The 60948-nt window shown below is 37.2% G+C and overlaps 2 protein-coding genes across 2 annotated transcripts; both read right to left on the minus strand.

Annotated features, from left to right (window-relative positions):
- Positions 1-4623: 4623 nt before the first annotated feature.
- Positions 4624-5430, minus strand: gpx2 (glutathione peroxidase 2; the record flags this gene model as incomplete). The annotated part of the gene is made up of 2 exons (XM_084394159.1): positions 4624-4983; positions 5209-5430. 2 exons carry the CDS (start codon positions 5428-5430, stop codon positions 4624-4626), a joined length of 582 nt encoding a protein of 193 aa, XP_084250285.1.
- Positions 5431-11489: 6059 nt separating this feature from the next.
- mthfd1b (methylenetetrahydrofolate dehydrogenase (NADP+ dependent) 1b) lies at positions 11490-60591 on the minus strand. Its single transcript, XM_084393905.1, has 28 exons — positions 60408-60591; positions 55500-55584; positions 53198-53257; positions 44779-44832; positions 44562-44698; positions 44324-44424; positions 31095-31231; positions 29765-29876; positions 29012-29139; positions 28790-28887; positions 27313-27486; positions 27054-27190; positions 26769-26815; positions 26576-26683; positions 25292-25366; positions 24464-24566; positions 24160-24236; positions 19234-19374; positions 19075-19143; positions 18747-18858; positions 18379-18518; positions 18165-18206; positions 13968-14068; positions 12916-13093; positions 12638-12745; positions 12350-12502; positions 12059-12167; positions 11490-11978 (listed from the first exon to the last, which is right to left on the minus strand). The coding sequence occupies exons 1-27, from the start codon at positions 60443-60445 to the stop codon at positions 12078-12080; spliced, it is 2805 nt and encodes a 934-aa protein (XP_084250031.1). The 5' UTR covers positions 60446-60591; the 3' UTR covers positions 11490-11978; positions 12059-12077.
- Positions 60592-60948: the final 357 nt, after the last annotated feature.

The following is a 60948-nucleotide window of genomic DNA, read 5'->3' on the forward strand; positions in this document are numbered from 1 at the left end:
GCGGCATATGACCGTGCCCCCACATCGGGACACTCCGCCTCCCACGTCTGGGCCGGTCATTCCGCTTCGCTGCCCCATCGTGGGTACGTCTGGGGTTCGCATAACCCCGCTGGTTCAGTTTTTGGGAGCCAGGCTAGAGCTTCCCAATCTGTCCCGCTGGCTAACTCAGCTATGCGATTTTGATTTCGGCCACATCCCGGGGAATGGAGACTCCATCCCCAGACGGTTCAGCTGATTTGGGAACAGTTCGGCAATGCACAGGTAGATCTGTTTGCCTCCCCAGACACATCCCACTGCCGCTGGTTTTATTCCCTGACCGAGGGGACCCTCGGCTTGGATGCATTAGCGCACAGCTGGCCGTGGGGCCTCCGCAAGTATGCGTTTCCCGCAGTGAGCCTTCTTGCACAGGTCCTGTGCAAGATAAGGGAGGACGAGGAGCAGGTCCTTCTGGTTGTGCCTCATCAGCCCACTCGGACTTGGTTCTCCGAACTGGTGCTCCTCGTGACAGCCCCTCCCTGGCCAGTCCCTCTAAGGAAGGACCTCCTTTCTCAGAGACGGGGCACCCTCTGGCACCCATGTCCCGATCTGTGGACCTGCATGTGTGGGTTCTGGACGGGACGCGGCGGGTTTGAGTACCCTACCACAGGTGGTGGCTACCCTCAATTCTCCACCCTGAAGGTTTACGTGGCTGCAATCTTTGCGCACCACGACCTTGTGAAGTCAAAATCGGTGGAACAGCATGACCTGGTCGCGAGGCGACTAAATCCTCCTTGCTCTCCTCCTATAGTCAAATCAAGTCAAGTCATCTTCATTTATATAATGCTTTTAACAATGTAGATTGTTCCAAAGTGGCTTTACAGAGATACAAGGATAGTTTAAAGTAACAGAGATTGTTTTGGCTTTATAGCAGTTCTTGAATAAAGTTATTTTCCAGCTAAAGTTAATTTGATTGATTCACTTCCATCATTAGTTATTAACTTAGGGGCCACTAACACGACACCGTTTTAACAGGAAACTCTACACAGACTTTAAACGCGAAACCTGTGAGAACGCTGATGGCGTGCAAAAAAGAGAGAGTTAAAAGTTTCTGTCGCAATATCGAGTTCTTCTAAGCTATCTGGGATGCTGAGATGATGAAACTGGTTAGGAAGATTATTAATAAAGCAGTCTTTAGTGGCAGAAGTGATAGTTCTAACATATTTGTAACACGGAGTCGGCTTTGCAGCCTTGGCTAAATGAAGTTTACACAAGACTAGATAATGATCTGAGATGTCATCGCTCTGCTGCATCATTGTTGAAGAAATTCAACAATGATGCCGTGCGATAATATTAGATCTAGAGTATGATTACAACAATGAGTAGGTCCTGACACGTGTTGTCTAATTCCAATAGAGTTAAGGATGTCTTTAAATGCCAATCCCAATGCATCTTTTTCATTATCTATATGTATATTAAAATCACCAACAATTAGGACTTTATCTGCAGCCAGTACTAACTCTGATAGAAAGTCAGCAAATTCTTTGATTAAGTCTGTATGGTGCCCTGGTGCCCTGTATACAGTAGCCAGCACAAATCATTTACACTATATATTGTTGCATTAAGTACCAACACTTCAAAAGAATTATATTTAAAACAAAACTTCTTAGTAATTCTGAAAATATTACTATAAATTACAGCAACACCATGATAATCACATCATTAACACTATGTGCTTTTGAAGTAAGGGATCTAATATTCAGCAACCCAAGCTTTATCATGTGCTCATTTGTATTATATCTGTTTTTTATTTGTTGAACATCAATTACATTTTTACCCTTAAATGGGTTTGGACGTTTTTTGTATGTCCTAATTCGGGGAACAGACACAGTCTCTATATGATGATATTTAGGTGAAAGATTCTCTATGTGATGGGATTTATCTGACCTTGGTGATGTGAGACAGCTAGCAGACGGTCGATTTAGCCAGTCTGTCTGCTTCCTGACCTGTGGCCCAATTCAAGACTCTTAAGTGGGCCTTTAACTAACTTTTATAAACATGCCATAGATAAAAACATTACTGGTCTGCGTCCTGCGACAATACAATGGCACTGACATATTTTAAGATAGTCTAGGACTAGGCTTAAGCCTTGTCTGTGAAACCAGGGGAATAAATAACTAAATGAATATAACATGCCTAAGACTTTTGAACAGTTCTGTATATTTAAACATTCATATATCTATCTATAGGCTCATTAAAGTTGTCAGCACAATGTTTGTGCCAATCAGGCACAGCTAATCAAAGACGGCTCTCAAAAAATACATGCTGTGTGGCTAAAATGGTTTACCAGTGTGTGGGGACTTCCAGTGCAGGTTGAATTATTACACAAGTAGGTGGCGGCAAGAGACTGTCTTAATTAATTAGTCAGAGTAGACCAGTGCTACATCCCAATTTTCCTGCTTATACTACACCCTAAAAGTATGTATTGTTTTTGTGAAGAAAAAGTACATACTTTTGAGTGTGTAGGAGAAGCTTTGGGACATACTACTTCGTCATAATTGCATGTTGCATCCTGTCACCGTTTAAACTTCCATGTCAATCATCTTGAAACCGCTAAAATCCTCCACATTCAATTTAATTTAGTTTCCTACTGTATCGGAGAGAAATGTATTTGATAGCCACTTAGCCAGTTGTGGGTCTTTCATGCGGAGACTCTTCTCATGTTTTTGCATAATGCATTTAAAGGTTAATGACCAAATGTAAAAGTTTGCAATGCTGTTGAAGATGGAATAATGTGGATCACATGAATAAATATCTTTTTGTCAGGTTAGATAATGAGTATTAAGCATTTAAAACCCTTTATCTAAATCTCTCTACTTAACTGTCAGTTTCACACTCCGCCAAGTTTGTAGTTTTTTAACAATTTATTAGTGTTTGTAGTTCTATATTGTCTAAAATCTATATTGTTAAAAGCACTATATAAATGAAGGTGACTTGACTTCTAATAGAATCCTTGTCCAACAAACAGTGGGTTGTGGGCAAAATTAGCCCTTAGAGTGTGCACGGATCTGCACTTCGGATTCTAACCGGCAAAAAATAGACCATCCGGGTATCTACTCATTTAAACATACTACGATTTGGGACACTAATTCTACTATTTAGGACGGATAGTATGTGAATTGAGACTCAGCACTGTCAAACCCTGCTCCTATGTGTCCTGCAGAGTTTAGCTCTAACCCTTAATAAACACACATGAAACCAGCTATTCAAGTCTTCAGACTCACTAGAAACCTCCAGGCAAGTATTGGACACTCCTGCAGTAGACCATTAATTTAACCAATTCACTCAAAATTAATTCAGAAATGAAACAAATGTGCTGAAATTATTTGAACTTTAAAGATAACCACCTCATAACCAGGCATATGGCAAAGAAAAAGATTTTCTTCGCAAACTTATATCTTGACCTGAAGAATGAAAACAAAGGTACATTTACACGACAAGTATATGGTTAAAACAGATACGTTTTTCCTTTGAGTTTTCGGCGTAGAGACACCATTGTCAAAACGATCCCCATTCACACGGATCCGGGAAAACGACAAAAAACCCTGTATTCTGCTGCCAGGCCATTAGGAGGCGATGAAACACTATAGACTGAACATGTAATACGCATGTGCATAACGTCATACGTTTACATGACGCGTTTACCTGAAACCCGTTTTCAAAAGTTTGCGTTTTCAGGCACCCAAAACGCCATCTAAAAATGTAAAATGCATTTTGGCCGTTCATTTAAACGACCACACCGTTTTGGGTGCCTGAAAACGCAAAGTTTTGAAAACGGGTTTCAAAGTGCAAGTTTTTGAAAACTGTCTTCGTGTAAACAACAAAAACGCTAATCTCTGAAGACGATGACGTCATGCACATGCGTATTACATGTTTAGTCTATAGTGTTTCATCGCTATCTAATGGCCTGGCAGCAGAATACAGCGTTTTTATTTGTTTTCGTTTCGCGGATCCGTGTGAATTGGGATCGTTTTGACAGTCTGTACACGGAAAACTCAAAGGAAAAACTTCTCCGTTTTGACCATATACTTGTCGTGTAAACGTACCCTTAGTCTCTCTCTCTTATAATACTATAGGCTACTTATGATTTTCCTGAAGAGACTTTCTAGTTTCTATTTCTAAAGTGACGTTTTTGAATTACGAAGGTTTGGGTGTATCAGTCTTTGTTTTTCCTTATTTATTTACATACTCTTGTCAAATTGTTGTATAAAAGCACAATCATTGTGCAATACATTATGCATGTAGACGCCACTTCAGACAAAGATACAATTTTCAGTGAGACAAGTGATGCAAAGTCGTATTATTGAACCAAGTCCAGTAAGCCAGAACCGCCATTGCGTTGATCAATATTTTATTAAGGCATTTCCATTACAGAGGATTTGTTAATGGCATCATCTATAATTCTTTCATATATACAATCTCAGGTGAAACCCTATTACATTTTGGTGAGTCACTCTCATTAAGTAATATAAAAGAAAGCGAGATGATGCCACAATGTTGCTAACATGGAAGATAATGTGAATTAAAAACCATTGTCAATCTTGTTGTATTGAGTTAATACATCACTAAATTATGACACATGATCAATTAATGTGTTTTTGATGTCAGCTTCAGCAGTCTTTGAATGTCTGGTTCAATATTGAGAGTCTGAAACTTTCTACTGTATCTCTTGAAGGGTTCACCCTCTGGCCCAATTAGAAACTTTTCAAAATTCCATGAAATATCATTCCGACTGATGGGATTCCAGACCAGATATTTGGGGTCCTGCATAAGTGACATAGGATCATCATCTGGATAAGGAAGCTTGTCTTTCAAGTAGGAAAAGACAGGATGTGTATCACTCCCATTTACAACACACTTTTCAAAAATGGTGAACGCAGGCTTATACCCTTCACCTGGACGTACATACTTCAAGGAATTTAGAATTTCTGCATCAGAGCAGTTCTCCTGGAAAATGACAAAATGGAAAAAGTAGGGAGAATTCAGTGATTACAATAAAAATAAAAATGATGTACAATAATCCTACAAAGTTCTTCATCAATACTAGTAACAGCATGAATAGTTACATTTACCATTTATATGACACTGAGCCCACAAGTAAAATACATATGTAGAACTAAGTGTAACTAAAATAGTGAATAAAAGGTGAGTTGCACTTCCTCATTTACAAACCTGGTATCCAAACTGGTTGCAGGGAAAGCCCAGGACCACAAGTCGGTGAGGATATCTGCTCTGGAGCTCATTAAGCTGGATATAGTCCTGGGTGGTCGTCCCTCAGAGTGATGCCACATTTTCTATTAGTACCACTCGTCCTCTGAAAATATTGAAATCAACTGTTTCCCCTTCCAGCGTAGATGCATGTAGATCATAAAACGTCTTAGCTATAAATGTCATGTTCAGTCTTGCTCTCCTCTTCACAATGACATAAGCAGTGTCTTTTTCTACAATAATGTCGACAAAACAGGTCATGTGATGTCATATATAATGCATGCCAGGTGTCTTACACCGATATGTGATAGTCAACCTTTTGTAAAGATAACGGTCTTAAAATATGGAATTAAAGACTGGTGCAATGAAGCAAACAATGTAGTTTTGAACAAACATTTTGCCTGAACTATTAAATTTAGGTAGAATAATACAAAGTATTCATAAAACATTGAAATGGAAGGCCTGCTACAGATAAAATAAAACTCCATTGAGCTCTGTGGAAATTTTTAGCAACCGTATCAGTTTCTGGGCCATATTTTATTAATGATGTCTCTGTCTCCATTTCTTTGAACGTTATAAAAAATGGATGATTGCACAGGTTAATCTTCTTTAGAGTGCCTAGATCTTTCATGCAGTGTAGTGAATACGAAGTCACTTAATTGCTTGTGTTAACTTTTAACTTTTTAGTACCATTAATTTCTTTGGAAATAGGTCAAAGTGTGGTGCAAATATGTATGCAGGGTTTCAGTTTCATGACCTTTTTTGTAGAAATTAGTACCACTGCTTCCTAATCAACATCTTCAAGTTTACTAGACAGCTACTGGCAAATGAGTTCGAAAAGGGTTGAAGCTAAAGTCTGCAGAAAAATGGATAGCCTACTCATGCTGTCTAATCAGCATCTTGATATGCCACACCTGTGAGGTGGATGGATTATCTATTATTCGTCCTTTGAAGCTTTTTGAGATCTCGTCAATTCTGTTGACTTTATAACATGTCGTCTAAATTAGATCATAACTTTAATCTCTATGATCTCTTGTTGGCTGTACTTTATTTATTATGTGACAGTGAATTTGATGAGGTAGAGTCTTGATCCTTGCTCTTGCAATGATTCCTATTGATTAATTTTATGATTGTGGGGTTTCATGGAATGTCTGTCTTTATGAATAAGAGAAAATAGGGAATTTCGCAATTTCAAGGTTTAATGAAATGTTGTTGTCATCAGCAGTTTGGTAAAATAACAGTTTGTTGTATTTGTGCTGGTCAGACAAAGTCAGGGCGTTGAAACAAAGATAATTCAATAAACACAGCTACTTTTTTATAACCATCACTTTATTTCCTGTTTTTTCCTGGCTTCCTCTGTCACCTATCAATTGATAGAAGAGTTTTAAGTTAACTTTCTGTGACTTGCTGTTATCTAGTTTTGGGTATCAGACAAAACTCTGCCAAATGGTTTTGGCATAGACATCTTCTGATGAGATCTGGTAATAAGAATGGATCATCTGATATTCCTGGAGATTCAGACTAACAATTATTTACCCTCCTGGGGCCCCAATTAACTGTTTTCCATTGTTGGAGTGCTCTGGCAGTATGTCAAGTCGCCTTTTATTAGTTGCACACACACAATATTAACCAACATTAATTACAATAGTAGTAAAGAACATCTTGGTTGAATTAAGCAACAGGTCATTCTATAATCATCATGGGACATGTGGCTCAACTGACTTTCATCATCACTATTGGTCATTAGCACAGGCTGCCTGGGTGCCAGTTGTAGGAAAGTGACTGCCTGATTAAAATCTTAAAAAAGGATGAGTTATACTATTGCATGAACACTACGGTATAAACATTTTCAGCTGGCCCTCAATTTAAGACAACTACTGAGGAAAATATAGACCGTGGGCATATACCATGAAGCCGGTTTAGGTGGATAGCTAGGTGCTGCTAGTGTGCTCTGTGTCCGGTTATATTCTACGTAGGGATGCACCAATACCACTTTTTCCAGAACAAGTCCGATACCAATACTTGGTAACACTTTATAATAACGTTCAGTTGTAAGTCATTAATAAGTGGTTAGTTAATGATTAACTAATCATTTACAAAACATTCATAAATGATTAGCAAGTGAGATACTAACATTTTATGTATGTTTTGTAAAAGTCATTTACAAGGGATTATTAAATGATTAACTAATCATTTATGAAACATGACTATGCATTCATAAATGATTAATAAGTGATATGTTCATTATTTTATGTATGTTTTGTAGATTCAGTTATAAGTCATTTACAATTGATTAGTTAATGATTAACTAATCATTTACAAAACATGACTATGCGTTTCATAAATGTTTAATAAATGATGTTATTATAAAAGTGTTACCCAATACTTCCATCCATACTTATTACTTTCATTGATACTGAGCACCGATACCAGTATATGCATTGCATTTGTAATTTTGTAAATATTGGGTAGAGAAACCAAAAGAATATTAATCAAATTAGTTGGCTAAATTCGGTTTGCATTTAGATCTTTTCTTCAGTTCTTTTCCACACCAAATTATGCCTGTTAAAATGTATTTAGATGCTTTTGTTACTCTCACTGTCGATTCTATTGCTCTAACATATTTCATCTTTCATTTAATAGCACAGTGAATATTTAGAGCTGCTTCAGCAGGGCTTTTTCTACTGGTCCGGTTGGGCCAGTGGTTCAAATTTTTATTTTAATGCCTTGTTTAAGACTTGAAGCATTACTTGTGACTTGGAAAATCATGACTTAGTCTTACCTCTGCTAGAATGATTCTGTCAGCTAATCTGTTGCTACAATAAACAGTAATCTTCTTGATGTTAACCAGCAGTTAGAATTCAAACTGAATTCATTTGAAGCGATTGTGCTCAAGATTATATTGTCTGTTATTAGTAAAAACAAAAATCCCTCTTATCTTTTGACAAATAAAAAACAGATATAATACAGATGAACAAATGATAAAGCTCGGGTTGCTGAATATTCGATCCCTTACTTCCCTTACTACACTTATTGTTAACGATATGATTACAGATTATAACCTAGATGTGCTGTGTTTGACAGAAACCTGGCTAAAACCAAATGATTACATTACTTTAAATGAGTCCACCCCCCAAGATTACTGTTATAAACATGAGCCTCATCTGAAAGGTGTTGCTGTAATTTATAGTAATATCTTCAGAATTACTGAGAAGTCTTGTTTTAAATATAATTCTTTTGAAGTGTTGGTGCTTAATGTAACACTATCTAGTGTAAATGTTCTCGAGACACCAGACACTGTTATGCGCGGATGGGCGGCCGGAGCGCATTAAGGGTTTTCCTGTCAGAACGGTGTTGTGTTAGCGGCCCCTAAGTTAAGTTAATAACTAATGATCTTCGCAATGTAAGTGAATCAATCAATCAAAACTAACTTTAGCAGGACAATAACTTTATCCTAGAGCTGTTGTAAAGCCTAAACAATCTTTTACGGTAATTTCCTATTATCACTGTAAAGCTGCTTTGAAACAATCCATATTTGTTAAAAGCGCTATATAAATTAAGGTGACTTGACTTGAAAATGATAAATCACGTTTGAGATTTGTGCTGGCTACTGTATACAGGCCACCAGGCCACCATACAGACTTTATCAAAGAATTTGCTGATTTTCTATCAGAGTTAGCTCTGGCTGCAGATAAAGTCCTATTGTTGGTGATTTTATTATACATGTAGATAACGAAAAAGATGCATTGGGATTGGCATTTAGAGACATTGTGAAAAACATGTGTCAGGACCTACTCATTGTCGTAATCATACTCTAGATCTAATATTATCACATATAATCAATGCTGATGCCGTTGAAATTCTGCAGCAGAGCGATGACATCTCAGATCATTATCTAGTCTTGTGTAAACTTCATTTAGCCAAGGCTGCAAAACCGACTCCATTTTACAAATATGTTAGACCTATCACTTCTGCCAAAACATTGCTTTATTAATAATATTCCTGATCAGTTTCATCTCCTCAACATCCCAGATAGCTTAGAAGAACTCGATATTGCGACAGAAACTTTTGACTCTCCTTTGCACTTAAAGAAGATTAAAGAGAAAATAGTCCAACGAGCACACTCAGGCCCTTAAGAGAGCAGCCAGAAAAATGGAGCACAACTGGAAGAAATTAAAGTTATTTCGCATTTCATGGAAAGAGAGCACGATTGCGTACAGAGAGGCCTTAAAAACTGCTAGATCTGCTTATTTTTCAACCCTATTAGAAGAAAATAAACAAAACCCTAGGTATTTCTTTGAAATACCTTCAACCAGATGGAACTGGATAATATTCTGATGGTTCCAAACCAATCTGACTTCTGAGCTATAATGCTGCCTGAATCATAATCATACACTGTTCGGACATATCCAGATCAGATGATGGACCTGCACCTAGACACGACCACAATACATCCCGTAAGTGTCAGCAGAGACCGTGTCAACTTGACTATGGCGAAGGCCTCATTGACACAAAGTTTTTTTTTCCTCTGTACATATGAAAACATTCTAATAATGATTCCCGTTCAAAAACTTTAACCCATTTCAAAGTTTGCATTCTCAGGCCACCAAAACGCTGTTGTCATGTAAACGAATGGCCAGAATGCATTAAAAGATTTCTGTTTTCAGTTGAAACCGGTGCCGTGTAAACAGCCCCAAAGTTAAAGGGATAGTTCACCCAAAAATGAAAATTCTATCATTGTTTACTCACCCTCAAGTTCTTCCAAACCTGTATGAGTTTCTTTGTTCTGCTGAACACAAAGGAAGATATTTGGAAGAATGTTTGTAACCAAACAGATCTCGGTCCCCATTGACTACCATAGTATATTTTTTTCCTACTATGGAAGTCAATGGGGACCGAGATCTGTTGATTACAAACATTCTTCCAAATATCTTCCTTTGTGTTCAGCAGAACAAAGAAACTCATACAGGTTTGGAACAACTTGAGGGTGAGTAAATGATGACAGAATTTTCATTTTTGGGTGAACTATCCCTTTAATACCTAATGATTTTTACAATGGAAATGTAATTTTCCAATTTATTTGTATTTATTTTTAAAATTACAAACATAATACATATTCCATTTAGTCTCTCAATTATTGAGCTAAATGGAGTAAGTATTATGTTTGTAATTTAGTCTCTCAATTATTGAGCTCCCCTCCTTTCATAATTTTTATGGACAGAATTTCTAGGCGTAGCCAGGGGCCGGAGGGTGTCAGATTTGGGGACCACACGATTTCGTCTCTGCTTTTTGCAGATGATGTTGCCGTGTTGGCCCCATCAGACCAGGCCCTTCAGCATGCACTGGGACGGTTTGCAGCCGAGTGTGAAGTGGCTGGAATGAGAATCAGCACCTCCAAATCCGAGGCCATGGTTCTCAGTCAGAAAAGTTCCTGCCTCAAGTGGAGGAGTTCAAGTATCTTGGGGTCTTGTTCACGAGTGAGGGAAGGATGGAACGGGAGATTGACAGACGGATCGGTACAGCTTCTGCAGTAATGCGGTCGATGTACCGGTCTGTTGTAGTAAAGAAAGGGGCTGAGCTGCAAGGCAAAGGTCTCGATCTACATTCAATCTACGTTCCTACTCTCACCTATGGTTATGAGCTGTGGGTCATGACCAAAAAGACAAGATCCCGGATGGCTGGGCGCTCCCTTAGAGATAGGGTGAGGAGCTCGGTCACTCCTAGGACAAGACCTAGGACTCCTAGAACTAGGACAAGCTGGAGGGATTATGACTCCCAACTGGCCTGGGAACTCCTCGGTGTTCCCCCGGAAGAGCTGGAGGAAGTGTCTAGGGAGAGGGAAGTCTGGGCATCTCTACATAGACCGCTGTGCCCCCGTGACCAGGCCCCGAATACGCGGAAGATGCATGTATGTATGCATGCAATTATTGAGCTCATAATCATTGCATGCTAACTGGCTATGCTTTTTAAAGTTGTTTTAGATGAAGCTAATTAAATTTAATGAATTTCAAATGCATCTTAGCATTTATTTCAGTCAAGTAGCAAGAAGTACTAAAGAAAAGAAAAAAAAGAAAGAAAAAAAAAAAAAAAAAAAAAATCACACATTAGATTACAAGAGTTTCTCCTACATAGCAATGAAAATAAATACAAACTTACTGGTAACTTTTTGTGAACTCTATTGCTTCTCAGATTCTCAAATCAAAAGCTGGCATTTCAGACACAGATGAGACTGATTGCATTTGAGGCTCAGTTCACAATTTATTTGAATTTTTTATTCATACAATGCAAAACATTCAAACAGAATCTGACAATCTTTCAGTATACAGAAGCTTACCTACACTCATTTGGCACTTGACTACACTCATTTGGCACTTGAAGTTTCAAATTGTTGCCAGAAACCTTGTAGAAAGAACATAGTTCTTAACCAAAATAACAGGTGTTCATAATGTTTAGAAATAATAATTAATTAAAAAAAAAAAAAAATGTTTTTGACCACTTACAAAAACACTTGGACAGACCATACCAAGGACAGTTCTGTGCTTCAGTAATAGCAATAAAAATATTTATTAGAAATAAATGTTCATTAGGAAACTGGACAAATGTAATAGATCAGAATATATAAAAAGTTATGACAACATCTGTTCTGTTAGTAATATAAACAACCAATAACTTCTGATCTGAGAGGATTGAAGACTTTAGTCCATTGGAAGGAATCATATGTGGACTGCCACAAACTGTAATGTTAAACAAGAAAATTAATAATTACAACTTAAAAGATGTTTTATGGATGCATTTTGATGCAATTATTACATACCCCAATGAAAGTGCCTCATTTAAAAAAGTCCAATAACCTCTCCACTCTCAGTGTTAAGATCAATGTCGTAGAAACATGGTCGAGTAGGAAGGCCAGGAATAGTCGGCATCTGCATAAAATGATGAACATTTAGTTTAGATGGTACCAATCACATTAAAACTACTGTTTTTACATAATTACAGATTGAATAAAAGAATGAACAAACAGTTATTTAAACAATCAGGAAAATCCTCTGAGGGGTTGAAAAAATGAGATGCATATTGTTAAAAATGTCCATATTATGCTACTTACTGTGCCAACCAGTGGGTAGAGAAAGCCTGCCCCTACACTGGCACGAATGTCACGAATGGGGAGAACAAATCCAGTGGGGACGCCTTTCTTTTCAGCATCATGTGACAGAGACAGATGAGTTTTTGCCATGCATATGGGTAGACTTGAAAAACCCTTGAGGGAGACAAAAAAGCTGTATAAACATAATGGTAATCTCATGTTTAAGGTTCTCTAATGAGAGACAAAAATTCCAAGTTCAAAATCCCACTCTCTTTACTTTACAGGGTACAATCAATCTGCTATTCATACCTGTTTGCTATACAGGTCCACCTTTTGCTGAGCATCTGGGAGAAGTTCAATGTCATCTGCACCATAGATCTTCTGCGCAATGATTCTGATCTTGTCTGCAATGGGTAACTAAGATAACAACAAAAATAAATAAGCAAATGGTGTGTGAAGGGGTTCATTTGAAAAATATGGCAGTAGAGTAAACCCTCTAATATTGTGTAAAACATGCCTCCTTGCAAATTTGTTTTATTTATAAAAAATAATAATAATGCTACAACACTAACATTCTTATTTTTTACCTTAATGTCATAAAGAAATTTGAAGCTGCTGGGTAAATCTGCAGCTTTTTGTACTGCTTTAGCCAGATCTACAGCACCGGCACCCCCATCAGCCCAATGAGAGCAATGGACAGCATCAAACGCTCCTGCCTCTTTGGCTAGTTTACAGATCAGATCCAGTTCAGCCTTTGTGTCTGTCCTGCAAACATGAGACAGCAAGATTTAGTTTGAACAGCATATTAGCTATACAGCAGTTTGATTTACATTGTCTGTGCAGAAAATAAAACCCATAATTCCTAAATGATCAATATCATTCAATATCAAGAACCTTTACTCAAATAAATAAATAAATATAGGTCACAGTCAAACCTGTTGTTGGCTTAATTTTAACAGGATATGTTAATTTAGTCAGATTAATCATGTATGGCCTTCAATCATATTTACTAAGTGCAATGTTTTAATTGTGTGTTGTCTGTGTACATGTGCAATCTGATGTCTTTGGCCATTGCATCTTAAAAATCCTGACCATCTTGACAGCTCTTCTTGACATTCATAGGAGACGTAACAAATATCCATACACATACAATTTGTAAACTGAACGATTCAATCACGAATCAGACAGATCTGGTTCACAATGATCCCGTTGCAGCAGAAGGTAAACTTTCAGTGAACTTAAATGAGAGACTTTAAATGTGCTGTTTTTTTTTGCACAAAATATTGTACTGTTTCAGAAGACCTATTTTTGGGTTAGCTATTCCTTCAGAAGTGGTTCAAGTTTGAAAAGTGTGTCTTGAGACTGCTGCATTTTGTTGTTTTCCACTGGGCTCTGTCTAGCTTTTTTTTTTAAATGCAAGGCGTCATGTGTGTTATTAGGGCAAAAAGCACATTCTTTTGGTTACTTACATTTTTCAACCATCTCTGTCCATCGTAAACTATTATAGAACTGTGACCAACTACTCAATACACAAAGCTTTCGGAATTTCAATAGACGCTGTATATGCTCTACCATAAGACGGATATATTTATCTTGAATATCTATACTCTATAGGTTTATTTAGCAGATGCAGACTTACTTGAAAGCATTGACAGCTACAACTACTGGAACTCCAAAAAGCTGAGCATTCTCCACTTGTTTCCTCATGTTACTACAGCCGGCTTCCAGCAGTGCCAGATTCTGTAAGAGTTCAAACCACTTTCATCAGAACCACATCAAGTTTCACTCAGAACAGTTTAAGTGATTTCTCTTATATAGTTCAATTATATGTAGATTCTTCAGCATCTAAGATGCCACTTACAATGCAGCTTGTTTTATTACGCAAATGACAAGCACATAAAAAAAACTCAAGGTGCGCCCCAAATCATGTACTTGTGCACTATTCTACGTCATTTTGTAGTATAAATAGTGCGAGTAGTACGTTCACACAGAAAATTCTAAAAAGAAAAAGTGCACTTTAAATACCCAGATGATGCACTTATGTAACCGAAAAAAGTGTGTAACGTTGGACAGTTCATGCACTCAACTGTCGCAGCTTTAATTACATAGCGGAGGGGGAGGGGCTATCAGACTACAATGTTGAAAGACAAAATAAACGTCAAAAAAAAAGTTCATGCACTACACGGTTGAGTACATGTGTATGGTGCGTAATTTGGGACACGGTTTCAGACTCAAGAGGTATTCTCTCAAGTCTTGAGTCTTTTGCAAATGTAGACACTTTCTATTAGAGGATGACACGGGAGTGGATTTTCACTCCTGTCCCGTCCCACTCCCATAGAAAGAAATCTTGTCCCGTCCCACTCCCAGACCAAAGTTTAAAAAATAATCCCATCCCGTTCCTGGTAAATTGACTCCCACTCCCATCCCGCTCCTGTTTAAACTGACTCCCGCTCCTGTACCGCTCCCATATATTTTTTTCTTCAATTAGTGTTTAGTTAATACATAGAATTTGATTTAATCTGCTCTCCATCCTGTTTTAGACCAGCTGCTGAGTCCGTTTTTTAGATTTTCTCCAGAAAATGGAAGACAGCAAATAAAAGAAAAACAGTACATAGTTCACACCATGTCTACAATAGTTTAATAAACCCAAACAGCACATAAAGCTGTATTTTACTCATTTATTGTTGAGTAAACAATACATTTATAGTTTTTTTTAATTACATGTTAACGATTTTCATCAATTATGCTCTTGCATAATGAGTCTATCTTAGTTATATGTTGCTGTGTAGGAACAAAAGTGCATCTACATTTTCTGGATTGAGGGTAGAACGCCTCTCCTCTATCAGTCTTCCCGCAACACTGAAGCTACGCTCAGAAGGAGTACTTGTTGCGGGGATAGCTAGCAGCCTCTTGGCAACTGGTACGAGCCAGTCTTTGAATTCCGGCGGGAAGCCGTGACAAAAAGCACTGATGGCTTCTGGGACGGCTGGGTCGTGTAGTTATTTTTTAATTGCGTTACATTGTAGGCGTATTAAAAGGAAACTACAAAATGGTGCATTTACTTTTTTCTTTTTTTGTCGTCTTTGCTATTGGTTGATTCCCGCTCCCGTCTGCTCCCGTTAACCATTTATCCTGTACCGTCCAAATCCCGTGATTAATAGCAAAGATGACTCCCATCCTGCAGGAATCCCACGGGAATCCCGTGACCCGTGGGATTCCCGAAAAAATGTCAGCCTCTACTTTCTATCTCCCCAACTAAAGAGCATGCCATTTAAAACTGGCACCGTTTCAATTAATCAAAGGGATAGTTCACCCTAAAATGAAAATCAAGTCATCATTTACTCACCCTGGTGTTGTTCTAATGCCGAATGCCCTTCTTGCTTTTATGGACCACAAAAAAAAAAAAAAAAAAAAAATCCTGCTCACGCTCATCCATATAATGGCAGTGAATAGTGACCAGTATCAATCTTTTTAGAAAAGACGCACAAGTATCACAGAATGATCCCATGCAAGATGTGAAATTGTATTTCGAAAATCAATCGAAATTGAATGTTTTATTTAACAAAATTCTTGACCTTGGTCATTGGTCTTCTCTGCACGGCTACACGACGTGCACATTCGTGAGACTCGATTAGCACCGCAGTCAACTCTGTCTCGCCCAGGAATTTTTTTTAGAAATTAGATTGAACAAAAAGTGACATTCTCTGAGGTGAATATAGCCGCTGAGTTTGTCGTAACAAGAAGTCATCGCGCGTTCATATCTGTCGATTGTCATTCTGACTTTCATCAGACATCTGGACTTCCAGTCTGGTGATATAAAGACACAGATGCTTTTTTGGGATTTCTAGGCATTGTATTTCATGTCTTGTTTTTGTTACATGGAATTGTTCTGTGATACTTTTGCATCTTTTTTTAAAAAGCTTGATGCTGGTCACTATTCACTACCATTATATTGACAAGCACAAGCAGGACATTTCTTAAAAATTCTTTTTTTGTGGTCCATAGAAAGAAGAAATATAAGAGCATACAGAAAGTAGGGCATGCAGCATTAAACCTACACCAGGGTGAGAAAATGACTTAATTTTCATTTTAGGTGAACTATCCCTTTAAATGTCAATAATCCAATGTTCTGGAGTGACTCCTGTGATTCGCTCTCATATTTCAATGTGGCTGGCACTCTCAAAATTTTACAGTGTATGTGGCCTTTCATTAATGCCTTGAGTGGTACACTGGGGGAAAATAATTTCATTTTTAAGCAGATAAATACATAGACAAACAGCTATAAAAATCAAACATTTGGTATATACTGTACATTATAACCAAAATATGACATCATGCAATGAGTAATTTTATAATATTTGGTAAATGGTATACAATATTGATCAAAAGGTTTAGAACACCTCAATTTTTATATTTTAAGTTTAATGTTAAAATTAAAGCATTATAATTAATGGAATTATGTTTAATAATAATGTAAATAAAAAACATTTGAGGCATTCTTTTACAATCAAAATGTACACTTGACTTGCTTAAATTTCCATAACTAAATGGTGTTGTAAAATTTTTGACTCACAGCGAACATCACAATATAGTCATCTTTCCTTGGAAATTCTATCCAATAGGTTTCAAACAAATAGACCATACATAGGGTTTTGGACAACCTCACCATAAATCCTTTTTCTTCTCAGCATAAATTAATTAAAGCTTGGCTAGCAAATGAAGACTAGCAATAATTATTTTTTATTGGAAGACAAAATAGCAATTTATACAAGTCACAGTCAGGCATGTGCCATTGGCAGCTATGATGTCTGATTACTGGATTCAATTTGTCCCAGGTTTCTTTTTTGAAGATGTGTCAGCATACCTTCATGGCTTTATTGATTGATACTGGACTGATGAGATACAAGCTATCTCTGTGACAGAGAAGCTAACCTACAGTATTCTTTGAGATTAAAGTCACACAAAATAACAAATGTGTAATGACTGGACTGAAAATAATCTCCTCATATTTTAATATATATTTACATGTAAAAGAAATGGAATTATTTGCACATTAAGGCTAGAATACACTGAACCGATTTTAAAATGCTACATATCAAACACTTGCAAACTCTAAAATTGGTTACAGAGAGAAACTGGGCATCATACACTACCAGACTTACAAGTCATACCGAACACACGCCTACATGCTGACTCCTTCAGACTACAAATCAGGGCAAAAAATATTCAATATTTAAAACAAAAATGCCCTTTTGTTAAAACAAAAACAGCCAGGTTTGTCTTTGTGAAAAAAAAAAAAAAAAAAAAACAGTGCTGTTTTGTTTATATTTATTTGTTGCGTTTTCTGTAAAATTAATAGAATTTTAACTTTAAAAATGAAATAAATCTGAATAAAAATATAAATAAAATAAATAATAATAAAAAATATCGAATTTAGTTTTTCCAGCCTGGTTAACCAACTAAATGGGCATTCCTTACAAAGCATAAATCTGTATTCAAAATTAACACTGCAATATGTAAGTTAAGGTGCTCCTCCGCCAATGGATCTGTTGTTTGCTACTGTAGCGAAGATGAACATACAGTAACTTGCTCGCACTTTCAATAAACAAGGACAATCTAGACTTAATTACATATGTTATCAAATAACTAATTAACTGTGGAGATGCAGTGGCTGTATTGTCATCTGTATAGACTACTGACTGAACTCATTAATAAAAGTGATTATTTTTCCAGCTACTCAAATCCCCACTTTAAATACTGAACAGAACACGTTTCAAAGACTACTTTATCTACAAGTTCCCAGACTAGCAGAAAAACATTAAAAATCGTACAGTACCTCTTCAATATATTCTTTCGGAAGAGGCGCACCTGCAGTGACCTATAGAAAAGATACAAGCAATGCACATTAATAACTCCCCGTACAAAATTATATGTACAAGACGTGAGGCAAAATGTCAAACAGCATGAAACTAAATCATGCCAACAATGTTCTCACTTAAATTTTTTATTTCTCTCCACCGAATTGGTAAAGGGATTATTCTCAGACTCACCGTTGGCCCACCTCCATGCATCTTAAGTGCTCGAACTGTGGCAACCAAGACCACAACATGAGGCTTGAGACCAGAGTAGCGACACTTGATGTTGAAAAATTTCTCCATCCCAATATCTGCTCCAAAACCTGCTTCTGTGACTGCAAGAATACAACAACTAGAGTAAATCCATGCTGATGGGATCCTTGACAACATTTTGTACAATTTTGTAAATATTAAATTACTTTTGGTCCTTAACAAAAAAAATTTAAACCAAACTGTCTTTTTAATTGACAAAACTTTAGTTTTGAAAAATTGGCAAATTATATTGTCTCTTCATAGATAGATTTAAATTATGACAATAAAGTTCTTTCATCTGTGTAACTTACCCACAAATCCCTGAGGTCCAACTAGTTTCAGAGCAATTTTATCAGCCAAGATTGACGAGTTTCCATGCGCAATGTTTGCAAAAGGTCCAGCATGAACAAACACAGGGTTTCCCTAAACAATTGTTCATACAACAGCTTAAGACACAACTCTAAAGCACCCGAGAAAGAAGTGACAAGAAAACAGTGGCAAAACTGAGCTAAGCAACTAGTGTATTTGAGCATGAAGTAGAGAAGATGTATCTATGAAGCCTTCAAGGCCTGTGTAGCTCTAGTTGATTCACATATTAAATTTAATATAGTACACACAACCCAGGACAACTCCTCTTACCTCTAGTGTCTGCATGAGGTTTGGTTTGATGGCATCTCGCATGAGTACTGTCAGAGCTCCACATACTCCCTAAGACACAATCATTACAGAATCAAAACACGCGCAAAACATTTAGACATTTTAATTTGAGCTAAAATGAGACATATGACAGCAGCACACCAAATCCTCTGTGGTGACAGGCTGACCACTGCGACTGGTGGCCACCACCATTTTTGCAAGTCTCTGCTTCATGTCCTCCAGACTGGTGGTGAGAGCTAAAACTGCCATAATCTCACTGGCCACAGTGATGTCAAACTGGGCCTGCAAAACAAAACACAAAAAAAGTTACTTGGCCTGGTCTGCTAACAGAATAAAATAAAATGTTCATCATTACAATTGATTGCACATGAATGTTCTGCCCGTTTCAAACTTATCTAGCATCATGCATTGTGTTTACAAAGAAATTACTGTCATTAGCTAGTTACATGGCTCACTTGGGAAATAATTACATGTTAAACTTTGATAACTTGTGAGTTATTAAAAATTTTACAACTACAGAGTTCTTATGGCAAGGTTCTTCAAACAAGAACACATTTCTTATGCAGTGTTTTTTAATTGGTCTACATATCTGGTAAACATCTTTGTCCATTGCAGTCTTGCTGCATTATAATGCCAGGTCAAAGCTTGAGATTAAGCATTTCTTTTAGGTGAACTAACTGGCATGGTATACAGAACAATGTGTCTGTAGCGATGCTGTATTCAAGCCAAAGGAAAGCATTATTCCACTGTACAGAAAAGAGTCTGTACTGATGGCTCTACCTCAGACAGAAAACATGTGAAAAACATGTTCACTGTGGAAAAAGGGATTTTGTTCCAGCTTTCTATTACATTCTTCCAAAAATGTAATGTTTTAGATTTTCGTTCTTTTAAAGTCCAAAAAGTCCTCAAATGTCACATTATTCAAGGACCAAATTATGACCTTATTATGGCATACATGTACTGAATTAAAAAAGGTCCATTTTATGTTCTTGAAACTCTTAAAGGAGAACTCCGGTCAATTTTAACATTGAGCTCATTTTTTTGTACATTTGGAGTGCTGTCAATACAGAGAACAACGACAAAAATCGGTGTTGCCTACACCAAGTTATTCTATTTTTAAAATTTGCACCCTATTGACTTCAATGGGGCAAGTAGTAAGCCTGCTTTTTAGCCTCTTAACATCCTTTAAGTGTCATTACAAGTGCACAGAAAATGTGAGTGATTCCTTCCGAGTGAACACGGGTGGATCTGACTGCAGTAGATGTTAGAGATATTAATAAAAATGAAGTTAATTCAGCCAGCGCTCATACCTTTGTTTACATCCTGTTTTCGGTGGAAGGCCATAGTAATCGATTGTCGAGTTAAAAAAAATCCTCTGTGTGTTCAACATCTGATTCGGATGAACTATCCATCAGATCTGATATTCTCAGAACACCACACAGCACCGTCATCGGCTGGGCTGACAGTCTGAGTCTCCACTGTTGCTTAGTTACCTATGATCACGCGCGTGAACTCGACAATCGATTACTATGGCCTTCCACCGAAAACAGGATGTAAACAAAGGTATGAGCGCTGGCTGAATTAACTTCATTTTTATTAATATCTCTAACATCTACTGCAGTCAGCTCCACCCGTGTTCACTCGGAAGGAATCACTCACATTTTCTGTGCACTTGTAATGACACTTAAAGGATGTTAAGAGGCTAAAAAGCAGGCTTACTACTTGCCCCATTGAAGTCAATAGGGTGCAAATTTTAAAAATAGAATAACTCGGTGTAGGCAACACCGATTTTTGTCGTTGTTCTCTGTATTGACAGCACTCCAAATGTACAAAAAAATGAGCTCAATGTTAAAATTGACCGGAGTTCTCCTTTAAGAAATATTAATTACAGTCGCTTAATTTTCCCCAGCTGCCTAAAATGAAAAATTTTATTCTGTGAGAATAAAAGTATTCTGTGGCCAGTTGCATAAACTGTTATTCAATATTCTTTATTCTTTAAGTCAGTTACATAAAAATGTGGATTGGTCTAATTTGACACTGAACAGTAAGACTGATTGCCCTAACTAACTTCTAGTTGATCATACTAGTTCTTAAGACACAGTCTTAACATAATGGCTATGTTTATGCAACTGGCCCCTGGACATATGTTATAAATAAATGGATAAAAATAATTTGCAGTCTGCATCTGCCCATATCTATGAGTGAAAAAAGAAATAAACCTAAAGTTACTTATAAAAGGCAGACATGATAACACTGGAACCCATTACTGCAGAAACACATGAAAGACATTTTTACATTTTCAGTATCTGATTGCTACCAAAGCCATAACTTTCAACATCATCCAAAAAAAAAAAAAAAAAAACACACAAAAAACCCCATAAGATTTTAGTTTGAAATACGCTTTGTGAAAGTCAATATTAAATGAATCAACATTGACTTATACATAATTATACAAGAGTTGCCGAATTATTTCCGCATTTGCATTGATTGAGTTCCTTTTTAGGTTTTTGAAACCTATAAGCAAATCAATAGCTGTGCTACTGTGTATTATTGGCTAGATTTATGCAGTGGTATAGTTTGCAACTAAAGCCACACACCCTTATTATATTGGTGTTCAGTGTTCTTCTGGCATTCTTGATTAACTGATGTAGAAAAATGAAATAAAAAAAGTTCGGCCAGCTCTGAGGATGCGCATAGTTTTTCTGTACAATGCTAAAATGTGTTTGTTTGGCTTAAATACAATATTGACACAAATGCATTGTTCTGTAAACCAGACTGGTTTACCAAAGTGAAAACAATTGTCTGGAGAGTTTTGTGGCTTTCATGAAAATTAGTATTTGTAGTGTTCAATTGTGGATGGTGGTCTAGAATGTTTTATTTTAAGGATAATGAATGATGTGTGCTGTAATGGATGCAGTTATAGCTGACAAGGTTTCTGACATGATTTTGTTTTTTTATTTTTCTGATTTGGATTTTTTGCATATTTTGTTGCGTTTTGTAGCAGAGGAAATAGGACTGACATGACATGAATTATATTTTTTGATTATTTTGTCTTTTGTGAATGTAAAATGTATCTAGCATCATTCATTGTGTTTGCAGAGAAATTACTGTCATTAGCTAGATACAGGGTTTCTGCTGGGTTTGGTCAGTCAAATTTAAGACTTTTTAAGACCTTTTTATGACCATTATGATTGAAATTTATGACCTACACGAATTACGAAAAATTCATTAAAATTCCTTTCAAAAGTTTTTTTTTTTATTATTGACTTTCATTGAAAGTAACAAGATGTATTATTTAAATGCCTAAAGACAGCTCCAATGCCTTCTTACCCAGTGTGCAATATGCTTGATACTGATTATTTGCAACGGGCTTGAGCCAACTACTAAACACACCATCTTTGAGCCATGGCTCGTTAAATGTACACTTTCCCATTGTGATAGACCGGGAGATTTCAGTTAGGGCTGGGCAATATGGCCAAAGGCAATTATCACGATAATTGTTTTATATTAGTCAATATCGATAATTATCACGATAAATGTCAAATCTTTATTTCTTTCAAGTTTAAAGGCAGACTGTTGCTTCTAAGTGAAAGTTGTAGAAACCAGAGCGTTAATTGTGGTTTTAAACTAACTTTACTCTTTATTGCCAGAAAATATAATGACAAACACTTGCTAAAACAGGTGAACATTTCACAAATCTGAGGTCTAGGACATTCAAACATTTGTCATTTGTCCTTAACAAAATAAATCTCTTTATTGGGAAAATAATTACTAGGTCAAGTCTTGAAACAGGTTTGTGTTGCCTAACTTTGATGGCACGTATCTTCAGGAAATGTATGAAAAACAGTAGCCTAAATACATTATTAAATACTGTAAATATTCCATTAGTCCTTTAATACATTATCAGCACTAATAATATAATAAAATTCAATATGTATATCCCACATGGTGCAGTTAATATTACTAGGCTAATGTTACAGTAAATCCATGATAAATGATGGGAGATTGTAGACGGAAAAGCCTTCTGACTATATCGTTGTGCAGTGTTTCTCCTGTTTGTCAGCGCTGCTTCATCTGCCTTTAAACTGGTTTAAATCACTGAGACAGTGTGTTCTTCGCTGAATTCAGGCACTTCTCACTGGATCTTGTGACCGAGACCGATCGGAGTAAACGCGTCAGTTCTACTGAGCTCGCGCTGCGCTGCCGTTTGGACTTGGAGCCGAGCGGGTAAATGGTCCGTGTGGCGCGCGGTTCAAATGAGCGTTCCGCTTTTGCCGCATTTAACATTATGCCGCCAGCGCATTTTCAGGGGGAAAAGGCAATGGTAAAACCAACGAATGAACGAGCATATCAATTTAAGACGTGGCTAAATGAAATTTATGACCTTGTATGGAAAATCCGGACGTTTTTATGACTTTTTATGGCCTAAAATTCTTATTATTAAATTTAAGACGTTTTATGACTTTTTATGACTCCGCGGAAACCCTGTAGATATATGGTTCACTTGAGAAGTATTAAATGTGACAAGTATTACAATTTTTTTTATGCTGTGTTTTTTTTTGGTCTCATGTGGACATCTTTGTCCATTGAAGTGTCTTGTGCCACAAGTGCTGCATTACAATGCCATGTCAGTGTTTTTTTTAGATGCTCAGCATTTTTTTAAGCGTAGTCCAGCGGTCATTGAACACACTATGGCAACACTTTTTGGATGGTCCCTTTTGAGCATTATGTTGACTAAGTAACGTTGAACCTATGTGTCAACTAACTCTCATTACAGTATTAGTACACTGCTTAATGTAGGTGCAATGTTCCTTATAGTCAACAGAATGTGTTAAAGAGACCATTAAAATGTGAAGTGAAGCCAACACAATTTATTTAATTTAGAATTTAATGTGTTAAAATAATTATTGAATTCTAAAAATTAATTAAATATTTTGTTTCAGCCAACTAAAGTGATGTAGGCTGTGGACAGTGAGGTCAAACACTGGTCAAACAATGTTTGATCATACCTGTGCATGCTTGTGTTCATCAGTGTATAAAGCATTAGGTAATATGTGTGATGCTCACAGTTCTGGTAAAGCCCTTCTCAGTTGGAGACTGGCCAATGGTGATTTTTCTCAGAAAACGATCATTTGTGTCCAACACTGTGATAAAAACCAAAAAAGATTTACATTTCACCTAAATGTGTATATACAGCAATTCATAATGTTCTGTCACACCATCAAAGCCAATAGCAATCTACAAAAATGTTCTAGTTTTATAGATTCAGTTTGAGATTAATTTTCTCAGCTTGATATTCATTTTAGCTTATTCATCTCCCTTAGCATAAATTGTAAGAAAAACAGAAACAACAATACACATTCTATCGCACCTCGCTGCCATGTGATGGACTCAGGGTCCATGTCCAGCCTGACGAAGCGTGTGATTTCCTCCTCTGTTAACGTGCTGGGGTCTGTTTTCTTTATGCCTAGTTTCTATGGGTACAAGAATATCAAATATATTAAATTACAGAAAACATGACAAAGTTTATATGAGCAAATCTAATGTAAAGATTAGTTTTAGGGTGTGTTCACACTTGTAGTTCGGTTCTCTTGGTTGTTTTGGTCTGGACCAAAAAAAAAAGGAAAATGATAAATTTAGTCGTGGTTCGCTTTTATGAAGTATATATTGCAGCGGACCTTGTTGAACATCCAAAACTCTGCTGTGCGCTGGGCTAAATGCGCTGACTGTATGTGCGTACAAATGATTGAGGTGACTGCTCGTGAAGATCTTATAAAATGTGTAAAGGAGTCAAAACAGCGGAAGTCACACACAAAAGAAGATCTGCTGCGCTGTTCTGATGCCTGTAACGAATTGTAATGGGCAACATCGCGACTATGACGAGAAAAAACAGGTATGCTTGAACATTCTGTCCTTTTTAGGGTCGCATCTTGTGACATGTCCTGTTTTGGTTAGTATGCATGTCTTTGATCTGTTTTGTGTTTATTTTTTAGTAGAGCCACATTAGAGTTAATTTGAAAGTGTACAGACACCCATCTTTTCAGGGGGCTCGGTGCGCACCAGGGTTCGGATGGCAGCGTCAAATGAACCGCACTAACAGAGCAATCACACCGGGTGTGTTTTAAATCGAACCAAACCTGCCAAGTGTGAACACACTCTTAGAAAGGGGGATATGAAATGACACACACACACTTTTTACCTCAAGTCTGTTGATCTGAACTGGGGCAAACTTCCTCTGACCTTCAGTCAGGGGTACCAAGCGATTAAAGAGAGCCTAGTGCAGTGATAGAATAATATTTAGCAGTTGATTTGGACAGCACACTTAAATTGCATATCTTCTCAGTTTTAATTAATCTTAGCGCATCCTCACTGTTCCCCACATTAATTAAAGGTCAACATTTAAGGACACAGCCATGGTCCCTATTTTGTATAAAAGCAATACAAGAGCTCAGCTTAGAACACCGTCTGTGATAAAGAATCATGGAGATAAAGAATTTTGCCACAGCCTTTCTCTTTTGCACTGTTGTGAGTCTGATAATAGACTGAAAAGGGGAATAAAACTTTGAATGCACTTCTATGAATACTGACTGGGCGAGATACTTAAGCGAGGAGAGAAGCAAGAGATTAAGTGTAATTCATTGAAATTATTAATGTGACAACTTTTGACCTTTCAAAATAATTTTAGATTTTAGTTCAGGTTAGTCAGGTTACAGAACTAAACTCAAATTACATAGGCCTAAAATAAATCAATGCTGCTATTGCACTAGAACACATACAATACATGATAGCTGAGTTACTAAAATGAGCTACCCACAGATAAACTGTTCAGGGGTTATGCATGTAGGTTACACTTACAGTAAGATACTGTATGAAACAGTCATTTTTATTTACTAAAAAAAGTCATAGTAGGTATGTCAAGATGAAATCATTGGAGCATTTCAAGCATTTTCAATTTAGAATGAATTTCAATTCAGAGTCATTAAAAGAAAAAAGAAAAAGAAAAACAGCAAAATTAGCAGATTTTTTCATTTGTTTTTAACTTGCTCTGCAGTGCAGGAAGACAAAATGCACTCAAAATTAAAGATATTCTCTGAAAACCTAATATCATATGTGGTGTTGTTTCATCAATATATCATTGTGGTCCTGTTTCAAGTATTTTTAGATATTTTAACTGGAAAATTAGACAAAAATACTATAAATAATTATTTGTTGTGTATACTGACTTCTAAAAGCACTTTTGTGCCTATCCAATGCTTTTGTCTGCAAAAAATACTATCTTTAATTTCTTTATTTGGAGCATTTCAGAGTAGTTTTATCCGTAATGTTAATATACACAATTAAAACGCAATTAATTTGATTAAATAATCAGCATGTAATTAATTAGATTAAAACATTTAATCAACTGACAACACTAATAATTTTCCAACAATCACACCAGAATATGATTTCCGTGATCAAATAAATTAATGAAGACAGACATTACCTTATCAGACTGGGTGGCTTCATGAAAGATACGAGCATCAATTGCAGCAGCTACTAGGTTATTGGCTGCTGTGATTGCATGAATGTCACCAGTCAGATGAAGATTGAACTAAGAAGAAAAGACCATCACTGAACATGATTTCACACATCTTTATTAATCAACCAAGCAGCTGACAAAAAAAAAGAAAAAATACCTCTTCCATGGGAATAACTTGAGAGTAGCCCCCACCAGCAGCACCACCTACAGACATGAGAACTAAGGTAGTCATTTAATTTTCCATAGTTGCTCTCACTTCTATGCAAACTGACAAAAAAATCATCATGATTGCACAGGAAATTCACTTGCTTTGCCATGTGGTACTATAAATCAAATGCTTGGTAAACAAAACTTGGTACATCGGTTTTATACATTTTTGACCAAACTTTAACCTCAGTGGTAACCAATTGGTATATGACTATGTCTTATCAGCATAATTTACCTTTGATGCCAAACGTTGGGCCTTGTGATGGTTGGCGCACAGCTGCAAACGCATTAAGTCTGAGATGAGCCCCGAGTGCTTGAACCAACCCTATTGTAGTTGTGCTCTTTCCTTCACCCAGAGGAGTTGGAGTAATTCTACATTAAACAAAATGTTACTTCCTTGCACAAAAATCTCCAACCCAATACATGCCTATAAAACATGAATTTGATTTTCATCTCTTAGAATAACACTTGACAGAGACAGAGAAAAAGATTACCCAGTAACAACCACATATTTGCCATCAGGTTGAGCCTGCAGTCGATCAATTGTTTTCAGTTGGACTTTGGCCTTGGTCCTGCCATAGAGCTCAACCTCATCCGAAAAAAGACCAATTTCCTTAGCAAGACACTCAATGGGTTTAGGTACACAGGAGCGAGAGATGGCAACATCACTGCATGATGAAAATAAACAAACTAGCTATTAAATTTACAAGAACAAAAAGTCAAATATATTGGAACAACCGTTTACTTCAAGAAATCATTCATATATTAAAATCCGCCCCCAAAAGAAATCATACCACCAAGAAAAGAAATGCATGCATCATAACAGTAGTCCATATTTTTTCAACCATTCCTTTAAAAGTCAATCTCTAATAAAAGGGCAAGGTCACCCAAAAAAGAAAATGATCCCATAATTTACCTCAAGCCATCCTAAGTGTATATGACTTTCAGCCAAAAACAATCAGAGTTATATTAAAAAATATCCTGGCTCATCCAAGCTTTATAATGGATGGTACCTTAGGTTTAGAAGCACAAAAAAGTGCATCCATCCGTCATAAAAGTAATCCATATGGCTCCAGGGGGTTAATTAAGGCCTTCTGAAGCAAGGAGATGCATTTTTATAAGATAAATATCCATATTTACAACTTCATAAACTAGAACTGGCTTCCGGTAACAGCAGTAGGCGAGTCTAGTTCCGGCAGAAGAGTGACCTCTGACCCGACGTATGACGTATTGACGAACTTGGAAGCGCGTAGGAAAGACAAAGCACCGGATAGACACCGGACATGAATCAGAAGTCTAAAATGAGATTTTTTTTAAAGCAGTTACCATAAGACAATGATTTTAGTTTATAAAGTTCTAAATATGGGAATTGTTTTTTTTTACAAAACTGCATCGCTTCGCTTTAGAAGGCCTTTACTAACACCCTAAAGCCCTATGGATTACTTGGTAACACTTAACATTAGCTGATGTATAATCAATTAACTAAAAATGAGCAATACATTTGTCACAGTATTTATTAATCTTTGTTAATGTTAGTTAATAAAATTCACAGTGCATTAACTAGTGTTAAGAAATACAACCTTTGATTTTAATAACGTATTAGTAAATATTGAAATTAATATTAACTAAGATTAATAAGAAGTAAGAACAATAAGAAGTATTGTTCATTCTTAGTTCATGTTAACTAAGGTAGTTAACTAATGTTAACTACTGAACCTTACTGTAAAGTGTTACCGATTACTTTTATGATGGATGGATGCACTTTTTGGAGCTTCAAAAACTCAGGCTCTATTCAATCCCATTTGAAAGCTTGAAAAGGCCAGGATATTTTTTAATACAACTCTGACTTTCTTCTTTTAGCCAAACACAATCATATACACCTAGGATGGCTTGAGAGTGAGTACATTTTTGGGTGAACTAACCCTTAATATATACTCTTATCACTATTGCTTTTTGCATTTGAAATCTCACCTTGGAACTGGTCTTTGCAGGTTGAGTGCGGTGTAGTTTATATTCCACTTCCCAAGTTCTTGTGCTTGAAGGAAATGCTTGGCACTCAGAACTGTGTTCTGTGACATTAAAAGCAAACATTGAATTTTCTAAGAACCATAATAAATACATGCTACTTCATGTTGTCACAAAAAAACACAATCGTAACAGATGTGATCTCCATGAGAAACAGGAATAATGTACCTGCATGAGCATGGCTACAGTCATTGGGCCGACTCCTCCAGGTACAGGTGTAATAAACGCAGCCTGATCTTTGGCTGAATCATAGTGAACGTCTCCAACAAGTCTCTTTCCACTTGGTCTGCTGGTGTCTGAGATCAAATGTAAGTGACACATTTTTTGAACCATGGATTTCACAAATTCTCCTAAATTCTAGTGCACATTTCAGACAATCCTCACAATCTTTTCGGTGCTTGGAAAACTAATAATATATAAAAAAAAAAAAGCATGTTTTTGGCACTTTGGCACTGGCAACTTTCAGGCACTTTTTACAATATTTTTTTTTTCTTACATTTCAAATATGTTGTACAGCATCTTTCAACATACTGTACATCTGTTTCATTTTTTTTCATTAATAACAAAAAAACAAAAACAAAAATCATAGGAAAGCAACATCCATGCAGCACACTTGTTTTATGTTGCTCCAATGTTTTTGTTTTATTTTTGTGCATGCAAAATATGTATATATAATTGATCATCAATTTAAAAGAAACTCGATTATTAATATTCATGAAAATTTTGACATTGCTAATTCATTCATTGAGACCATTTAAACAACTACAGGAAATGCAGAAAACATATATCCCAAAAAAAAAAAAAATTATATATATACATTTATAATATTAATTATAATATCTTTGTAAATTAAACTGAAAACATAGTAGAATCCTACCAAAAAAGACTTGCATTAAAAACGCATCTGTTACGCATACACACCTGTGATGGTGTTAATACCGCAGTCAATGACCAAAGCACCATTCTTCAGCCACTCTCCGCGAACCATCTCTGGTTTACCAATCCCAGTCACCAGGATGTCTGCCTTTCCCACCTACAACAGAAACCAAAGGGTGCACAAACGACAATTATTATGATTCAAGCAGTTTGAAAATGCGGAGAAAATTTACAACAGTAAACAAGTGTGTATTAATAGAAATGGTATTATATATTATTACACGGCTCTGTGGAATACTTGATTCTGCGCCATCCAGCGGTATGTTATTCCCAAATAAACACCGCTGAAAACCGATAACGCAGGCTCATCTGAGTTACTGAATTCAGCAGTGCTATACTAAACGCCTGCTAGGAACTGGTTTTCTTTGTGAAAGTTTTGCATTTGATGAGCTAATAAAATATTAAAACTCAGTCAAATCAATATTTTGTGTACAGTTATTTAATTATGCCATCCAGTATCGTGGACTTGCTCTCTCGTTTCATTCAAACGCAGCTGCTGCCATTTTGTGACTATTGTTTCTAACTGTTGGATTATAAAATACAAACAGGTATGATTTTAAAACTGTTTAATCTGAAATCAATATCTCTTATTTCCATAATTATTTATGTGGCGAAATGCTTTGTAATAAGTGGTATGACTGTATACCGTATCTCTTGAATGTCCATCTAGTTTGAACTTGCCGGAAGCTTTGCTTTTAAAGACCTAATCAAATATTTCAACTCGGATCAATATTTCGTGTTTATTTATTTACCTATGTGGCAAGTAGCCGTGTAATAAGCGGGATAATGTACATCTCTTACATATATTTTCTTGAAAAGACAAATAAAATTGTCTATTTTAAATGGACAGCAATATATTTTTCAGTTCAGGCAACTTGAAAAATATATTTTATTTGGGTCGGTTAACCTTTATTGTTAAACCCCTAATATTCCTGGGGAAAAAAACAATCGGGTTCCCAGCATTTTCAGATTATCTTTGATTAATCTGTTGCCATATTCATAACCAGACTAATGCAAGCCTCATAAAAATAAAGTTTCAATGCCACATAAGCGACTTGATGCAGACAAAAGAATTTCCATGTAATTTCCAGGCTCTTTCCAAAATAGTAATAACTTTCCAAATAATTTATTTCATAGTTTTGATACTTCAGTATTCTAAAATGTGAATAGTGTGTGTGCGGATTTTGATTAGCTAATATAATTTATTATAATATAATATAATATAATATAATATAATATAATATAATATAATATAATATAATATAATATAATATAATATATTGCAAAAAACCAAAGTGTAAATAAAGCTCTTTACCTCAGAGGCCAAGTCTGCAGTCTTTGAATGACAAGTTGTAACAGTGGCATGATTCCAAAGGAGAAGGTCGTGCATTGGTGCACCAACAATCTTACTGCGGCCAATTACCACAGCTCTTTTTCCTGCCACAGACACACCTAAACACAAGACATTAAGGAAATGAAAATCATGAATAATCACCATTTAAAATATATACACTGTTATAATTCAAGTTCATTTAAGGTAGATGAATGGTTCAACCAAAAATTACATCAGCATTTGCTCACTTTCATGTCAAACACTTCTGTGGAACACAGAAGGAGATCTTTGAAGAATACTAAGAATAACTAAAATCCTAATATCCTAAAATCCAGTCCATAATCCATTGAACTCCAAGTCTTCTATCTTTTTTTTTTTTTAGGAACAGATTTTAAGTGGTTATTTACTCTCAAGTAAATTTAAATCATTGATCAACTCATATACACAAAGGCCAAATCATGACACAGGTGGCAAACGAGTTTGATATTTTTGACAGGTTGCCACATTTGATTTGGACTGTGTACAAGAGTCAGATTGAAGATTTATGGATTACTTTTACTCTACCTTTATGTCATTTTTGGAACTGTTTGACCCCATTAAGTTTCATTGTATGGACAAAAACAGCTGTAGCATACTTCAAGTATCTCCTTTTGTGTTCCGCAGAAAAAAAAAAATAATAATCACACGAGTTTGGAATGGCAGTAAATTATGACAAAAACTGTACAGACAAAAAAAACTATTGACAAAAACTGTACAGAATCTCTAAACGAATAAGCCTCTTTTAACCTGTGTAAACCTGTGTTTATGAAAAATGCATTTATGTAGTTTCTATAAGTGCGCTTTCTCACTGCACCTCAGACTGGGATATTACTTAAAGTTTTTGAGATGTACAAAAATTGACCAAAAATCTGAACAAACAAAACTTTGACAGATAAAGCTGTGTGCACTGTATCTAGGGGTGAGCGATATGTCTCGTTATTTAGTATATACAAAATGCAATGCATCGTCTTTTCTGTATAAATTAAGTAAACATGTATTCTTATTAAAGTTACAAAAGTGATTCTCTCTTTTTTTTTGTTGTTGTTTGATCACCATTAATGACAGCAGGTAAATTTGGATGCTGTTACTTTAAGACCGACTGCACTGATCCAATATACTCGTAGGTTGTTCTTTCTCAACTGTTTTCGTTCACTTAAGACATAATAGACTGTTTACTTGCAAATACATGTCACTTTGACACATAGGTATGTGTATTTAACCATTCAAGGCAAGCCAATTAGGCAGCAAAAAGCACTCAGTTCAGTTCTCACACGCTCAGAGCAGCGGCTTCATGGAGAGGCTGCTCACTGCAGAGCAAATGGTTGGAGCTATGTCTAGCTCCTCGCTAGACGTCCAGCGAAGAGGAGCGGATGTAATTTTGGTGTAATGGGTGGAGCTAGAATATCCAACCACACTCTGAAATGAGTTTACTTTTGCTGCTAATTGCGCTTCAGCGGTTTAAAATCAACTGCTTTTAAACTGCAGTGCTTAAAAACACATGCAAACGATAAGCTTTCGTGACCGTGCAGCACAGCAACGTCACCTGAGCGCAACAGCGATAGAGACTATAGTCCAAAATCTCTACCGGTTAATACATTTCTACCGGTATATCGCCCACCCCTAACTGTATCTAGTGATCCATTATGATTTAATGTAAACGCTGTCTGAAAATGATGTCTAGAAAGCTTATATTTACAGTAGACGACACAAATGGAGTGAAAACAGTAAGAATATCACAAGCAAACAGTAAACAGAAATCAGTATCCTTGCACACAGGAATCCAGAAATACACACAAAAGTCATTTAAATCAGAATTATAATCCCCTCATGCAAGACAATCCCCTCAATGCATGCAATTTATCCATTCACGCTCAATTCACAAATTCACACACCAGTTCTTCCTCGAGATGTCTGTCTGAAGTCTCAAGAAAGCAAATCATTTAGAGCAGGGTTTTCAAACTTTTTGATGCCAAGTCCACCCAGATATGACTATCCCTTTACGAAAGACCAATTACATTAAATAAAAAGGCATCTATATATTTTAAGACTCATTTATACAGTTATAGCAAAACAGTGAGATATTGTAATAGCATGTTTAAATAAACAATTGGCATTTATAATCTAAAAATTATTATTGTCAGGAAAATATTACTATTTCTTAAGTCAAGTCATCTTTATTTATACAAGCGCTTTTTTACAATACAGATTGTTTCAAAGCAGCTTTACAGTGATAACAGGAAAATAATGCAAGTATGTTTAGGCTATGCAGCAGATCTAGAAGGAAATAGTGTCATAGTTCAGCTTAAGTAAGTTCAGTGATGGTTCATTTCTGTTATAAAAAAAGTTTAGTTAATTTATCTATACAGCTGCTCTGGAGAAAACCGCAATGTCATCGTCCAGGTCCAGCTCAGTTCAGTTCAGTTCAGTTCTCAAATAATGGTGTCAGTGCAGGCAGATCAATAATATTGTTGAATATTAAGTGTCCCCAACTAAGCAAGCCAAAAGCCAAAGGTGAAAGTGGCAAGGAACCAAAACTCCAAGTGACAGAATCGAGAAAAAAAACGTTGGGAGAAACCAGGCTCAGTCGGGGGCCAGTTCTCCTCTGGCCAACGAACGAACAGTGTATGCTTAATAAATAGAACAGCTTCTAAATAAATAATAGCCTAATAAATGTGTTTGTATAATAGCCTTTCACAATAAATCATTTGACAGCAAATAGGCCTAGAGGTGGACACCCTTCCAAATAACACTCCAGGCCAGTCGTACTGCTGTAGATTCCCTAGTTAACAAACAAACCTAGTTAACAAACCATCAAACTTTCTTTTTGTTTGTTTTGGCATGCCAATGTTGTTCAAAACGTTATAACATTTTATTTCTAATCAGTAGTAGAAAAGTAGGAGTCACCTATTCTTTTGTTTAAACCTTTTCTTCATATTTTTTATGTGTTAAGAATAAATAGGTTGACTTTTTTAATTTGGCAAGTTATTTTAAGTTATTTTCACTTTTTAGATAGGATTTTTTTTGGGGGGGCATGGTGTCTCTCTGATAAAAAATAACCGTCCTGCTGGTTGTTTTGTTTCTTAATAAATGAAACCAATGTGTACAGATCAGATGGCGAACCTGCGCCTAGACACGACCACAGCGCATCCCTGAAAAGTCAGCAGAGATTGCGTCAACTAGACTCTCCCCTGTGAAGGCCTCGTCGACACGACAGCCATCGGCACTGAACCTCAACAAACCCGTCTCCATATCGGCGTGATGACTCTGATCTTCAACCAGATGGAACTGGATAATATTCTGAATGATCCAAACCAATCTGACTTCTAAACCTGTAATGCTGCCTGAATCAACTGGCCCCGACTGAGCCTGGTTTCTCCCAAGGTTTTTTCTCTATTCTGTCACTGATGGAGTTTTGGTTCCTTGCCACGGTCACCTTTGTCGCCTTTTTTCCACCTTTGTTGCCATTGGCTTGGCTTGCTTCGTTGGGGACATTAAATTTAGAATTTAATTTAATATTCAACAATAATATTGATCTGCCTGCATTATATGAGAACTGAACCGAGCTGGACGATGACATTATGGTTTTCTCCAGAGTGGCAAATTAAACTAAATTAATAACTCTTTTTTTTTTTTTAAATGTGTTTATTGTGCAAACTTCCAAGCATGTTACAGACAATAAACAGGTCAACTGTAAATAAGAAGTCTGGCGTTTTCTCATTTTCTTTTCCCTGGAGGTAAATCTTTTAGTAAAAGAACATAGATTAAATATATATATATATAATAAATAAATATATATATAAAATAATAAATAAATATATATATATAAATATATATATATACAGTAACAACAACAATAATAAATAATAATAACAATAGTAATGAAACACTCAAAAACAAAAACAGAAAAGAAAGAGGTATTTGATCAAATTTAAGAGTCTAACAAAGTTAGGGAGTTAACATAAGAGAGAAAAGGGTCCCATGTACTATGAAATCGTTTCACAGATCCTCTGACTGTATGTTTAATTTTTTCTAAATGAAGAAAAGACATTAAATCTTTTAACCAAGAGGTTGAGCCAGGGGGATTAGGACTCTTCCAGTGCAGCAATATGCATCGCTTGGCTATGAGGCCACAAAACGCAGCACAAAAAGGTCAGCTTGATATTTATTAAACCTGCCCACAGGAGACACACCAAAGATAGCAATTAGAGGGCATGAGGTCAGGGGGATGCCCAAAATTACAGAGAGGGAGTTGAAAAAAGACGACCAGAAGGAGTCGAGCTTAGGGCAGGAGAAAAACGTGTGTGTGTGGTCTGCAGGGGAAAGAGAGCATCTAATACAAGAATCATCCGTGTCAGGGAATAATCTCTTTAGCCTGGCCTTAGTGTAGTGGATCCTATGTACCACCTTAAACTGAATAAGGCTCAAACGAGCACAAGTGCAAGTGGAGCTGATCCTAAGCAGTGACTCTCTCCACCAGTCCTCGTCTAGTGCCAGCCCAAGCTCTTTTTCCCATGTATCTTTTAGCCATAAAAGGGAAGATACTTGCGAAGAGAGTAAAAGATTGTAAATTGGTCCAATGCTGTTTTGTGACGCTGATGAAGACATTATTTTATCTAAAAGAGTCTCCTCGGGTAGGTTAGGAAAGGATGTAAAATTAATTTTAACAAAACTATGAAGTTGGAAATATCTGAATCGACCATGAATAGATAAGCTAAATTTAGTAACAAGGTTTTCCCACCTACAAAATATTTTGTCTAGGAAGAGATCACAAAAAGAGACCAGTCCTTTCTTTTTCCATAATTTAAAAGTTGGGTCTAGCAAAGAAGGAAGAAAGAGGTGGTTATTGCAAATAGGGGAAAGGACAGAAGGAGATTTTAATCCAAAATGTTGCCTGAACTGCTTCCAGATTTTTAGCGAAGAAAGTACAACAGGGTTATTAGTGTACTGAGAAGGCCGCGTTGTAAGTGGAGCAAAAAGCAGTGCGGGTAGAGATGAAGTGCAAGAGCTGGCTTCTATAATGCACCAGTTAGTGTCAGGGGAATGATACCAAGTTTTAAGCTTTTGGAGATTAGCAGCCCAATAATACAACTGAATATTAGGGAATATTAGGCAAGGCCTCCATCACGTTTGGGCCTCTGGAGAATTGATAATTGAATTCTGGGGGGCTTGCCCGCACAGATGTATGAAAGTACAGTGGCGTTAAGTGATTTAAAAAAAGATTTAGGGAGAAAGATCGGGAGAGTCTGAAAGAGAAATAGAAACCGAGGTAATATGTTCATTTTAATTGTTTCGATGCGACCCACTAGTGAAAGAGGTAGTACCCTCCATCTCTGAAGGTCTGATTTAATCCTCTCAGTCAATTCCACAAAGTTATTCTTATAAAGGAGTGTGAGATGTTTACACCAAGTATTTAAAGCCACTAAGAGATAAATGGAGGGGTAGCGCGTCAGGAGGAATCAATTTCGCTAACTGGTTAACAGGGAAACATACACTCTTTGTGATGTTCAGTTTATAACCAGAAAATACTCCGAAGGCCTCTAACAGATTTACTATTCCGTCAACACAATTTACTGGGTCTTGAACATATAATAATAGATCATCAGCATATAGTGCTACTCTGTGTTCGATACCTCCTCTAATTATGCCTGAAAATAATGTGGACCCTCTCAGGGCAATAGACAGAGGCTCTATAGCGAGTGCAAAAAGCAATGGTGAAAGGGGGCATCCTTGGCGTGTGCCACGCGAGAGAGGAAAAGGAGGCGAGGTTTTGGAATTTGTTTTAACTCTTGCCACTGGAGCAGAGTAGAGAAGATGAATCCATGAGACAAATTTAGGGCCGAATCCAAATTTTTGGAGGATTGTGAACAAGTAATGCCATTCCACCCGGTCGAATGCCTTCTCCGCGTCAAGCGAAATAACCATCTCAGGATTTGGAGAGGCAGAGGGAGTCAGAATCACATTTAGAAGTCTACGTACACTAGATCAGCGGTCCCCAACCTTTTTTGCGCCACGGACCGGTTTAATATCAGACAATATTTTCACGGACCGGCCTTTAAGGTGCGGTGGATAAATACAACAAAATATAAAAAATATATAAAAAACAATTAAATATAATAATAAACGTGAATCCAATGTGTAGGCTTACTTGCAATTTTATTAGCAGGGTACTCGTAATATCGCGCCTAAAGACAACTGAGAAAGCCTGAACACAAACAAAAAGCCCCCCAAAAGAAAAAAATCTCCATGTTTACGGTGCTGATGCGATGTAAGGGTGGCGCTGCCAATAAAGCACCTAAAAGCTGTCACAAAGAACCGATTTTAAGAACCAAAATTAATGATTATAAATATGTAAAATATAGCAGGAGACATTTTAATTGTTTAATAATAAACAAGTGTTTTCTGTGCAAAGATGAAGTTGACAATGCTGACTCGATCTTCGCAGTATGCCTAGTGAACGCGCCAGAGAGAAATGCACATTTCATACGAATTAAGCAGAGAACAGTCAGTTTTCTTTTGTTTTGAATTGTTCTGTTTAAAATTAGACATTTCAAGCTTTCTATGTCTCAGGTCTGTGAGGCAAGTAGGCTACCTTATACGCTGAATTTCGGTTAATTTATGAGATCAGCTCCAGTTCACGCGCCCGCGCCTCCGTGTCCTGATTAAATATTTTCTATTATATTTACTTCTTATTAAATCCTGGCAATTGGGTGATGAAACATTGATTAAAATTAAGATACAATTAATACAAAACGAAATACAATTTAAAGACAGGCTTGCTTTCTGTCTGAGGTCTCTGTGAAAGTTTTAAAGCAGTCTTTTTGTGCCGCTTTCAGAGCGCTCACGTCCGTAAGGGTGAACAGTCCCATCCGAACAATTATTATTATTATTATTATTATTTTTTTTATTTTTTTTTGTGAAATAGGCTACATTTCTAAATTAATGCGACTTATAGTCCAGTGCGACTTAGGCTATATTATGTTTTTTCTTCTTCATGACGCATTTTTTTACTGATGCGACATATACTCCGGAGCGATTTATAGTCCGGAAAATACGTTAAGTTATATATTCTTTCTGTGAGGCCCAGTACCAAATGTCCCACGGACCGGTACCGGTCCGCGGCCCGGGGGTTGGGGACCTCTGCACTAGATGACAGTTGACGGCCCAAAATGAAGCCTGTTTGGTCCTCTGATATAATATCAGGGAGGCAGGTCTCAAGTCGGCATGCCAGTATCTTTGCCAGTAACTTGACGTCATTGTTAAGCAAGCTAATTGGTCTGTAGCTACTACATAGGTTGGGGTCCTTATCCTTCTTTAGTATGAGGGATATCAGCGCCTTGTTCAGTGTTGGTGGCAGAACTCCCTGTTCTAATGAATCATTGAAAACATCTAATAATAAAGGAGCAAGCTGTGCAGAAAACTTAAACTCAGCGGAGAAACCATCTGGGCCGGGGTGTAATGGCCTTCCCCTTTAATTTGTTTTGCTTTGCGTCACCACTAGATGGCGGAATACATTTATTGCATATAAGGGAAAGGAAACAGAGTAAGAGTATTGTCACGTTTGTTCTTGAGCTAACCAGCTTGAGAAAATGGTTCAAGCTTTAAGCTTTAGTATCCCTTTGGCAAGCAGAGCGAGGTATGTTTAGTTTGTTTTCCCTGTATTTCTTTGGTACCATTTGTTGATTTCTTTGAACACAGTTTATTTTGTGTATGTTGTTTTGAGTTTATTTTGTTTGATATTTATGTATTGTTTCTTTGTTTTCTTTGTAGTTTTACGGTGCTACCGTGCTGTGATGCGATTGTTATGGTGCTATGTGCCTTTTGTTATTCTGCATCAAAGAAATGCAAGAAGTGATTTCTTGTAGACTGAGTGGTTTATCCAAATTTTCTGCTGTTTCCCTACTTACCGATGGTATATCTAAGTTATTAAGAAATATTTCCATGACAGAGGTATCAGGGGGAGGTTCTGATTTGTAAAGGTTGGAATAAAACGAAGAGAACTCCAAATTTATATTTGTTGGGTCTGTAGTCAATTTCTGGGAAGAGTCATATATTTGGGAAATAAAGTGAGAGGCATGCTGATGCCTCAACTGCGAGGCTAGAAGACGACTGGCTCTGTCCCCATGCTCATAGTAAGTTGCTCTTGTCCGTTGTAATAGGTGTTCTACTTTACTTGTTGTCAGGAGGTCAAATTCGGTTTGTAACTGCAGACGTTTAGTTACCAGAGCAGGATTTAGAGAAGAGGCATGTTGTCTATCAATGACTAAAATAGAGTCTATAAGTTGTTGCTGTCTCAATCTTCTGGATTTAGACAAATGCGCACTAAAAGAGATAATACGCCCACGTATAAAAGCTTTTAATGTTTCCCATAGTAGCGATGGGGAGATGTGTTCAGACCTGTTGGTCTCTAAAAAGAAATTAATGTCTGAAGATACATAGTCGCAGAACTCTGCATTGGCCAACAAACTTGTGTTCAACTTCCAGCCTCCTTGATGCCTATGTGAACCCGAGGGAAGACATAACTCAAGTCTATGAGGAGCATGATCAGAAATTACTATGGCAGTGTAATCTGTAGATCTGACGAGAGGTAAAAGGGCCTTATCAATAAAGAAAAAATCTATGCGGGAGTAAACTTGATGGACATTAGAGAAATAAGAAAAGTCTTTAGTCTTAGGGTGAAAGAAATGCCAAGGATCAACACACCCCACCCGATCCATAAGTATTAATAGAGTCTTAGACATAGCTGTTGGCATGGTCGATCTGGGCTGTGAACGATCGAGGCTTGGATCAACAACGCAGTTGAGATCTCCTCCTAGTATAAGATGATGAAAATTTAAATTTGGTAGATGGGAAAATAACGTGGACATAAAATTTGGGCTATCCCAGTTAGGTGCATACACACTGACTAGCACAACCGGCGTTTGATGAAGAGTACCAAATTAATAACTTTTTAACAACAAAAATGAAACATCACTGAACTTACTTAAGCTGGACTGTGACACTATTTCTTCTGGAAACAAACTTTGTTGCATTATTTTCCTGTTATCTCAGTAAAGCTGCTTTGAAACAATCTGTATTGTAAAAAAAGCGCTATTTGAATAAATGTGACTTGACTAGACTATAGTACAGACTAGTAGTAGCAACCCTCTTGCAGCCCCTGTTCTAGACTTACTCCAGCTCAGTTATTATGATGGTGTCTCTAGTATACTTTAGCTGTGTCCTAGCAACTGTTACAGCTGCCATTGATGAGTGACAGTAATGGTAAATGAAAAATGTCTAGTACAAACCATTTACCAAAGTTATATTAAACTGTCTGAAAACAAAACAGGGTTCACAAGCTGTCTAAATATGTTCACCATGGTCCATTTATAATAAAGAGTATAAACTATTTATACAGTGAGGAAAATAAGTATTTGAACACCCTGCTATTTTGCAAGTTCTCCCACTTAGAAATCATGGAGGGGTCTGAAATTGTCATTGTAGGTGCATGTCCACTGTGAGAGACATAATCTAAAAAAAAAAAAGAAATCACAATGTATGATTTTTTTAAACTATTTATTTGTATGATACAGCTGCAAATAAGTATTTTAACACCTGAGAAAATCAATGTTAATATTTGGTACAGTAGCCTTTGTTTGCAATTACATAGATCAAATGTTTCCTGTAGTTTTTCACCAGGTTTGCACACACTGCAGGAGGGATTTTGGCCCACTCCTCCACACAGATCTTCTCTAGATCAGTCAGGTTTCTGGGCTGTCACTGAGAAACACGGAGTTTGAGCTCCCTCCAAAGATTCTCTATTGGGTTATGTCTGGAGACTGGCTAGGCCATGCCAGAACCTTGATATGCTTCTTACAGAGCCACTCCTTGGTTATCCTGGCTGTGTGCTTCGGGTCATTGTCATGTTGGAAGACCCAGCCTCGACCCATCTTCAATGCTCTAACTGAGGGAAGGAGGTTGTTCCCCAAAATCTTGCAATACATGGCCCCGGTCATCCTCTCCTTAATACAGTGCAGTCGCCCTGTCCCATGTGCAGAAAAACACCCCCAAAGCATGATGCTACCACCCCCATGCTTCACAGTAGGGATGGTGTTCTTGGGATGGTACTCATCATTCTTCTTCCTCCAAACACGTTTAGTGGAATTATGACCAAAAAGGTCTATTTTGGTCTCATCTGACCACATGACTTTCTCCCATGACTCCTCTGGATCATCCAAATGGTCATTGGCAAACTTAAGACGGGCCTTGACATGTGCTGGTTTAAGCAGGGGAACCTTCCGTGCCATACATGATTTCAAACCATGACGTCTTAGTGTATTACCAACAGTAACCTTGGAAACGGTGGTCCCAGCTCTTTTCAGGTCATTGACCAGCTCCTCCCGTGTAGTTCTGGGCTGATTTCTCACCTTTCTTAGGATCATTGAGACCCCACGAGGTGAGATCTTGCATGGAGCCCCAGTCCGAGGGAGATTGCAGTCATGTTTAGCTTCTTCCATTTTCTAATGATTGCTCCAACAGTGGACCTTTTTTCACCAAGCTGCTTGGCAATTTCCCCGTAGCCCTTTCCAGCCTTGTGGAGGTGTACAATTTTGACTCTAGTGTCTTTGGACAGCTCTTTGGTCTTGGCCATGTTAGTAGTTGGATTCTTACTGACTGTATGGGGTGAACAGGTGTCTTTATGCAGCTAACGACCTCAAACAGGTGCATCTAATTTAGGATAATAAATGGAGTGGAGGTGGACATTTTAAAGGCAGACTAACAGGTCTTTGAGGGTCAGAATTCTAGCTGATAGACAGGTGTTCAAATACTTATTTGCAGCTGTATCATACAAAATAAATAGTTAAAAAATCATATATTGTGATTTCTGGATTTTTTTTTTTAGATTATGTCTCTCACAGTGGACATGCACCTACGATGATAATTTCAGACCCCTCCATGATTTCCAAGTGGGAGAACTTGCAAAATAGCAGGGTGTTCAAATACTTATTTTCCTCACTGTATGTTATGTAATGCACAGAGACATGATGGTTGAAGATCCACATGCATTATTATGTGGGCAATCCACAAACAAAGTCAAAAACAGACAAAGGTATTGCCTGTATATCCAAATAATCATACCCAAATAAACAATCCAAACAATGACTAAGATAAGGGCAGAGGTAAACTGAGAAAACCAAAAGACCTGGCAGAGATTCAAAACCAAGACATGAGAAAACCAGGATACAAGGCTACAAGTACCTACAGACATGCAAGATCTAGCGAGGAGTGACTGATAAACCAGGCTTTATTTAGGGTGAGCTAATAAGACTAATGAGACACAGCTGAAACCAAAAATGGAAGATGAGTCTGGGCAAAAGTATGTGATAGAGTGGCTCTCAAGGGCATTCCAGTTGGTGATCGTGACAATATAATCGCATCTTAGTAAGATATAAGTCAACATTTGACCGGCTTAAAGTTTTTTTTTTTTTTACATATTTGTATCATTATGCTGGGTACACACTAAAAGATTTTTAAAATCTTATAAGATTTTCAAAATGTAAGAGACCACAAACATGAGGACAAAAAAATCCTAGATTTATCCTTTTGCTCCTATAGTGTGTGGTGTGTCATGATGTGACAAAGACAGCATACCACACACAATCAGATTTCCAACCAGAGTCATCTTGTCATCAAAAAAAAGAAAAAAGAAAAAAGTCTAACTATAGTTATCATTCCAAACACTATCATCGCAATTTCTTCCTGCATATCGTCCGGCATGCTTATTCTGAAGTCTTGCGAGATTTTGCGAAATTTCCTGTGTTCACAGTCCTAGAAAATCTGTTTGTGCTGTCTTTGTCACATCAAGGCACACCACAGGAGCAAACCGGTTAAATCTAGGATTTTTTGTCCTCATGTTTGTGGTCTATCACATTTTGAAAATCTTATAAGATGTAAAAAATCTTTTGGTGTGTACCCAGCATTAACCACGTCAGTTCTTAAACATAAGTATTGGGTTTCAGCTTATTTAAATATCTAGTGCTGGGTACACACCACAAGATAATCGGGCTGATTTTGGGCCGATTTATCCCCTCCCTAGGTAATGTCCCATTTATCTTGATGGTTCTACAGATTATCTGATAAAAAAATTTCCGGGACATTACCTACGATTGTCGGAAGGGGAGAAATCGGCTCAAAATCAGCCTGACTATCATCTGTGATGTGTACCCAGCATTAGATATTTAAATAAGCTGAAACCCAATACTTATGTTTAAGAACTGACATAGCTTAGACTATTCATATTCCTTTATTGATCTGCCTGCATTGATTTATTGATCTGCCTGCATTGACACCATATGAGAACTTAACTGAGCTGGACGATAACATCGCGGTTTTCTCCAGAGCGGCTATATATGTAAATAAACTAAATTAATAACTTTTTTACAACAAAAATGAACCATCACTGAACTCACTTAAGATGGACTGTGATGCTATTTTCTTTTAGAAACAAACTTTGTTGCATTATTTTGTAAAGTTGCTTTGTTATCTTTGTAAAGTTGCTATGAAACAATCTGTATTGTAAAAAGTGCTATATAAAAAAAAAGTGACTTGACTGGAGCGTCACTCGTCAGGCCCTTTTAAGGTTGCAAAGGCCGTGAATTCCCTTGCTAAAGAGCCTAGAGGATACTCAGGTATTGTTCTATTATTAGAGAATATTGACTAAGGGAAGCAGTGTCACTAGACAGTCTATGCAAGTCATATTGCAGGTGCCTTTTTATACTTATAGGCAATTCCGCTTATGATGCCATGGACTGTCATCAGTCAATCAATTGGCAGGTTTGTCACACGTGCTTCAGACACCAGTCACACTGATGCCGTCCCATAGCGTCAAGCCAGAAGCATTGTCTCGTTCCCCTTTTCAGGGAAGCAAGGTTACATTCATAACACTGTAGGTTTAAATAATGTTAAACATTACGTCCTGTTATGTTTGGTGTTGCTAATCATTTCCACCGTGTTCTTATCGAATTTATATTTTAAATTAATTTCGTGAGGAGAGCTGTTGAAGAAACACTGCACACTACACAATTTTAAGCGAGCGCAACACACCTGTTTGGCCATGATAAATTGTCACAACCAAATTACATTTATAATCAGTTGTGTAGTGTGTTCCCTGCTTAAATCTAAGGTGTCCGTCTCACCTGTTTGCTTGATGAGCTCCATACATCCATTAGGGGTACATGGGATAAAACAGTCACCAAGATCACCACGTGCCAGTTTCCCTGCATTTATACTTGTCAAACTGAAGCAAGCAAACAAACAGAAATCAAAACAGCTTTCATTATTTCATGGAGCAGAATACAATTTGTTGAAAGTCACATTAAATCAGAATTATAATTGAATGGCATAATGGTAAAGACTGAATTATATTTTCTGTACCCATCAACATCTTTCTCTGGAGCCACAGCATTGATAATCCTTTCTGTATTGATAGTGTGGATGGAGTCGAGGGGCAGCTGGACTATGAGCCCATGAACTTTGGAGTTCTCATTGACTTCAATTACACTGCGCATAACCTTCAAAATGTGTAACAGTTAATCATAAATGACAAAATCTGAAACAATGGTTAATCACTCCTTCAGATGATCTGCCGTACCTCATTTTCAGTTGCAGTCTGTGGAAGTTTCACATGCACAGCATTGATCCCAATCTAAAAATCAAGACAGTAATGGTAATTAAAGTGGTCCTGAAATACATTTCTTTATTATTTTACAATGTTCCCTGAGGAAACAATCCACTTATAATTTAGGTCAGTTTTTTGTTCATAAAAAGCTGTTTTCTACCCTGTTATGAACACTCCGGTTTGAACACTCAGTTTATGTTTCCTTTAAGACTTCAATGTAAATGGCAATAGCTATGATTGCATTGCATCTATGCATATGAAATAAGTATTATACAAGTGGAACTGTTGAAATTTGTATTATGATTGCAGTTGCTGCAATTAATCATGCAAAGTGTAATGTAACAATGCGTTTTAACAATTGTTAACCTTTTAACAATGTGTTTTTGCAGCACTGAGCATTGTAGCCAGTCAGTGCTTCCATACAATGGTGTAAGAACTGATTTTCCTGCCAAGACAAAAGCTGAGATAAAACTCACCCTACAATAAAGCAATGAAACCCACCCTGGACAGAAGATCACTAAGAAAGAGCACAGGACACTGTCTTGTCCAAACTTATCTCCTTGTTTATATATGCTCCCTCTACAAGTCACTAAAGTTCACATATGATGCATCTTGTGAATCTATTGTTTTTCCTTTTTATGTTTGGTATCATTTTAAATGTCTCAGTGCGATTGGTAAAATGGTCTTAATTTCATTGCAGTCATTGGTATCATGAGAAAGATTGAAAACTCTCTTCAAGATATCTCCCCTCTCCCCTAAAACCAGGTGTTCGGTTGAAACACGCCCCATAAACACAGCCTAATGGAGTAGTATCAGACTCATATTCTGACTAGAATCTGAGTAGGACGACGTCAGGCTAGGTAAGTGGCAGAGCAGACTGGGGGAATCTGTAACCAGGAAAACCCCCACACAGTGCTGTGTCAGTGTTTTCCCAAGTCTTACACTTGGAACACACTCACACAACACTGCGTGTCTCTGTCAGGAATGCATTGCTTACTCTTAAGAGTCATCTTTGAGTAATTGATGTCATGTATTCATTATTTCTGAATTCTGCTTTTAATCCTTTACTTGTGTAATTGGCATGATACATTTTTACCTGACAAATAAAATGTTATATTTGAACTATTCTGCATTATTCTGAAATCATTCGTAGTAGATTAATGTGTAGTCTGGTGTTTCCGCAAAGCTATTCCAGGATAGAGCAAACCGAAGTCACTAATGAATGGAGCACATTATTAAGGAGACCTTCTGATTTCTGACTATCACTGACTTAGCACGTTGCATCTTGCGACTATTAAAAAAAAATTACACCTTTTGTTATGAGTAAGCATAGGGCGACCGCTTAAGGGTAAAATAGTTCGCACTGCATCCTCTGACTATTTCAGAACTGGCTACGTTTGTGATCGTGACCGCACATTCGCGACGTGACGTCTCAAAGCGATACCGGGTCCATAATGAATGAATAATTGAAAATATGGGATACCCAGAATAATAAAAGATCTAAATTAAATCAATCAATATTTATGATTATTTTCTGATAAGAAACAAGATCTAAATTTGATAATCATTTGAAATTGGAGTCAGATTAAGCGTAGAGCTAAAGTAATATTGAAACTAAATTCTAATAAATTAAGTGAACTTCACTGGAGCACTGAAAAGACATGCACGCATTATACCTTCGCCCACACCGTTGGATTCCATCTTTGGGCCAATGGGTGGTAATTACAATGGCAAGAGTTTTGTTAAGTGCAAGCTCAGATACCCGTGAATGCTCTCAACATAACCAACAAAGTGTAGACACAATGTAAGTATGAGATTCATTATGTAGTAGACGGTTTCAATGATTTTGACTGTCTGGATTTTGGATTATGTGTCAGACCATACACAAGTGGAAGGTGTAAAATTCATGTCAGTATTCAATTCATTAAAATACTTTTATGTGTGTTAGCCAGGTTTGCCACCTTGTCTAGGACATGAAATCTTCGAGGGTGTTTTGTCTTATGATGTTGCAGTTTATCTTAAGTATTTAAAAAAAAAAAAAAAAAAAAAAAAACATGGTTCACATACTCCACCCTGAATCGGCACATTAAACAGTTCAAATACTGTGCCTTTGATGCTTCTGCTAAGCCATGTGAGGTCAACCCTCAAGCAGCTAAACTAGGGTGACCACCCGTTCTGCTTTGCGTTGTACTGCACAGCATTTTTACCGCTTGTCCCGCATGTTGCATATTGAGAAAATGTCCTGCATTTTCATCAGTCTGTTGGTTTTTAATTATAGAAAACGTGCATGTGTTCTTTTGCCTTTTTAAGAAATCATTTTATTTATTCTTTTTGCGGCGTAGGTTTTCACATATATTTAACAGCGCTTCTTTAGAAGTACAAATACAACAGCCATTTTTTAAATCCTATCTAACGGTTGAAAAGAAAGGAGTACGGTCACTAGTAGGTTGTGACGGCTGTCAATCAAAATGTGGAGCGTTGATTCGTTCCATGTGTTCCCTGTCAGAAAACAAATGGATAATTCGGCAAATTAAAATTTTACAAGGCGGCATAATGGCAACAAAAAAGAGAGTGTGCTCTCTGGTGCTGGAGGAGAACAGAATTTATCAACTTGTTGCCTGCTGTGATTGTTTTAATTCACATCCTTTCTAAAAATATTAAAGTTTTTGGTTTAATATATTCTTAATATATAAGACTGTTGTAGGATTACAAATTTAAGAATATGTTTAAGATCTGCTGATACTACTTCCTTACATAACATCACATGAAAAACTAAGGTGAACTACACCGTATTGGGCATTCAAGGTGAACATGATGGCATCAATTTACTGATTAGATTCAATATAGTTTCCATTGAAGGGGTTTTGTTAGTCTTTGATCTTCCTACTGAGAGTCAATCTATGTGTGAATGTTTACATCTTAGTTCTTGTGACCATGTGATGTTTATACAATTTGGGGGGTATCATTATCTTCAGTCGGGGGTAATTGCCTCTATTGTCTTTAGATGATTAGATATAGTGGTCATCTCTAAGGCTGCGTGTAAGGTCAACACTTTCAAAGAATGTCAGCACCTTTAAGACAGCCCACTGAATGCCTATAAGATACCATGTAAAGTTCCCTTAGGCTTAGTCAGACTTGATGACTGCAGCTACGACAGCTTGTGTTCTCAATAAAGAATCCTGCTGAAGATACAACCAAGTCTCCTGGTCTTCGCTTCTCTGAGTTTCCTACACTGTCAATTAACTAATTTCATGTTTTATATTTTATTTGTTCATCATTTATTTTGTTGGATTTTAGTTGGACTTGGTCAGAACTGTTTAAAAAATAGTTGTCTGCATGATGCCTGCTGTCTTTGGGCTCAATGATGTTGAATTTAAATGACAGGTAAAATAAAGACATGTTATGTTACATTGTGATAAATAAAGTATGAAGTCAGCAACACCTAAGCTCCAAAATTATCAAAACATATTTATTATCAAGACAACTATCGCATAGCGTATGTGACGTTTCGAGCACGCAGGCTCTTCATCAGTCTGATGAAGAGCCTGCGTGCTCGAAACGTCATATGCGCTATGCGATAGTTGTCTTGATAAATATTTTTTGATAATTTTGGAGCTTAGGTGTTGCCGACTTTATACTTTATTTTTTACTTGTTTTTTAGTCGAGCACCCTTTTGAGACTGATGTGCGTGCTTTTGTTCCATTTTTCTTCGATGTTACATTGTGATGAAATGGTGTTTTTCTGGAAGGGACTAAAGAACAAAGAATTTTGATCAGCTAAAAGGCAGAATAAAAATGTTTTTATTAAGTTAGATAGACATTATATAACAGTTTCAGGTTATGTTTTAGTGTTGGTAACATGTCCCATATTGTCCCACACAAACTTAGTAAATCTCCCACATTTGGTTTGTTTGATGGTGGTCACCCTAAGCTAAACTCTCAGGAAACGCAATATAGAACTGGAATTTAAGACTGTTACCTCTCATAATTGGTGACAATGTGAAAGATACAGCAGATGATGTGTGGCAGTTGACACTGCTGCTTAAAGACATTGTGAACTTGATATGTGCTCCGAAAATCTCTGTCCCTCATGTTGCATATCTTAATGTTCTTATTCAAGAATATTTAGAGTTGAGAAAAACTCTATTCCCAGAAACTAACCTGAAACCAAAGCACTATTATTTACGTCATTACCCAGCACTGATCCTGAAATTTGGCCCCTTGATCAGACTATGGACCATGTGCTTCGAAAGTATGCAAAGTTATTTTAAGAGACGTGCAAGGAATGAGGAATTTCAAAAACCTCTGTCTTACTCTGTCTGACAGACATCAGATGTTGCAGGATTATCTTTCAGCAGGCTCAATGGATCAGGCTGTCTTGCAAGTTAAAGGTGGTTGTCCATTTTACTCAGCACTATACAGTGAAGCCATTCAAGATGTAGTCAGAAAATTTGGTTTCACTGAGACCAACATAAAGGTCACAGTAGAAATGCTTTATAAAGGAACATCATAAAAGAAAGGACAGTTCCTTGTCACAGGGAAGACTGATTTGGTGGAGTTTGGTGAACTTATACTTATTTTGATGAAGACAACACTGTTTATCTTCTGGTGTCAATGTACAAGGCAGAATTACTTCCCCAGCACCATGTGTACTCGGTGAGGAAAGACAATGAAAAGATGCAGTGTCTGAACATCAATGACTTGACTATCCATTGGGTTCTTACATGAAGGATGGATACCAAATAGTTCCATTGAAACACAGTGTGTTGTCACACTAATTAATGCCTTGCACTGTCATTGGTGTTAGTTGAGTTTTATAGTTTTTTTCTTTCTTTTTTTCCCTTACTCAGAAATGCATGATGCAGAGCCAAGCAACATAAGCAATGCCATTATTAGTGTGTTACCAGACCTCCCAACCTCAATTGTAAATATTGTAATAGAGATTCTACAATCTTTGGTTGTGGAAACCACTGAGGATTTTCAGTACATCCAGAAAGCTGATCTGCTTTCAGTACTGAGACCAATTCAAGCTAGAAAATTGTTGGATGCTTGGAAACAAACTGGTAAGTACATTATGCCATAATGCATTTTTAAGCATAACTTAAAGGAATAGTTCACTCAAAAATAAAAATTTGGTGTTCATTTACTCACCCTCAGGCATTACAAGATGTAGGTGACTTTTTGTCCATGAGTTGAACAGTAAAAAAGATTTTTAGCTGAATCAGTGGTCCTCTGTGATTCATATAATGGCAGTCAAAGGGAGCCATCTCTTTGAGTCAAAAAACATATACAGACAAAACAAAGTTAATACCCGTTGCTCATGACAATACATTGAGGCCTTATGAAGTGAAATGATCGATTTGTGCAAGAAACAACATTATTTACAACATTTTTACCTCAAATTGGCAGCGTGTGGAAACAGCCATTAGAACAATAATTTATGTTGAAATGGTGAGCATTGTAGCCAATCACAGACATGTTTGCCACTTCTGGCATGCTAATGGCCTATCGTATGCGTTTCAGATATCACCAACCACATCTGTGAGCAACAGCCAATCACAGACGCGAATGGATAATCAGAAACGCATCTTATTGACCATTCGCATTCCAGAAGCAAATACCATGTCTGTGATCAGCTACAATGTTCACCGATTCAACATTAATGATTTCTCTCAGGACAGTATGCACACACTGTGAATATGAGGTAAATAATATTCAGTTGCTTGCAAAGACCGATCGTTTCGCTTCATAAGACCTCAATGTATCGTCATGAGCAACGGGTATTAATTTTTTGTCTGAATGTGTTTTTTTGACTCAGAGATGGCTCCCTTTGACTGCCATTATATGACTCACAGATGGCCACGGTTTCAGCTAAAAATCTTTGTACAAAAAATCTTAATACACACGCATCCCACAACACTAATCCTACCCAAACGTATAATACATATGTACCCCACACCATTACTAAACCTACCCATGCGTATCATATGCACGTAAAAACTAATTTTCGCATATAAATTGCACAATAAACACAATGCGTGCAATAGAGATGCATTAGTGTGACCGGGTTGCACCAGGAATTAAGATTTCCTCCCATGAATTTAAGAATTCCTAAATCATGGCCACAAATTAAATATGTTCTCTGGGTGTTAGTAAATTATGGCCACGTTGTTGAAGTAATTAATTATCTCGTTTTATTAAAACAAGGGAACGAATTATTACAACGTGGCCATGCACGATTTACTAAACCAGGTAGGCTAACTAATTATTATATAGTTAATTGTGTGTGTTCGCTTTAATAAAAGTGAGGAAACGAATCATTAAAACATGGTGGCGTTGGGTGGGAGTAATGAATTGTTAATTCGTTGTGCAATCATCATATCAGTGCAACTAAAAATAACCTATATAGCCAAAACCAACACACAAATATTATTTATGGTCATGATAATCCAGGTGTGTTTTGTGGAGTTCTTAGTTCTTTATGCATTTCATCTTGTTTTTATTTATTTTTTATGTGATTGTTTTGCAACGGCAGTTATGTTCACGGAAATAAAATAACGGAAATCTAATATACTTTCAGTCATTGCATATTATAGGCAAGTTTGCTAAAGGGCAATATCATGTTTTTTTAATTGATAAAGTTAATTTAATGCATTTAAATTAAAAAGTAGTCATATCATAACTGCTATTTATAATCCTACTATTGATACATTATTTCAAGGAATCCAATACAAACAGAAATCAATTAGCCTACTACAGAGAAATGTAATGTCGGAGTGGGATCTGAGCAGGATTTGTTTTACTGAAGAGCGTGAGCGTTTTGTGAGTGGAGCGTTTGCTTGGACTGTGAGCGTCTGAGCGGAGCGCACGAGCAAAAAAGCATTCTGTAAAGCATTATGAATTGTCCCCATTTATTTTACGGTGATGTTCTGGCAACCACAGCTGCCTGTATTTTACACAAAAAAATTTGTTTACAGTGTAGACAACGCAAATATTCTACAATGAAACCCTATGGCTGGTTATGGAGGACAGCCTGTCTCTTTGGTTTAAGTGGTGGCAGCACATTTCCCTTTGAGAAACTGCTCCCCCTCGGGTTGGAGCCTAGAGGATGATAGTTTTAGGCACATTATACCCTTGTTTTCATTTCCCCACTATGACTAATGTAGGGAAATAAGCTTTACCGTTCAATGAAGGAGAAAGGTAAATATCAATGGGTCTTGGAGTAGGGGTCTCGTTCTACTTTGGATAAGTGCTCTACTAAACTATTTACTAGCCATAGCAGGCTTTGAGTAGAATGCTTATCCTCTAGATGGGGTATCTAGAGGATAAGCAACTCCCCCAATAACATTGAGGTTTTTAAAGGCGTTTTTACAGTTCGGTACGGCTCACTTAAAATAGTACCACCTCGGCTGAGGTTCCAAGCAAGCAGTACCGATACTAAAATGTGACGTAGAACACTGCAGATCACTGATTGGTCGGAGGATCGTCACTACTAGTGTCATTGGATATGCGACGAGACACCAAACCCAAACAAACACACTTAGTCTTGCAGTGGAAAACATCCACATGCCGAGAATCAAGAACACCATTCCATCGATATGATCCATTGCTCCTGTTTTGTGCGTTTGTTTATGACGCGTTTACGATTATGTCACGGCAGTAGAGGCGGCGAAACTAACGATCAGTCTATAATCCCACCCACTTTGAAGCGATACTAAACAGCAATGAAAAAGCAAAGCGAGCCAAGACGAGCTGTACCATGCAGTGGAAAAGAGCCATAAGTAGGGCTTGAGCGTCTCTCTGGCTCTTTTTGGGGTTAGAGCCTGGGTGATGGAGTTACTGGGCACATTACATTTTGCTCAGCTTCATCTTACTCCCATGTTATGGCAAAGTAGAGATGTAGGCTTTACCTTGGGGGAGTGGTAGCTCTAAGGAGCCTGGTTTGCTCTTTGTGGGTAGGCTGCTTAGCCCCTTAGGGTAGAGCAGGGTAAATGGAACCATGTTTCGTTTACCTCCCTCCCAGACTAACGTTGGGTCATGAAGCAGGGATATTGCTCCCCTGTGGATGGGTGCTCAACCATGGCGACAATGCTAATGAGTAGAGGAAGTTTGCTTGTGGGCATCCTTATAGTGGGGCTCCCCTATAGCTGTGTCTCAGGTTGACCTATGCTTGGCGATAGATAGAGGTAAACTATGCTTTAACCTGTCCTCCAAGAGATTCACCAAGGACTACGGTTTCAGCTAAAAAAACTTCTTTACATTTCTGCTGATGAACAAAGAGACACCTACATCTTGGATGGCCTGAGGGTGAGTAAATTAACAGCAATTTTTCATTTTTGGGTGAACCATCCCTTTAAGCACCATCCCTATACACTGTTTTGATGTGGCTTTACCTCAGCAGCAGCTTTCAGCTTCATGCTGATGTACAAGTTTGAGTCCTCTCTGTCTCCCACCTATAACAGACAAACAATCAAACATTTAAACAAGTATACCAAACACAGCTTGTAAAACCTTTAAGAGAACTTTCATGCATTTTTTTAGCTTAAGTAATGTGTTGTCCTAGTACTATAATGTACGTTTCCTACTAGATGAAAAGGATGGGCAACTCCTGGGGGACCACTGTCTCTCAGATTTTTATTCGACCTCTAATTAAACATATCTGAACCAGTGATTTTCAAGTATCCAGCAAGTTAGTGGGGTAGGGAAAGGTAACAGAACATAAACTGTACGTGCAATCTCAGTTGGGTTTTTCTAGCCAACTACAGTAGTCAACATTTGAAGTGGATCAAAAAAAGTTCAAAGTTGTCCTAAGACAAGAACCGGTATTATTCAAAAATTCTTGTATAAAAGGTTTTGATCTACTTCAAATGTTGATAACTGTATTTTAATTTAATAAATCCTGAATGTAAACAGACATGAAAATATACTCTCTGAATTAATATACACTCACCTAAATGATTATTAGGAACACCATACTAATACTGTGTTTGACCCCCTTTCGCCTTCAGAACTGCCTTAATTCTACGTGGCATTGATTCAACAAGGTGCTGAAAGCATTCTTTAGAAATGTTGGCCCATATTGATAGGATAGCATCTTGCAGTTGGAGATTTGTGGGATGCACATCCAGGGCACGAAGCTCCCGTTCCACCACATCCCAAAGATGCTCTATTGGGTTGAGATCTGGTGACTGTGGGGGCCATTTTAGTACAGTGAACTCATTGTCATGTTCAAGAAACCAATTTGAAATGATTCGAGCTTTGTGACATGGTGCATTATCCTGCTGGAAGTAGCCATCAGAGGATGGGTACATGGTGGTCATAAAGGGATGGACATAGTCAGAAATAATGCTCAGGTAGGCCGTGGCATTTAAACCATGCCCAATTGGCACTAAGGGACCTAAAGTGTGCCAAGAAAACATCCCCTACACCATTACACCACCACCACCAGCCTGCACAGTGGTAACAAGGCATGATGGACCCATGTTCTCATTCTGTTTACACCAAATTCTGACTCTACCATCTGAATGTCTCAACAGAAATCGAGACTCATCAGACCAGGCAACATTTTTCCAGTCTTCAACTGTCCAATTTTGGTGAGCTCGTGCAAATTGTAGCCTCTTTTTCCTATTTGTAGTGGAGATAAGTGGTACCCGGTGGGGTCTTCTGCTGTTGTAGCCCATCCGCCTCAAGGTTGTGCATGTTGTTGCTTCACAAATGCTTTGCTGCATACCTCGGTTGTAATGAGTGGTTATTTCAGTCAAAGTTGCTCTTCTATCAGCTTGAATCAGTCGGCCCATTCTCCTCTGACCTCTAGCATCAACAAGGCATTTTCTTCCACAGGACTGCCGCATACTGGATGTTTTTCCCTTTTCACACCATTCTTTGTAAACCCTAGAAATGGTTGTGCGTGAAAATCCCAGTAACTGAGCAGATTGTGAAATACTCAGACCGGCCCGTCTGGCACCAACAACCATGCCACGCTCAAAATTGCTTAAATCACCTTTCTTTCCCATTCTGACATTCAGTTTGGAGTTCAGGAGATTGTCTTGACCAGGACCACACCCCTAAATGCATTGAAGCAACTGCCATGTGATTGGTTGATTAGATAATTGCATTAATGAGAAATTGAACAGGTGTTCCTAATAATCCTTTAGGTGAGTGTAGAAATGTAATGCGCTAGAGGCAGATTTTCTTGAGTTTTGCATTAGTTCAAAATGAACATTAAGATGACGTGTTGTGACCATTTGTGCATGTAAAACACTATGTATGATGCATTAAGCCCAACAAAATGTCTGACCAACATTCGTATAGAATTTGGATGTTGAAGTCATTTTGCGAACAGGGCTGCGGTCACTTGCAGGTATTTACAGAGGCTGCCGGCATATAGGCATAGTGGCAGTTTAATTTCATCAGTTCTTCTGATCCTCGCAGAATTTAATAAAACGATGTCCAACAACAAGCATAACTCTCTCTGAAGCAATGGGCTCCATCACGACAAGTTATAATGTGTAATCTATAATAATCATGTTAATGCGCTCAGCTAGAACTGGAAAACCAGCATGTGTGTAAAAGTTTGTATTTTTGAGAAAAAAGACGTTTACTGAAAAAAAATTATATTTTGAAGTCACTGAAATAAGGCCATAAAACACATACTTTGTTATTCAACATTTAAACCAGTAACTTGTCACTACTAACCTGTAACACCACAAGGCCGGGTTTGAAATTGGGATGAGTCATCCTCATGCCTTTCACCTCTTCCTTCAACCTCTCTCTGACCTGACTGGAGAAACATAAGGATTCAAAATTAATTCTGCAAGCAATTGCGTAACAAAGCAAAATACAAGGTCCTACATATACACACATTTATGATATAGTGTCAAACCAAAAATTATTCAGACACCAGAGATCATTTTTGATATTTTTTATAAGTGGGTGTAGGACACTATAGTTCATTTATGTAATTGAGGAGAGCAAAATAAAGTAAACTGTGACATATATCCAAAAATTCTTCACACAGTGGACTACCAGTAAAATTTATAAAAATTTGGGACCAAAAATTATTCAGACACTTTGACCTGACCATGTTTTGCTTAAATATTTTTTCGTTAATTGCTAATGCAACCTTTTTACACCACAGACTGAACACAATTAAGCATCGCTTGCTAATTGGTTGATTTAAATTGGTATTATCTAATTGTGTTCTTAAACTTAACAGCTGACAGCTATTATTCAATTCAATTATTCAATTTGTGAAACAGTCTAACAAGAAGGATGGCCAAAACCAGTGAAATCTCTCTGAAACTCTGAGTTCTTGTCATATTTTATTACCATTTTCTAAACTATAGCGAATAAACTGATAATGTGAGAAATGTTTAAGGTGTCTGAATTTTGGTTTGTAAAATCACAAAAAAAACAGCCAATTGCTCATTGCCAATTATGTTCCCACTCAGCTGTCCTGATTCAGAAGAAAAAATATCTGGAAATATACATCTGGAGCTGATGAATTTTGTGAACTTTCACTTCACATTAGGTCTTGCGTGCTTCTCCTACTCCCACACACACAATATAGGCTGCTTTTCAATTGGAAGCATCCAAGTAAGAATGCATATGTCGGTTTCCATTGCATAATGTCAAAGGCCATCTCAATTTGAATGCAGCCTTTGCTTTATGCCCTTGATTGTGTATTTTGAAAGATACATCAAGTGTATCCAATCCCTCTAATGCCCTCCAATCACCCACAGGGCTCGACATTAAGCCTTGCCATGTGCTTGCCCTTCAGACAAGTACATTTGTTAAAGGCGGGCGCATAGATTTGGTTTGAACATTGGGGGGGGTTGTAATGTTTAATATAGTAAAAAAAAAAAAAAATTTCATGTGATCATGGTATAAATATTAGGGGGTTTATCTCCCCCACAAATTACACCCTTGGTTAAAGGGTCATATAATGCCATTTTTGTACAAGCTAATATGATTCTTTAGGGTCTAAATTAAAAGTTTGTAATATACTTTAATTAAAAATTCTCATTAGTATTGTAAGAAAACACTAATTTTACCTGGTCAAAAACAGCTCTGTTTTCAGCACGCCGTTAAAGTGCATGTGTCTTTAAATGATAATGAGCTTTGCTCACCCCGCCCCTCTGTTCTGTGCGTACACCGTAACACAATAACCATAACGCGTTGTTCATTATAAACGTGGGATTATGAATTATATTGAGAACGTCGTACATAGAAAACATGCTGTAATGTACCCTGAGTGTAAACAGCCGCATTCATCGTGAAGTGTGCAGCAAGCGATTTGCAAAGATTAATATATGATTGACAGCTCGCTCACAAGCGAGGGCGGGTCTGTGTTGAAACGCTGCTGTCAATCAACAATCGTGGGAGGGGCTTGATTTGAGATGGGGGAAAACATATAATAAGATTTAAAAAAAACACTGGATGGATTTTTATCATTTTATGATGGTTGTGTACAGGCACTGCCAACACACATTTCAGTACAATCAACTTGTAAAAGTGCATGTACCATTATATGACCCCTTTAAGTAAATAGTAATTTGTAAAGTAAATAGGTCATTCACTAGCTCGAGTAAAAAAGTTACTTGTCCGGAAAGATAAAAGGATTAATTATGTAAATGAAATTTATTCTGAAGCATACACTGTGTTCTATAAAACTTAACTTAAAATGACACTAAGCCTATTAAATGTATGTGTCATTTTGACAACATTTTGTTGTTCCGAACCTGTATGAGTTTCTTTCTTCTGTTGAACAAGAGAAAGAATGTATTAAAGAATGTTGGTAATCAAACACTTGATGGTAGTCACTGACTTCCATAGTAGTAAAAAAATACTATGGAAGTCATTTGTCTTCCGTAAACGGTCTGGTTACCAATATTCTTCAAAATATCAGAAGAAAGAAACTCATACAGGTTTGGAACAACTTTAGAGTGAGTAAGTGATTACAATTAAAACATTTTAGTGAACTATCCCTTTAAAAGTGAAATGATTTTTGAAGATCCAGTGATTAGTGATGTCTGTTTTCAGTGTGATATGGGCACATGACTAGTGGCTGATCTGTGTTCCACAACAATTCCACAAACCTGGAAGACATTCTGAACATATACAAGCAGTAAGCTGTTTTAGAAAGGAACATTTAAAAAATAAAAAGATAGTAGTAGGGAGAATCAATGAATTAGGAATAATTTACTGCCATTGTAAGAATGACATGTAATCAATAAAAAAGTAACAGTTGTCTGATTACAAGCATTGTAAAAATGTAATATAATCTAATTAAATACTTAATTTTTTAGATCTGATTACGTAATCCAGATTATATATAATCAGTTACTACCAGCACTGACTGTATTGCTTGTACAACTCTTCCCACCTAATGCCCATGTGACTTATTCCAATCCATTTTTTACACATAACAGTTACCCCTTTTCCACCAAGGCAGAGCTGGTGCTGGTTCGGAGCCAGAGCCTAGTTTCAAATCGGTTCTTTGTTTTTCCACCGCCAAAGCACCAGCTCCGAACCAGTAAAACTGGTTCTTAAGTAGCACCAAATCATTGCAGGGTCTAGAACGGAGCCAAGAAAGAACCGCTTGCGTCAGAGGCTGGGGGCGGGGTTACCGTGGCCAACAAGACTGAAGAGAAACTTGTGACCGCCATTTTTAAATAGCAGCTAGTCGAGCTAATAGCAGCTCGATTATAATATCCGTCTATGTAAGTTACGGCGAGCTGCACGAACGCGTTGGATTCGCCGTGTTTGGATGCCGATTTATTTTCGCAAACCCGTGAGCATCCATAGTAACGCAACGTCTATTATTGTTGATGCCTTGTTCGAGATGCATCGGAGCAGCGTGGACCGATCAGAGCTGCGGGAGTGTTTGGAGATCATACGACTCCTTGTGCTTTTTGATCGCTTTCGCAGTGCTTTGATTTCATGTGCTGATCGTTCTGCGAGAAGCCGATGCATCTCGAACAAGTCTGGTGTGTTTGTGTTTGGCGCTGCCGCACGCGCGTTGCTGAGCAACATGATACGTATGCAGTGACGTAAGATATAGCTCTCTCTGGCCGGTGGAAACGCAAACCGGTTCTTAGTAAGCTCGTCAGTCGAACCAACTCCGAACTGGCAATAGCTCTAGCTCTGAACCAGCACCCGGTTCTTGTTGGTGGAAAAGGGGTAGTGTTCATTTAGGCCAGAGAACTGGCTCCCTGACTGAGCCTGGCTTCTCCCAAGGTTTTTTTCTCAATTTCTGTGTGGAAACCTTTGATGTAGCCATGCGGACTTACTAGAGAGACCTGGGGACCCATCTACCAGAATCTTTTAGAGTAGACCACTTCATTCTAGCATTTAATGACTAGGCCTATGTTTACATGTGCAGCAATAATGTAAAGACTTAAATGCTGTAAGATGTTAACATGACACAAGCTAAATTTTTCACTCCCGTTTACATACAATTTTCATTATTCTGATTGTTTACATAGCCCAATGCACAGAACATACAGTATGATGAACTCACATACAAGTAGGTTTAACATTGTCACTACTAACACAATACAACATTGTGAAGTCATATAAATATTTAGGTGTCTATGTGGATGACAAACTAAACTGGAAAGAGAATACTAATGTTTTAATGAAGAAGGCTCAGTCGAGACTTTTCTTTTTGAGAAAACTCAGATCATTCAACATAAGCACAAAGTGTAAAAAAATGTTTTTTTATCAAGGGATTTAGCCAGTGTTCTTTTCTATGCTGTACTTGTCTGGGGGGGCAGTATATCTGCTGAGGACAAAAAATAGGATAAATAAGCTAATCAAGAGAGCAGGTTCAGTTATTGGCCCCCGACTGAGCCTGGGTTCTCCCAAGGTTTTTTCTCCATTCTGTCACCTGATCTGCCTTACTTAAGGTGGACGATGACATAATTTTCTTCTAGAAACAAATTTTGTTGTATTATTTTCATGTTATCACTGTGAAGCTGCTTTGATACAATCTGTATTGTAAAAAGCATTATATAAATAAAGGTGACTTGACTTAATGTTAAAATGACTGTTTAAATTAGCCTACATGTTAAAACTAGAGTAGAAAATGGCCAATGTAAATTAGTTACACACATTGGATACACCATAACCATAAGGGTAAAAAAATAAGAAAAATGTTATTAGGTTTAAAAACATTTGTGTGTGCACTGCAAGTTATCTAAATGGCTAATTATACTGACTGTGCCATCCATTCAGAGTAATGATGGTCAGATGGAGATCATGTGATGTTTGGTCTCCATACATAAAAACAATATAAGATCTCTACACCTTTTGAGTGTGTTCTGGTTTACATAATACTCTTTCAGACTTTAATATCATCGATAAAGCGATCAATAAAAAAACCTTCAGTGCATTTCTCAAGAGTTCAGAGTTCAATTCGTGACAAAAATCCATTAAAACTACCACGAATCTGAGCGGTGTAAAAAACAAACAAACAGGCACTCTCTCTAAAATGTTATTGCTTTCTAATTCACACAAATAGGCCTACGTTTCAACAAAAAACATAAAAATGAGTTTATAGCTTTATCAACGTAACATGAAAAAAGATAGAAAATAGCTTACGCTGAGATCGCTTTTCCGCAGATGATTTGGGCTGGCATCGTAAGATTTTTTAAGCTTTCCTTAAAAGTGAGACAAAGTTGTGTGTTCTACAGTTTACGCTGCTAACTACTGAGAGCACGTGTTGAACTCTTCTTCTACTACTTCTGTGTGTGTCTGTCTGGCGGTACGAAATTAATCTGCCCCTATGTTTGTGAATATCATCAAGTGCGTAAATATACGTCAGTGATGTAGGTGTAACTGTCTGCACCAATCAACTTTCCTCTTTTTTTCTTTTTTTTTTAGTCTGCTGAAATAAGAGTGGATTTTTTTTTTACTATTATTTACCAATGAGCAATATTTATTTATTTATTTATTTAGTTAGTTGACCAACCAAGCAACAAACATATTTTCAGACAGCTATTAAAAAGGTGGAAGGTCTATTGATTGGAATATTAAGATGTCAACAAGTCATGCTATATTATGTAGCCTACTAAAATAGAAGTAAAATATGTGAAAACTGATGTTATATGAAATTTTGAAAGGCCAATAGAAAGAGTCGGTG

Source organism: Rutilus rutilus, assembly GCF_951802725.1.
Source record: "Rutilus rutilus genome assembly, chromosome: 21".
Classification (NCBI taxonomy): Eukaryota; Metazoa; Chordata; class Actinopteri; order Cypriniformes; family Leuciscidae; genus Rutilus; species Rutilus rutilus.

What these genes read in the sequence shown, in the direction of transcription:
- mthfd1b (XM_084393905.1), bottom strand. Translation starts at nt 60,445, where the DNA reads ATGCCAGCCCAAATCATCTGCGGAAAAGCGATCTCAGC. An exon ending in CCAGAGAAAGATGTTGATGG is followed by an intron (nt 44,425 to 44,561) that starts GTACAGAAAATA and finishes TGCTTGCTTCAG; the next exon opens with TTTGACAAGTATAAATGCAG. An exon ending in TTCAGATCAACAGACTTGAG is followed by an intron (nt 24,567 to 25,291) that starts GTAAAAAGTGTG and finishes TTGTACCCATAG; the next exon opens with AAACTAGGCATAAAGAAAAC.